Raw genomic sequence first — 72,089 nt, 5'->3', positions numbered from 1 at the left:
GACCCTCACCTGTACCTTCAGGAGAGGCTCACCTTCATTCACTTATTTTGATCAATAAGGGAAAAAGGAATGCAAAAATATGTAAATTACAATACAAAATATATTGATGCTTTAAGTAATAACTACAGTTTTTTAGAAAATCATCTGATTTTGTTTTCTTAGAAAAAATGAATATGTTGCATTATATATTGGTTATGCACTGGACATTGCTTTAAGCATGAACATACAGTATTGTATTCAAATATCCCCAAACCCCTAAAAGGTAATAATATTTAATAACCATGCTGCAAGTAAGAAATTGAAGCTCACAAAGGCTAAATGACTTGCCAAGTTCACCTAGGTGACAGGTTGATTCCAGAGAAAATGTTTTAACTTCAATGTCCTCCGTTTCAACATAGTAGTAAGGTTATTACAGCCTAGGTGTGACTGGACAATTCTAGCCCACGCTAAATGCGAGGAAAGAACGTCTACTCAACTAATTTTGGGCAGCCTCTCCAGGCTTTTGTGCCTGGAGTTTGAGAGTAAACTGTCTTAGCACATATATTTGGCTCCATTTTAATTGGTTTCCTGTCTATCCCTATATAGAGATGAGTGTTAGATTCACTGGGAGTAATTTTTTTCATGCACCTCCCTTGGCTTTATGGAATTAAAATGTCTATGCATAAGGCCAAGATATCAGCAAGGGGAGGGGAGAGCATTAGGACAAATAACTAATGCATGCGGGGCTTCAAACCTAGATGACAGGTTGATAGGTGCAGCAAGCAACCATGGCACGTGTATACCTATGTAACAAACCTGCGTGTTCTGCACGTGTATCCCGGAACTTAAAGTAAAATTTAAAAAAATTTTTTAAAGAATTTAAATACAAAAAAAATTATCATTACATGCTGTCAAAATTTAGAACCACTGTGGTACATTTTGAGGTCCTCAAGAGCAAACTATCTAGCATGAAATCTGGTATAGAAAGTTTTTAATAAATGCCTGTTGAGAAGAGGAAATAATAGGTCATCAGAGATTCAAGGATTTGGTGTCATAATAGATCGAGCAAGAGGGATAATCCTAAACCTATTGTCTTTAGGAACTCATCTCAGTAGTAGCCAAGGGGATAGAGTCAAGGGTCTCATTTAGAAATACTGATAACATCTGAGATAATTATGCAACACATCCAAGGATACAGCGGGGAAACTAATAAGACAGAAGTAAATTTCATGACCTAAGGGTAAGTTAAAGTTAACATAGTTGGGTGAGAAAACAGGTAAATACTATCATAGGAAGTGGGAGAATATAAAAGATAACCAAAGCAAAGGGAAGGAGGGAGCACATGTGAAATTGTGCCTCAAAGAGTTAAGGAAACTAATGACAAAATTATTGGGCTTACAGGGTAGTATACAAAAAAACAAGCAACTTGCTTAAAAGCTGAAACCGGAACTGTACCCCAAAGAGTAAGAAACTAGAAGCTAACATGTATTCTTGAGTTTGCAGGATAGCAGATAAGAAAAGAACAACTTGTTGAAACACTGAAACTCCCTCTGCTTATGAGATAAAGAGAAATCTGGCCGAAATCAATTGGGGCCAAGATGGTTGACTGGAGTTTACACCGAATGAGCTTGCTGACATCACAGCCTAAATTTCCACACGTGTTTCATATTAACTCCCTCCAAATTTGCCCATGTGACCCATTGTTGTTCCAGACCCCTACCGACTCCAATATGGATGAAACCATATCTGAGAGGCTGAACTAGAAACTCAGTGAATTAGACATGAGATTTATTGAGGAGAATTATATATGGGGCAGTCTAGCGGTAGTGGGCTGGACAGGAGAACCACTATTGTTTGTAAAAAGCATGCAGTTTATATAGCATTTTCAGCACCCTCCGCCTAGTAACTTCCATTTAACTCAAAATATAGGACTTCAATTCCCTGTACAGTCTGCTTTCTAAGGAATGGGCTGGGTGTTCAGACATCCTTCATAGATAAGGAGTGAATCAATGAGCTGGCCACTTCTGGATTCCTTGCTCAGAACTCAGAGCAGACATTCTTCTTGGACCATAAGGTCACTCTCAAAGTAGGATCCCATTATGGCTGTTAGGTGCCTCCACCATACCCCCATTAGGTAACATGAAGAGATAACTTTGCATATGCAAAGACTTTCCAGACCTGCTTTTTCCTTCCACCAATCACCTACTAATCTCAGAATCCACTGCTGAATATTTTTTAATATGCTGACCTGAAACCAGCACAAATAGAAATATTTGAGCTTGACTCCTTTCTCCATGTGAGTAAATTTTCAATATAAAGCTTTATTTTTTTTCCTCAAAACCATGTGTCACGGTATTGGCTTCTAGTGCATCAGGCAGTGAGACCCTTTTGCCTGGTAATATATGTCAGGAGAAACTGATAACCAAGGTCAGTGACTGACCATACACCGATGTCAAACATATGAATTTTAAGTTCTGCTTCTGAACTCACTTAAGATCTGTGGATATGGCCAGGACCTCTTCCAGAATTATTCCATTAAATGTTACACCCCATGACGACAGATAATCAGCTGTTATCCTAGTAAGCTGATGTAGTAACAGACAATGTAGAAGAATTAGAAAATGCTGTACCTAAACAAAGAGTAGAGTTGGCCTCAACAACTTTTATTAAAACACGAAATTTATCAACAATTGTGTAAATACAAAACAGATGCTCTTTGGGTTTTTTTATTTGATTTTGTCCCTGAAGAATTTTTTAAGAAGGTGTCAGGTCTGGGTCATCAAGGTAGAGATAGTCATATTTTTTCAATATTCACTTTGTGAACTTTAAATAACATAAGTTCAGTGGAGTTTCAACTCTTCCTTAAAGGTTCAATATGTAATTATATGTTACACACACTAATAGCTGAAAATGTAAGCTGAGTTTTCTATTTTATAGTAACATGAGAATCAATGCTTTAATACAGAAAGCACATGAACATTTAAGAAAAATATCAGTTTCAAAATGTGCATTCTGTAGTTTAAAGTGAAATTCCTGCATCTCAGTATTATGACATAAACTCATAATTAGATTGTTAAAAATGGCAGCATAGATAGCAATGATTTCAACAAAGTTTATTTTTTTAGAATAAGTATTTGGATATTAAAAAAAATTCTTCCATGATAATTGTGTCTTAAATCTAACTGAAGTAAGATAAAGTCCTTTCTGACTAGGTGATAATGCCCTCTTATCATTCATTCTTGGGAATGTACTGTTTATTCACGGTTTTTAAGTTTAAGAAAATGTATTTAGGACAGCATCATCTGAAGATTCAGCCTGAAAGTTCACTAATAGGATTAATGTAACCTTTAACATTAACATTGAAAGGGCTGTTCTCTGTCGCATTGTATTTATCTCCCGATCCATTTAGTAATAATATATGCTTTCTTATGTTAATGTTTTCTCTTTCTCATTAAATACAGAATATGGGAAATTCTGGATTTGCAACTCCGTTAAAAGAAATTTGAAAGTGATGACAAAAATGATGTCTCCATTTTTGTCCGATAACTCCTTGAAAGATGATGACATACTTTGTATAACACAATAAGAAAGAAAGATAATTTAATTTAGTATTTCAGGACCCCGCTTGGCTATTCCATCCTTGTTAATTTTGCTTATTTTTGTCTATTCTACCATAGTTAGAAATAATTGTGAGTAATGAGTGGTAAATAATGTTTCAAAATACAAGAAAATAATGTCACTGATAGCTCATAATGTATCTGAGGTTTATTTTTTTAAAAAGTCTAATGGATTTAATGGTATTTTTTAGGTAAAATGATTTTAATTCTTTTGAAAGAAAATAAGTGATTTTTTTCATTTTTAAAAATTACTTCTATCAAAGATGGAAAGCTTTGAAATATCAATACTCATATGATTTGAACTGCTCAAAACAAAAACAAAAACAAAACCTTCGGCAACTGAAATGGGTAACCAATTGGACCACAATTAAGTACAGAGAGTTAATAAGGCAACCAAAGTTCTTCGCTTAACATTGCTTTCTTGCTTTCATGGTTCTTTGATATCACTTTTGATTAGAGTTGTGAGAGATTTTTCATGTAAATTGTGATCTTAAAAAATCAATTTTCCCTTCAATCTGTCAAAGAAACATTGTTGACTGTGACATAGTTATTTCCCAATAGTTACATGCATATTCTCATTTCTACAACATGGTACTGAAAAGTCATTTTTTCCTGTTCTGCAGAAAATTCAAGAAAGAAAATAGGATCCTTAGCTTATCATATTTTAAGTGTCCCAAAGAATATGATCATACTAAAGTAAAATAGAAAAATAAACCCACTTGCTCTCATCGGATGATCTTAAGAAATACTGCCCTGAGTGAGGAGAAAGAATAATATTAAAAGTACATAAACATGGTTTTGCAGGTTTGCATCATAAATTTATACAACTTTATAGATAGGAAACACCTAAAAGCCAAAATTTAATTTAAAAGTGGGCTAAGTAATGCCTTTAAATGCCTGACAGAAGCAGTAGGAAACATTCTCTGCAGAAATTCAATTTCAAATCAGGCCAAAAACATTGCCACAGTAAAGTCCAATGAATATAAACTCATAGTCACAAATCACAAAAAACATGATAGAAAAATGAAACACTATTCACGACTAGCAGACAAAATACCACAGGATCCTTTGAGTGTTGCTTTGTCTGCTGGAAACCTCTGTGACCAGTGGCACCTCTGCTTGAGTTTTGCTCATTTCACCCACTCTGTCAGGCAGGCTGCACTTGACTCATGCTACTGGCCCAGATTCCATGCCCATCGAGGGTGAGCCAGGCATGAAATGGCAAGAAGTGTGTCAGTATGTCAGCACAGAGTCTGGCCACTGTGCACAGCCAGCTGTGCCAGCTGCTGTGGCTTGGCAGGCAGCTCCAGATGCCGGCACAGGCATCAGCTCTGTGCAAGGCTGCAGCTGAACCAGGCATACTGGAAGTGGTTTCCGCTGTGGGCATCGGTGTCCAGATGAGAGGAACATGGTGGCCCCCAAAAACTCAGAGATGTCACCAATCACAGAGCCCAAAGGGTTTAGCGAGGCGCATGTTACAACTCTTTCATTCCCATCACCTACAGCATGGTGAAAGTTGGCGGGGCATGTTTCAGCTCGTTTGTGTTACAGCTCATTTAGTCCTGCCACCTCACTTCAACCCATGGCTTTTGGGCTGGCCCAGCCCTGCTGCTGCTTCCCATCACATGGTGTGCCCACCCAGTGCTGGTGGAGGTTGGGAGGGCTATAGTGTTACAGCTGTGTCTCAGGGAATCCCGAGGTCTGGGCTCCCAGAAGGGTCACCATTCTTCACTTCCAGTCTGGTGAATGGGAACATGTCACCACCCACAGCTCCAGTAAGCAGGCCAGGAAAGTGTAGAAAGAGATTACATGGACACCTGGAGGGCGAACAAGGCAGAGAAGAGTTCTATTGAGTGACACAACAGCTCTCAGTGGCGAGTGACCCAAAGTGGGTAGCTCCTGCTGAGTCTGGCTGAGTCTGGGGTTTTTATGGGCTCAGAGTGCAGGAAGTGCATGCTGATTGGTCCATGTGTGAGAGAAAGTATGTGCTGATTTGTCCATAGGTGGGCTTTTGCACCATCTGATTGGCCAAAAGGGATCAAGGAAGTGCCCACTCTGTCATGGACTCGAGGCAGAACTGGCAATGTGGCCCCTGGGCTTCAGGCCATCTCTGGCTTGAAGGTTGGGCCTCACTGGGGACCTGCCCCTTTCTGTCTAAGAACCTGTCTGACTCCTACTGACATCAAAAGCAGAGAGCAGAGTGAGGTCCGTAAAAATATCAGATATTAGAATTACCAGATGAAATATAAAATATCTATATTGAAATAATGTAAGTTATTAAAACATGCTCAACAAAATTGTAATATAAAAAGCAGATTTTAAAGGAAACTAAAGGGAAAAACAATGTAATTGAAAACAACACTAATTGGACAGGTACAATATCAGATTATGAATATCTAAAGAAACAGTGAGCATAAGATAAATCTGAAGATGTTATTCTGAATACAACACAGAGCAGTAAATAAATTTTAAAAAGTTTCACGAAAAATGAAAGTGAAAATAAGAAGACATAGGATGTCTCTAATCAACATTACTGAAGAAATTGAGAGAATTAAGAAGAGGAAAACTAAGCTTTAAAAAACATCTAGAGGAAAGTATAGGTTATCCTCAATGGCATGAGAGAATTCTCATGAAAACCCACTTCTCAACCATAAGAATTCAGTAGACACTGAAAAACAAAGTGCTTGTAAAAGAAAAATATTATATAACTCAGATTTTTATATGAACTGAAAATATTGCAACTGAGAACAGTATATGGGCATTTTTAGATAAATAAGAATTGAGGGTTAGACACTACAGACCCTCTCTAAGGCAACTAGTAAGATGTTTCCTGAAAGTGATTCTGTATGTAATATCTGAAATGAAAACAATGAAAAGATAAGCAAATAAGGTAGCAAATACATTATTAGTAAATCTAAGCGGATACATTTAAAACATATAAGGCAAATGCTAATCAATTACACACCAAAAGAATGCTGATTAGACCATATTAATATAAAAAATGACATTTTTTTGGTCAAGAAGCACCCTAGGGAAGAAAAGTGCATATAAATGTTTCAACTCAGTAAAAACATGTTCTGAGTTGATACATCTAAAAATATATTTAGCAAAATTTTTAATAACGAGAATTAGAAAATCTGTCATTATATTGGAGGGATTTTTGCCTTACCTTCTTAATAATTGGTAGAACACATAAAAGCTATAAATAGGGTCATAGGATATCTGAACAAACTAATAAATAAGCTAAATATATTGTACAAACATAAAACACAAAGTCTCTGTGAGAATTGGCTATATCCTAAGACATAAAGCTAGTTGCAGATCTTTACAAAAAAAACACAATATTCTGTGATTACATTGCATCTAATGCAATAACTTAAAAAAAAGACATAACTAGAAAAATGCTTTTGAAATCTAGTAAGAAAGCCAATTAATGATCAGTAACTTCTGGGTCCAATTGGAAATTATAATGGAAATTAGACATTTAGATATCAATGATAAAATTCTCCTTGTCAAAACCTGTGGAATACAGGTAAAATAGTGCTCAGATGTAAGTTTATAGACTTAAATAATTCAATTAGAGAAGAAAAGCTGAACACTGGTGAGTAAAAAGTCTAACTTTAGGTGTTACAGTACAACATTAATACAATAAATCCATAGAAATTGTAATTAAATAAATAAAACACTTACATAGGGCTAGAGCCTGTTCTAAACACTTTATGTAGTCTAACAATCTTTCAACTGTTGCCATGAGGTACGTCTTTTTATTATCTATACTTTTTTTTTACATGAAAGCAAGTTTATTCAAGAAGTAAAGAATAAAAGCATGGCTGCTTAATAGGCAGAGCAGCCTACTGTCTATACTTGTTAACCCAAGCCAACTAGCTTTAGAAATTATCCTGTTAACCACTATTCTGTACTCTCTGACAGTGGACATTTAAGCAAAACTATAATGAAATAGCAAGATTAAAATATCAAATTTAACACTGACTATTTCAAGTGGATTAGGATTATAGTCTAATCCAAAGGGGTCAAATACATAAATTTGTCTAAGATTTCCTTTGATTGTTGCAAGGTTGAAGCCTTGAAGGGCTGGCTATCCATGTAGAATTTCAGATATTCAGAACCAGGGAAAAATAAAACTGGTTGATACTCCCATCTGTAAAATGGGATAATACTAACAGAACCTACCATGTTTTGTTGCTTTGAAGATTAAACGAGACACACTATATGGATTTCTTAATCTGTATAACCTCTCTACATATAATCTATCCATATATAATGTATATAATATAATCTATGTAATCTGTCATGTTAATGTATTATGTGATGATGCCATTTAAATGGACAATATTGTGTTCTGCTTGCCACATATAAACTACTGGATGAACAGTAGCTATTGATGATTTGGCATTCCAATTCTAATTACATTTCTTGGTCTTCTTAAAATTATTCCATTTTAATTTAAATTATTTATTTGTTTAAGTTGTATTCAAAGTTAATAGATTTTTACCTAACAAATCCACTTTATAAGAGATTTGGCTGATAAGTTATTAACCTCTTAGGGCTAATATATTAACTCTCTTCACTTTGCTCATAGTAATAATCATGCCTGAATTTAAAGTCCTTTAAAGAAATCTAATATAATGAGCTCTCCAATATCTGTGATTTAATGATGTCTATAAGACTACTGCATCTTATAGTGCTTTTGAAGTTTAAACACTTTGAACCCATTCTTTATTTTGACTGATGGAATTGCACTTCTATTTCTCATGCTATTTTGAATTTATTAAGCTTCTGTGCTTCTAAACATAATTAGCAAGGCATTAAGAATATTTTATACCTTGATTATGCATCTTTATTTTCAAAGGCTTATGCTTCTGTGATGTGTTTTGAAATCAACAAATATTATTTGTTCTGTTGCTCGTGACTAGAAAATATTTCACAAGCGCCAGTAAACAAATTGTAACATATTTTTTATTTGGAGCAATATTCTTGTAGATTTTAATAGAGAATAGTAAAAGGAACTATTCATTTCTTCATAAAGTGTTTTTATGAAAGAAGTTGAATTAAGACACTTCATCCTTTACTTGAATAATACTATTATTTGGTGGATAGCCATAAAAGATCTCACCACTCTTGTTATTTCCTCCTGGAAGGGTCATGTGATTCTTCCTTTCCCTAATTTTCTTCTCTACTGCTTAGTTCTCAGCACTAATATAAAAGTGTGGTCTCGTAGGTCCCCTCACATGACCCCACAAGCAACTCTGATCCTTTGAAAGGGCCAAAGTACCTAAGTTCACATTATCAATGGTTTAAGTTCCTACCTTAACATTTCTTGCTGGCCACTTCTCTGCAAAACTACTTGATTCCAGAATTTGTATCTTCAGAATGGATTCCCACCACCCTAACCAGTATCTTTGGCTGTAAACATTGAAGAGGGTGTTTAACAACTGTTGACTCCTCTTTGCCTAGCTAGCTTAACTATTGAATTTATTATTTAAGGCCAGTTAGAAAATGCATACTGAGGCAAAACTCCCTTCAGAATGAACAAGATCTTATTCTAGTCAAGGAATCCCAATTTGAAACTAGAAAGCAAAATATGAAATTACTGAAACAAGATGAATGTAGATAATAACAAATTACGATACATCTGTTCTTAATGTTCAAGGACAAGCCAGAGTACCTAATTCTCCATTCAGAAACAATTAACATGCTTCTTGCTGTGTCCATTTTGATGCCTGTTTCTATTATTTTTAAATACAATGAGGTTAAAAAATGATTGTCCACTCTTAAAAATGCTATTAAAAATGCTTAATATTCAGTTTTAAAAATATATATATATGTATATTGTTACTGAAGGCATTTAGTTTGCTTGTGTTTAAGATAGACAAAACCCAAAGGGTTCTGGGCTAAACAGTCAAAATATAACTCCTAGAAGAAATGCTATTTATGACAATTTTCTTTTACTTTATTAATATCATTTTGGGAATACTTTAAGAGCAGGATATGAGTAGATAAATATTGGCAGGTAATTTGGTGTGATTACAATGAGGTCATGTACTAGGTAGATTCTGGTGTAAGTACAGAATTTGATTCAGTGCTTAATTCTATTTTAAAGAAGTTGAAGTCTCATATATGTTGATGTTATTTGATAGTACTTATAATTTTTAATTACATTACTGTGTAAGGTAAATAAAAGTTAACAAAGATAATATTTTCTATAGCATAATTGGGCCAGTTATTGACTTTAATATTCCAATAATGTTGGTTAGACGAGAGATAAGGAATCTAGGATTTTTTTTTGCTTGCTTATTTTAAGCTTTATTAATTCTGAACCTGCTGAGAGCCTTGTAATCGTTTTTGTGCCAATTGTAAGAAAGATTGCTTTCCAGATTACTTTTTTTTCCAGTTTAAGATTTTTCTCCAGTTTAAGATTAAGACCACAACAGCAACATTTTGCCTTTGCTGTAATTATAATATTGTAGTCTTTGTTGAACAATGCAAATAAACAGGTATTAAGAAACTGTGGTGGGAAGGGGCTGGGTTATGAAAGCGTAAAGAGGAACTCTTAACATTTAGGTCCAAAGGACGTTTTGATTTTATAATGTTATAATATTTCTGAGTTATCTACTAATATCCTGAAAGATTCATAAGAAAGAGACTTTTAGATTTGTGATATAAAATTGTTTCTCAATTCATAATGTTTCAAAGATTTACCCAAAAATTTAGCTTTTTCTAATACTTAATGAAGTTGATCTAATTACTGAACTTCTCTAATAGCTTTGCTGGAAATTGGTATCATTACTTAGCTTCCTTTAGTGATTACAATATTTTTTCTAATCTTTAAATATAAGTGGCAACATTATATATGATCATTTTTCCACTAGCAATGATAGCATATAATGTCCCTTTTACTACCTCTCCCTAAGACAACAAATTAAAAATAATAATAATTTTAAAAACAGACAAAAAATGAACAGGAAAGAAAATTAGCTTGTCTTCAAACTATACTACAAGGCTACAGTAACCAAAACAGCATGGGTACTGGTAACAAAACAGATGTATAGACCAACACAACAGAACAGAGGCCTCAGAAATAACACCACACATCTACAACCATCTGATCTTTGATAAACCTAACAAAAACAAGTAATGGGGAAAGGATTCCCTATTTCATAAATCATGCTGGGAAAACTGGCTAGCCATATGCAGAAAACTGAAACTGGACCCCTTCTTTACACCTTATACAAAAATTAACTCGAGATGGATTAAAGGCTTAAACATAAAACCTAAAACCATAAAAACCCTAGAAGAAAACCTAGGCAATACCATTCAGGATATAGGCAGGGGCAAAGACTTCATGACTAAAACACCAAAAGCAATTGCAACAAAAGCCAAAATTGACAAATGGAATCTAATTGAACCAAAGAGCTTCTGCACAGCAAAAGAAACTATCATCAGAGTGAACAGGCAACCTACAGAATGGGAGAAAATTTTTGCACTATAGCCATCTGACAAAGGTCTAATACCCAGAATCTACAAGAAACTTAAACAAATTTACAATAAAAAACCAAACAACCCCATCAAAAAGTGGGCCAAGGGTATGAACAGATGCTTAAAAGAAGACATTTATGCAGCCAACAAACATATGAAAAAAAGCTCATCATCACTGGTCATTAGAGAAATGCAATGTCATTACTGGGTATATACCCAAAGGATTATAAATCATTCTACTATAAAGACACATGCACACGTATGTTTATTTACAGCACTATTTATGATAGGAAAGACTTGGGACCAACCCAAATGCCCATCAATAATAGACCGGATAAAGAAAATGTGGCATGTATACACCATGGAATTCTATGCAGCCATTAAAAAGAACAAGTTCATGTCTTTTGCAGGGATGTGGATTAAGCTGGAAACCATCATTCTCAGCAAACTAACACAGGAACAGAAAACTAAACACCACATGTTCTCACTCATAAGTGCAAGTTGAACAATGAGAACACATGGGCACAGGGAGAGGAACATCACACACCAGGGCCTGTTGGGGGTTGGGATGGAAGAGGAGGGAAAGCAATAGGACAAATACCTAATGCATGCGGGGCTTAAAACTTAGGTGATGGGTTGATAGGTGCAGCAAACCACTATGGCACATGTATACCTATGTAACAAACTGACACATTCTGCACATGTATCCCACAACTTAAAATTTAAATATTAAAAATATTAGCCAGTCTTGCTTTATATAAATAGAAGTCATATCCTTCAATCACTGTAATTAATTGGATTCACTGAAAGTAACAATGGACTATAGTTTTGCACACATTTTTGTCATTGGAAATTCTTTTCTTATTAGCAGTTCTTCTTTTCTCATGTTTTCTTTCCTACACTCTGAGAATTTTACAACGTACCAACATTTTATTCTTCTAAAAATGATTTTTATACTTGATTTATACCCCATAAACAAAGCATTGTTATTGACTATTAGTGTATTATCTTCTGCATTTTCCAAATATTAAAACACTGGAATCCAAAACAGGACAAAATGCAGGAAGTCAGGGACTCCGAATGGAGGGACCAGCTGGAGCCAAGGCAGAGGAACATAAATTGTGAAGATTTCATGGACATTTATCAGTTCCCAAAATTAATACTTTTGTAAATTCTTATGCCTGTCTTTACTGCAATCTCTGAACATAATTTGTGAAGTTTTCATGGACATTTATCAGTTCCCAAAATTAATACTTTTATAAATTCTTATGCCTGTCTTTACTGCAATCTCTGAACATAAATTGTGAAGTTTTCATGGACATTTATCAGTTCCCAAAATTAATACTCTTATAATTTCTTATGCCTGTCTTTAATCTCTTAATCCTGTTATCTTCATAAACTGAGAATGTATGTCACCTCAGGACCACTATTGTACAAACTGATTGTAAAACGTGTGTGTTTCAACAATATGAAATTACTGCACCTTGAAAACGAACAGAATAACAGCGATTTTAGGGAACAAGGGAAGACAACCAAAGGTCTGACTGCATGTGGGGTTGGGCAGAATAGAGCCATATTTTTCTTCTTGCAGACAGCCTATAATTGGACATACAAGTAGGAGAGATATCGCTGAATTCTTTTCCCAGCAAGGAATATTAATAATTAATACCCTGGGGAAGGAAAGCATTCCTGGGGGGAGGTCTATAAACGGCCGCTCTGGGAGTGTCTGTCTTATGCCGTTGAGATAAGGACTGAAATATGCCCTGGTCTCCTGCAGTACCCTCAGGCTTATTAAGGTGGGGAAAAGATCCCGCCCTGGTAAATTTGAGGTCAGACCGGTTCTCTGCTCTCAAACCCTGTTTTCTGTTGTTTAAGATGTTTATCAAGACAATACGTGTGCAGCTGAACATAGACCATCATCAGTAATTCTAATTTTGCCCTTTTCCTTGTGATCTTTGCTTTGCCCTTTGCTTTGTGATCTTTATTGCCCTTTAAAGCATGTGATCTTTGTGACCTACTGCCTGTTCACACACACCCTCCCCTTTTAAAGTCCTTAATAAAAATCTGCTGGTTTTGTGGCTCAGGAGACATCATGGACCTACTGATATGTGATGTCACCCCTGGAGGCCCAGCTGTAAAATTCCTCTCTTTGTACTCTTTCTCTTTATTTCTCAGACGGTCGACACTTAGGGAAAATAGAAAGGACCTACATTGAAATATTGGGGGCTGGTTCCCCCGATACAAAATAGTTTTCTAAAAATAAATTTTGGTCAGGGTATCATGGAAATAGAGTCACTCTGGGAACTCAGAATATAAAAGAAGCAATAGTTCTTACAATTTTTTGGTATTCTTAGTATGTTGACAATGTCTTAGAACTAATGTAAACTTTTACTCTGCTATTTGCATTACAATTAATGTACTCAGTTTCCAAAAGAGAAGAAAAGAGACTTATACATTAATTGCTTAATATTGTTGTAGGAAATATTTTTAATATATTAACCCAGAAGCCCTTAAACTTTTTGCTTTCAGGGTGCCTTTATATTTAAAACTATTATAGAAGTTCTAAATAGTCTAAATTACTATTTCTGTCTCTCTATTTACTGTATTGGTAATTACAACTAATAATGTTTAAATATTGTTTATTTATATTTTATTGAATACTATTTATTGATATTGATATGGTTTGGATTTCTTTCCCCACCCAAATCTCATTTTGAATTGTAACCCTCAGTGTTAAAGGAGAGGCCTGGTGGGAGGTGATTAGATCGTGGGGGCGGCCTTTCCCTTTGCTATTCTCATGATAGTAAGTGAGTTCTCATGGGATCTGATTTTTTTTTAAAGTTTGTAGTACCTCCCCCTTCTCTTTTTCCTGCTCTGGCCATGTGAAGATGTGTCTCCTTCCTCTTCACCTTTCTCCATGATTGTAAATTTCTATGTACATCATGCTTCATGTACAGCCTGCATAACTGTGAGCTCATTAAACCCCCCTTTTTTTTTTTTAATAAATAAGCCAGTCTCAGGTCGTTTTCCGTAGAAGTGCAAGAACTGACTTATACAGAAAGTTGGTACTGGAAAGTGGGGCATTGCTATAAAGATACCTGAAAATGTGGAAACAGCTTTGGATCTGGATAATGAGCAGAAGCTGGAACAATCTGGAGGACTCAGAAGAAGATAGATAGATTAGGAAATGTTGGAATTTCCTAGAGGCTTGTTAAATTGTTGTGATCAGTGATATAGACAATGAAGTACAGGCTGAGGTTGTTTCAGATGGAAATGAGGAACTTATCAGGAACTGGAGTAAAGGTAACTCTTTCTCTGCTTTAGCAAGGAGATTGGGGAGGCATTGTTCCCATACTCTAGGAATCTGTGGAACTTTGGACTTGACAGTGATGATTTAGGGTATCTGACAAAAAGTAATTTCTAAACAGCAATGCGTTCAAGATGGCAGTCCCTACCATCACAGATCTGGAGGCCTAGAAGGGAAAAATGGCTTTGTGGACCATGCCCATGGCCTCACTCCCCTGCACAACCTTGAGACACTGCTCTCAGCATCCCAGCTACTCCAGCTGGAGCTGTGGTTAAAAGGGCCCCAGGTATGTTTCAGCCTGCTTCTCCAGAGGGTGCCAGTCATAAGCCTTGGTAACTTTCATGTAGTGTTAAACCTGCAGGTGCACAGAGGGCAAGAGTTGAGGCTTGGGAGTTTCCACCTAGATTTCAGTGGATGTATAAAAATGTCTGCATGTCTAGTAGGAAGTCTGCTGCAGGGGCGGAGCCCTTATGGAGATCCTCTACTAGTGCAATGTGGAGTGGAAATGTGGGCTTAGAGCCTCCACACCAAGTCCCCACTGGGGCACTGCCTAGTGGAGCTGAGAATGGTAGATACACTGGCAACTTGCAGCATGCACCTGCAAAAGCTACAGGCATTCAACAGCAGCTCTTGAGAGCAGCCATGGGAGGTGAGCCCAGCAGAGCCAGAAAAGCAGAGCTGTCCAAAGCCTTGGGAGACAACCCATTGCATCAGTGTGGCCTGGATGTGAAACATGGAGCCAAAGGAGATTATTTTGAAGTTTAAGATTTAATAACTGCCCTGCTGTTTTTCAGACTTGCATGGAGCTTGCAGTCTCTGTTTTGGCCAATCCTTTTGGAAAGGGGAGCATTTACTCAAAGCCTATATCCCCATTGTCTCTTGGAAGTAAATAAATTGTTTTTGACTTGACAGGCTCATAAGCAGAAGGGACTTACCTTGCCTTAGATGAGACTTTGGAATGTAGGCTTTTGAGTTAATGATAAAATGAGTCAAGACTGGGGAACTGTTGAAAAGGAATAATTGTATTTCGCAATGTGACAAGCACATGAGATTTGAGAGGGGCCAGGGTGAAATAATATGGTTTGACTCTGTGTCCCCACTCAAATCTCATGGCAAATTGTAATCCTCAGTGTTGGAGGAGGGCACCTGTGGGAGGTGATTGGATCATGGGGATGGATTTCCCCCTTGCTGTTTTCATAATAGTGAGTAATTTCTTTTGAGTTCTGGTTGTTTAAAAGTGTGTAGCACCTCCTCCTTTTTCTTCTTCCTGCTCTGGCCATGTGAAGATGTGCCTCCTTCCTCTTTGCCTTCTGCTATGATTGTAAGTTTCCTGAGGCCTCACCTTCCATACTTCCTGTACAGTCTGCAGAACTGTGAGCCAATTAAACCTCTTTTCTTTACAAATTACTCAATCTCAGATAGTTTTTTTACAGTAGAGTAAGAATGGAATAATAGAAATATTTTTATATACCAATAAGATAGGACTTATCATGTTAACATAAATAGCCTATTTCTCATAGAAACTCTATTGTCAAAAAAATAACCATGACAAGAGAAGAACTTTTTTGTAGTTTTGCATACATATTTAATATTTGGGTTAGTACAGGGCAATTGAAATTTCTTATTCATATCTCAATCTTTTTCCAGATTCACTTTTTAAAAATGTGTATAGAGAAGATTCATCATTACACAGATGTATATTTGGAAATGGGAGGAATATTTGAATTACCTTCCGTGGTAATTGTTGATATTTGTCTTTGATACCACACCAAGATTTGGTATGTGGTAGTTACTTAAATAAAGGTTATTTGCAACTTCTAATTTGAAATTATTTCAATGAACTTTTCATACTTTATTGCCTTAAAAGAAGTTGAAATATCTTGCACTTTGGGTAAATCTTTAACATGTGTATTATTATCATGCATTTGCCACTTAGAAAATATCAGTTCAGTGATTATGCAAATTTTTCAAATGTTGATATATTTCCTTTAAGTGTTGGAAGCTGTCAAGCTCATGGTGGCCATTAGATTTTCCCAAATTCTAACCTTAACTGGGAGGCAAAAATGTTGGTATTTAAAGCAAACACTATCAGTTATTTGTTTTGAAGTGACAGGCTCATTTTGCCGATTTTCTTAAATATCTGCCAAAACCCAAGTTGAGTAACCAGAGTTTGTGTCATTCTTTCCAATAAAATTGTTGTTCCTTGGAAAATATGGCTCATTCAGTTCAGAACTCAGACAGTCCCTTATGTGCTTTTACCCATGATCCGTCACACTTCAGTAGGCGACAAAAGTGCCTTATGCGTACTTCTAATTTTACCACACAGAATATTAAAATGTAACATTATCTGACTAGCTTTAAAAGAACATTTTTAAGCCATTCTTCTTTTTTTCCTTTTTTTCCCCCCAAGTGTGTGGTGTTGACATACACAGTAAATAGTAATATAGTAGCAATCCCAAGACAGTCAGTCAAGCTACTGATGCTAAGGGTTCCAATAGTTTTATCTGCTATTGATTTTGCATGATTAGTTCAAATTCAAAAAGAGAAGAAAGGCCAAATAACATCTGAGTATTATTATGGAGACGGTTTAGACAGTTTAGTCAATACCACCTGCAACACCTTGTGTTTGAACAGGTTGGTTTTATTACTCATCTTAGTAAGGAGCATACCACCATAGAGAGCTATGGGGAGTTTCATACAGGTGTTAAAAAAGACTTATTTATTACAGGATATGGACTTATTTGGTAGTTTTTGTTTTGTTTGGTTTGGTTTGAGACAGAGTCTCACTCTGTTGCCCAGGCTGGAATGCAGTGGTGGGATCTCAGCTCACTACAACCTCTGCCTCCTGAATTCGAGTGATTCTCATGTCTCAACCTTTCAAGTAGTGGGGATTACAGGTGCACACCACCTTCCCCAGGTAATTTTATATTTTTAGTAGAGATGGGGTTTGCCATGTTGGCCATGCTGGTCTCAAACTTCTGGCCGCAAGTGATCTGCCTGCCTTGGCCTCCCAAAGTGCTGGGATTACAGGTGTGAGTCACCATGCCCAGCTATTTGGTGGTTTTGAAGAGAATTTAAGAAGTGGTGTTTGGCTCTGAATTGCTTTTAGGAAGCAGGGATGATCTTAAATTGAGGTACTTCCATACATCTCGTGTTTCTAGAGGGCAGATTACAGATGATGCAAAAGCTGTAATTCATAAATACTAAGCAGTCACTCAGCCCAAATCAGGGGATGGACATTGGCCTTGCTTTTTCTGTGTGTAGACATGATTACAAAACAAAATGTTGATTCAGTATGGTCACAGAATGGCCTTGTCTGTCGTTGATGTTCTGTGACTTATGTCCAACAGAACACCATGCCTTGCCTGTGGATGTGAGGCAAACTCCTGGATATTAGAGGCTGCTTTTCTCTTTCTCAGATATCATGGGATTCCTGAAAGTGTCAATCCTTCTGAGGTCCATGAACCATATTTACATATATGACAAATATTTTCAATGGTGCAGCAAAATATTTCTGACTCCAATATACTCTTTTTATTCATATTTTGGCTTTTTTCGGGGTGCTTAAAGTGATTAGACTGCAAGAACTCTAAAATCACATTGAAAAGTGTGAAAGAAACCTTAGAAAGGGATCAAGTTGTTTTGAGATACATGCTTTATAAAACTATGGAGATGTATAAATTTACAAAACACTACAGAGGTAGAGAAGCAAGAGGATAATTAATACTAAGGAAAATAGCAGAAATTGAGGAGAACCAGGCAGTGAAACATATTACAAAAAAGAATTAGATCTGGATACTAAATTATCTGTAATTAAAGTAAAAGACTATATCAGGAAAAATATATGTTTCTATAAGAACTATAAAGGAAGCCAAAGGTGAGAAGAGTGAAACTCTTTACGTAATTAGAACATGTGATTTAATGATCAATGTTTCACTTGATCCAACTCCTATAATTCCTGCTTTATACCGAAAGTAAAGTTAAACAAATATATAATATTTGTAAAGCTACCAAATTAATATTGTATACTGTTTAATAACAAGTCTTGCCATTGAATGCCATTTTAGATGTTCCCATTGAACTAAATGAAGGAATGATTTAATGAATAAATAAAAACTATTACATTATTAATCCATTGAAATATATGTGAGGATGTTAGGTAGGACACAAACAATGTAAGCACAGCAAATACATATTTTATAAAAAGTAGATTTTCAACTGATAATAATATAAAGCAAGCTTTTAGATGTCACATTTTAAAAAGTATAACTTTTGTTTACTTTAAGTTCTATGAAAATGTAATAAAAATGACAGCCAAAAATTTGGGTATGTTTTGCTTTTTTTCTTTTAAGCTATCTTTCCACCCCTGTGACCAGACTGCTATGCTTGTCAGAAACAATAAAATAGAAGTCTCCTAACTACTGGGAACAGATCTATCCACAAGACCATAGGGAATCCCGCCCAGGAACCAGCTGCTCTGTTTAAATCTAGTTGGCACTACAAACCATACACAAGGAGCTCTTCTGAAAGTTGTGCTTACATCATTTATTTTCAAACACATTTATTTTGTTAGATTATGAAAATGCAATACAATATTTTAATTCAAAGTTTTCCATCAAAGTTATGGAAGCTGTGAATTTCCAAGTACACACTCCAGGCATTAAGAGAGGCTACAATCTCAGTTGTATATGCAATCTCTTTCTAAATATTTTCCCTTACACTTAAAAATAAAGACTTTCATCAAAGTGTAAATTAAAAAGAAAATTCTAAGCCCCTCAAGTAACTGATGAACACCACTTTTGGTCTTTCCAAAGTAAATTTGGCATTCCAAAGTAAATTTGAAAATCTACTTCAGGCCATGATAGAAACGGGTTGAATATGTTTCATTATATCCTCCTCCCTTTGGAATTCAGGCACAACTGACCACCATTAACATTACAACAGATCTTAAGACTGACGAAACAGACTCTTTGTAGCAATAAGATATCCAACTCCAACCTGACTCTAGTGTAGCATCACATGACAGATAACAGGCCCTAAAATAAATGGAAATATTTTACCCCAAAATATATTTCTTTGACATATTTTTGTAAAGACCCTGCAACGCTGTTTCTTGTGGGGAAAATCTACATTCTGTGGAGAATCACCTTCACTTTCAAGATCTTTTTTCTGATCCAAGAAAGAATTAACTAAGAGTGTGGCACCCTTTTAAGTCCGATAAGAAACATCTACAACCATTTCTCTCAGAAGCCTGCTACCTGGAGGCTTTATCTGCACAATAAGGACCTTGATCTTTCCAACTCCTTATCTTAACCCAGACATTTCCTTCTATTGACTCCAGGTCTTTAGATAATAACTCTTTCAACTAATTGTCAATCAGAAAATCTTTAAATCCACCTATGACCAGGAAGCCTCCCCACACTTTGAATTGTCCTGCCTTTCTAGATGGAACCAATGAAACTCTTACATGTATTGATTGATGTCTCCCTAAAACATATAAAACCAAACTGTAGTCTGACCACCTTGAGTACATGTTTTCAGGATCTGGAGCTGTGTTAAGGGCTATTGGTCACTCATATTTGGCTCAGAATAAATCTTCTCAAATATTTTACAGATTTTGACTCTTTTCATCAACAAAAGATGTGGAACTCAAGGTCCTATATCTTTCATACAGGATGTTTGATCCTGACCCAAGTATCAGTTGAGAGAAAAATAAATTCATTTTTTTGTGTGTGTATTCCAAATATCATTTGAAATTCAAATGCTCTTCATTCTAGGTAGAATTTGAATCTGTTCAAATTGACATGATTGATTGATTGAGGTTAGCATTTGAATAGAAAATGGAAAAACAGCAAAATTGGTAGATTGTTTTCCCTGATAAAGTGGGGAGGTGTGGGAAGTCCCAGGAAGGTTTCTGGCATATCACTTTAAAATTATCATTTCATTTAATTTGACTGCAAAAGGGAGGAAAACAAATTCAGAAGTGATTGTTCTTTTATGCATTTTCATTTTTACTTTAAATAATTACAAAGTTGGATTTTGCATATTTTTGCAGTCATAACCCAAGAAAAAATAGAATAGAAAGCTAAATGAAAATTACTTTTGTATTTGATTTAGAATTCACATCCTATTGAGTAATGAACCACAGAGAATTTTCTCTATATAAAAATTTTTTTATATTATTTTATAAAATTGTTTTTTACATATTTATGTTGATAATATGTTAATTTTTTTATTGTTAAATTATGAATTTATTTAAAATATGTAATAGAAGCATCACATTCTTTTCAAGTTACAGTAGTAATATAGAAACAAAATAGATGACTCAGAAAAATAACTAAAATTATGGCACTATTTAAGACTGTGCAATTAATAATTTTGAAATTCACTGGCTTAAAATTTTTTCAAAACCTAATAGTTGAAGTAATTAAATTGACACTCAATGAGGAAAACTTGAAGTATATTAGGATTTTCAAATGAAATTTTTAGGAAGGGCTAATTTAAGAAAAGTTATTCTTTAAAATTCAATTCCTCTTGAATGAAAGAAGTCTTTGATTAACCCATGAATACAGAAGTTTGAGAATATTTTTGTGTTTCCTTTGCTTTGTATTATAAAACACAGGTAGGTCTGTGTTTTCTGGAATGCTATGCATACCATTTTCAGCCAAAGAAAGTTCTCTCATATATCATTCTGGAACACAGATGCTGGGGGAAGATTAGCAGATGATTGGAGAAGGAGGCAGATGAGAGATTTTGAAGACGTGGTAGGACATGTGAAGGATTGTATTGTTTATCCATAGTAACAGTTTTCTAATGTAAGCTTTTGATGATTGCTTGATCATAACTATATTTTTAAAAGTAAAGGCCGTCTACAAGTATATAAGTAATGTAAATGGAAAGATGCCAGTTATCTTTCTCATATACGTGGACAAATATTCTACTTTTTTATTTCTTTCTAATTATCTTATGAACCGTCGTCCTTCACTAAAAGAAAAAAAAATAGTGATCTTTTTATGTAGCATTCAGCATCGACAACTTTCCAAAAATTCATCAGTGTTTTCCCCAGAATTAGAATTCTCCAAGTTTTTGAAAATCACAAACCTAAAACTGTCTTTATTTTTTTTCTAGAAAGTCCTGGGAAATTCATGCAAAATACTCCCTGGAGGAAGAGCAATAAGTTATAAGAAAATATGCAGGAAAAAATAAAAGGTATTATTTATCCTGCAGTTGATGAAATAATACAGGAAAAGACTCAATAAAAGACTAACAAAATGTGTTAAAAATGATAGAATGTTAGGTGGAAGTGATTAAAGTAGAAAAGTGGAATCATTGAAGAAATATTTAAATGGTACAATGATTAGGAATTCGTGATTCTTTGGCTGTTATGTAGGAGAGGGAGGAGTTAAGAAATACAGCATAACAGTTTGTTCAGCTGGTTGAATCAAAGTCTCAGTGAAGGATATGAATTTCACTGTAGTTGATCTGTCCCACACTATGATGTACTCTGTGTGCCTCTTGGAAGGTTGTGTTGTGTAAAGTATGGCATTACATTTCCAAGAATTTTAATTAAAGAATTAAAGAAAATAATTCTCCTTGGTTAACAGCACTTCTCCGATGTATTTGCCTGAGAAACCTTTTTTCCATTGACTAGTTATTAACAGCTTGAAAGAAACTCATACATATTATAAACACAGAAGAAATATGCTATTTTGCTTTTGTTGTCATTTCTAAGATACCATTCTCTTTTGGCTTTCTTTATAATTTTCTAATAATTTATTCCTTTGCTCTTCTGTAGGCTCATATTCCTCTGTGTACTCTTTAAACGTTCTTGTTGTAAAGGCCCAAAGTATTTCTTAAGAAGTCTTTCTACATCTAACATTTTTCTTTTAAATCTATCTCTTCTTATACTCCAGACTGAGAGTTCTAAAGGCTAAATCTAGAAGGATTAGATATACATTAAAGCCTTCAGTGACACATATGACTCAGTAATGTCTACAGACCACTGCAAGAGAATGATGGCCTTCTCAGGCCACTCATCACTCCACTCTGTGCCTAGTAATATATTAATGAGCAATACAAAGTTGTTTTCAATTACTTCTTTATAATGTGTTTTTTCCTGCCTTCTTCACTTTACTCATGATATTCCCTTTGAAAATAATGCTATGTTGATTCCAACTTTGACTCATGAATCAGTACTTACTTTTTATTTCTCAGCCCCAGCACCACCTCTGAAAAGCCTTTTTATCTGTAACATTTCCCCTGCTGAAAATGTATTGCTCTTTTCTTTCTTTATGTTCTCAAGAATAAAACTCCATTATTCATTTACTACATGGCTTTAAACTTGCCTGTTTACATATAGGTCTCCCACAGTGAGCTGTGAGCTGTTAGAGGCTACACAACATGTTTGTATGCATGGCATCTAGGATCATGGCCCCTTTATACAGAATCTGAACATTCTATTTGAATGAAAGAGTGCAGAGGAAAGCAATCTTTCACGTTCCTTTGCTATTTAATAGGTAATTCAAACTGCCTTCCTACTCTCTGCCATTTTTCATGTCTAAATATTGTTGCATCTCAAATACTTCTATGTTCCACCATCTGATAGATATGTATATTATTAATTAATGTTGCACTCGATTCCAATATATGTCAGTGCTACCCAATGCTTGTTGCCATTCCTCTCTGATTTTTCTTTCTTTTTCCTTAAGTGTTGAAAGAAGATGTATTGAGTTTCCAAATTATTATTTTTTTCTCAGCTTTATTAACATGCAATTGACAAATACAAATTTTAGATACTTTTGGTATACAATGTGATGTTTTGAAATATGTATACATAGTGAAATGCTGAAATCACGCTAGTTTACATATGGATCACCTCACATACTTATCATTTTGGGTGTGTGATGAGATCATTTATGATGTACCTTATGAGCAATTTTCAAGCACACAATTCATTATTACTGACTATAGTTAGTTATATTAGTCACTGTAGTCTACAATACATCTCTCAAACTTCTGCATCCTGCTTAACCAAAACTTTGCACCCTTTGACCAACATCTCCCAATTCCCCCAGCTCCACCTCAAACCGTGGTGACCATCATTCTACTCTCTGGCTTGTATAACATCAACATTTTAAGATGACAAATATAAGTGAAATCATGAAGTATTTGTCTTTCTGTGCCTGGCTTCTTTCACTTAGCATAATGTCCACCAGGCTCATTCATTTTGTTGAAAATGAAATAATTCATTTCTTTTTAAAGACTAAATATTTTATTTATATGGTAATATAGTTTGGATATTTGTTGCCCCTCAAATCTCGTGTTACATTTTTATCTTCAATGCTGGAAGTGGGGCCTGCTGGGAGGTATTTAGGTCTGGGGACAGATCCCTTATGTTCTTGGTGCTGTCTTCATGATAGTGAGTGAGTTCTTTCAGGATCTGGTCATGAAAAAGTATGTGGCACCTTCCTCTCCAACTCTCTCTTGTTCCTGCTCTGGCCAAGTGATGTGTCTGCTTCCCTTTCACCTTCTCTCATGATGGTGAGCTTCCTGGGGGCATCCCCAGGATCTGAGCAGATGCCAGCACCATGCTTCCTATAATGCCTGCAGAACTGTAAGCCAATTAAACCTCTTTGCTTTATAATTTACTCAATCTTTGGTATTCTTCATAGCAATGCAAGAATGGTCTCATATGCACAAATAAAACTGACACTGAGGAGTGGGGTATTTCTATAAAAATACCTGAAAATGTGGAAGCGGTTTTGGAACTGGGTAACAAGTAGACACTGGAAGAGTTCGGAGGGCTCAGAATAAAACAAAAAGATGAAGGAAAATTTGAAACTACTTAGAGACCAGTTAAATGGTTGTGGCCAAAATGTTGATAGTGATATGGACCATGAAGTTCAGGTCAATGAAGATGTAAATGAGGAACTTAGTGGGAAGTGGAGCAAACATCATTCATGTTATACCTTAGCAAAGAGCTTGGCTGCATTCTATTTATGCCGTAGGGATCTGTGGAAGTTTGAACTTCAGAGTGACAACCTAGGATATCCGGTGGAGGAAATTTCTAAGCAGCAATGTGCTCAAAATATTGCCTGGCTGCTTCTAACAGCCTACTCTCAGATGTAGAAGCAAAAAAATAAAATAAAAAATAAAGAAAAAAAAGAAAAAAGACTTAAAGTTGGAATTTATATTTGAAAGGGAAGCAGAGCATAAAAGTTTGGAAAATTTGCAGCTTGACCAGGTGCAGAAAAAGATAAAGCTTTCTTAGGACAGAATTCAAGCAGGCTGTGGAGCAACCACTTACTAGAAATATGTGCATAACTAAAAGGGAGCCAAGTGCTAACAACCAAGACAGTAGAAAAATGGCCTCAAAGTCATTTCAGAGACCCTTGTGGCAGCCCCTCCTATCACAGGCCTGGAGTCCTAGGAGGAAGAAACAGTTTTATGGGTCAGGCCCATGGGCCTGATGTGCTGCACAGCCTTGGGCCACTGCTTCCAGCATCCTGGCTGCTCTGACTCCAGCCTTGGCTCAAAGGGCCCCATTTACAACTATGGCTGCTTCTTCAGAGGGTGCAAGCAGTAAGCCATGGTGGCTTTCAGGTATTGTTAAGCTTGCAAGAGCACAGAATGCAAAAGTGAAGAAGCAGCCTCTACCTAGATTTCAGAGGTTATGTGGAAAAGCCTGGGTCTACAGATGGAATCCTGCTGCAATGGTGGAGCTTCCACAGAGAACTTCTATTCAGGCAGTACAGATGGAAAATGTGGGATTGGAGGCCCCAGTAGAGTCCCCACCGGGGCACTGCCTAATGAAGCAGTAAAAAGGAGGTCACCATCATTGTTCTCCAGGTCCTAGAACGATAGATCAACTAGAAGTTTGTAATTTGTGCCTGAAAAAGCCACAGGCACACAACAAAATGTGAGAGCAGCTGCAGGGGCTGAACTCTGCAAAGCCACAGGAGTGGAGCTGCCCAAGGTCTTAGGACCCCATGCCTTGCACCAGTGTGTCCTGAATGTGGTACGTGTAGTCACTGGAGATTATTTTGGAGATTTAAGATTTAATAACTACCCTGGTGGGTTTCAAGCTTTCATGAGGCCTCTAGCCCCTTTCCTTTGGTTGATTTCCCTGTCATGGAATGGCATTGTTACCGAATGCTTACACCACCATTGTGTCTTGGAATTAAATAACTTGTTTTTGATTTTATAAGCTCATAGGTGAAAGGGACTTACCTTGTCTCAGATGAAACTTTGGACTTTGGACTTCTGAGTTAATGCTAGAATGAGTTAAGAATTTGGGACATTGTTGAGAAGACATGATTTTATATTGTTGAGAAGACATGATTTTATATTGTTGAGAAGGCATAATTTTATTTTGCAATGTGAGAAGACTAGGAGATATCAGAGGGGGCAGGGGCAGAATGATATAGTTTGGATATTTGTCCCTGCCCAAATCTCATGTTGAATTGTAGTCCCTAATGCTGGAGGTGGGGTCTGGTGAGAGGTGTTTGGATCATGGGGGTGGATCCCTTATGCCTTGGTGCTGTCTTCACAATAGTGAGTGATTTCTCATGAGATCTGGTCAGTTAAAAGTGTGTAGCACCTCCCTCCCCAACTCTCTTTTGCTCCTGCTCTGATCATGTTACATACCTGCTCCCCCTTCACCTTTTACTGTGATTATGAGCTTCCAGAGGCTCCTCTAGAAGCTTGAGCACATGCCAGCACCATGCTTCCTATGAAGCCTGCAAACTGTGAGCCAGTTAAACTACTTTTCTTTATAAATTATCTAGTCTCAGATATTTCTTTATAACAATGCAATAATGGCTTAACATATAAGAAATATATATTTTATTTTTCAAATCCATGCACCTATATGAACACTTAGGCTGATTCCGTATCTTGGCTATTGTGAATTGTAGTGAGTATGGGAGTGCAGATAACTCCTTAACATATGGACTTCATTTCCTGTGGTTGTATACACAGAAGTGGGTTTGCTGAATAGTACAATACGTCTATTTTTAACTTTTTGAGGAATCTCCATAATGGCCTTACTAATTTACATTTCAGCCAACAGTGTACAGTATCTTCTTTACTCTACATCCTTGCTAACACTGATTATCTTTTGTCTTTTTGATAATAGACCTCAGGTCACTATTTCTAAAAGCTTATTCATTTGTATCCCTTTGGGTTTATTTACTGTTGCTATAGACTGAATTGTAGTGCTTCAAAATTCATTGGTTGAAGTCCTAATCCCCAAAATGACTGTACCTGGACATTGGGTATTTGGGAGGTAATTAAGATTAAATGACATCATAAAAATGAGGTCCAAATACGATGGAACTGTGTCCTTATAAGAAGATAAAGAAAAATCTCTCTCTTCTCCCTCACTCTGCCATATGAGAGAGGTGGCTTTCTGCAAGCCAGGAAGAGGACACACATGCCAGGCACCAAATTGGCTAACACTTTGGTCTTGCACATCCCAGACTCCAGGACTCAGAAATAATTTTGTATTATTAAGCTACCCAGTCTGTGGTATTTTGTTATAGCAGCCCCAGCGGGCTAAAATCAATTGCTCTTATATATGTCACTTAATTTTTAGGCTTGAAAAACTCTACTACATATACCTTAACTTACTTGAATCAGATATATAATTCTTAGATTTATATCCTAAATAAATTAATAAATCAATCAAGGTTTTAAGGTTGAATTTATTTTGAATTTTTGTTGTTGTTGTTGTTGTTGAGACACAGTCTCACTTTGTCACACAGGCTGGACGGCAGTGGTGAGATCTCAGCTCACTGCAATATCTGCCTCCTGGGCTCAAGTGATCCTCCTGCCTCAGCCTCCTGACTATCTGGGACTGCAGGTGTACACCACCAACTCCTGGCCGATTTTTGTATTCTTTTTGTAGTGATGGGGTTTTGCTGTGTTTCCCAGGCTTATCTCTAACTCCTGGGCTCAAGTGATCTGCCTGCCTCAGTTCCCAAAGTGCTGGGATTACAGGTGTTAACCATTTCAGCTAGCTGGAAAATGTGTTTCAAAATAAAGTTAAATTTACTAAATTAAAAGTAAGTGTAGGCTAGGCTCAGTGACACACCTGTAATCCCAGTACTTGGGGAACCTGAGGTGGGAAGATGCCTTGAGCTCATGAGTTAAAGACTAGCCTGGGCCAAAAAGCAAGATCCTTTGTCTACAAGAAATTTAAAAAAAAAAAAAAAATAGCTGGGTGCAGTGGCTCATGCCTGTAATCTCAGCACTTTGGGAAGCTAAGGTGGGAGGATCACTTGAGTTTGTCCAAGAGTCTGAGACCAACCTGGACAACATAGAAAAGACCTTGTGACTTAAAAAAAAAAAAAAAAAAGCCAAGTTGGTGGCATATACTTGTTATGTTGTGGTCTCAGCTACTTGGAAGGCTGACAAGGGAGGATCACTTGAGCCTGGGTGAAGGCTCCAGTGAGCCATAATCATGCTACTGCACTCAAGCATGGGTGATGGAGTAAGATTTTATCTAAAAAATATAAAGAAATCATTTAAAAACTAAAATATCTAAACCACTTGTTTTTAAAATATATACACACAGAAATGCAATAAAGCTAAAGGTTATTTTATTTTATTTTTTTAATTTAGGCTGGGCACTGTGGCCCATACCTATAATCCCAGCACTTTCAGAGGCAGAGACAGTCAGATTGATTGAGCCCAAGAGTTTGAGACCAGTCTGGGCAACATGGCAAAATACCAACTTTACTAAAAAATATTTAAAACTCAGCCACGCATGGTGGCACGCACCTGTGGTCCCCGCTGCTTTGGAGGCTGAGGTGGGAGGATCACTTGAGCCCAGGAAGCAGGGTCTGCAGTGAGCCATGATTGCACCACTGCACTTAGCCTGGGCACAGAGCAAGACCTTGTCTCAAAAAAAGTTAAATATAGGTTTATTCTCTAATGGAAATCATACTAGAATTTGGTTTGTCAACCATTTTAAATTTGTGATAATACAAATGGTAGCTAATATGCATTCAATGATTTCTACATTCTGTAGGCATGTTACAATTTTTTTCCTTTATTCCTCACAACAATTCCAAGAGATGAGTACTATTTTTAATGTATTTTATAGATATACTTTACAGATGAGGAACTGAATCATGGAAAGTTAAATAAATTGGGCAAAGTTACACAGTAGTATATGGGAGATCCATTTAACTCTATATAATATTATTCTTTAAAAATAATGTGTATTTACATTAAACATTGTATTTTAGCTTAAATCATATTCATTTATGAATATAATGAAAGTTCAAGGCCCTTCCTCTCAGTATGTCTTTTTATTAGTTTCTGTAGACTCTTACTTTTTATAAAACTTGCCAAAACAACTATAATTCACCTAGTATCACTACTTGCTTTGTAAAAAAAATAATTTAATGAAAAGTTAAAATCACTGGCAAGGCATTCTTTTAGATTTTACTGCCCTTTTCCTATCTTTCCTTTTTTTTTTTTTTTTTTACTTAAATCTTACTGATACCTAATGTGTCAGTAAGTATGTCTTTTTTAATCAACTAGACTTTACCAAGGTTTTTTAAAGGTAGTCATTTTTTTATAGCTGTGTCTCAAATTTTCAGTTCTATTTAGTAAGTTTATTTAAGTTGGATTAAATTACACAAATTTAGGAGAAACATTTAATGCTCCCCAAATGTGTGTATATGCCCCTGTATTTTCCAACTTTCCCTGCAGTTAGTTTGGTACCAAGAGTCTAACTATGGATAATGGGTTATAGGAGAAAATGTGTAAATTCCTGTAAGAAGCAGGGATCTATGTTCTCCATGTTTTCTCTTCCCTTTCCCCAACAATCTTGAAGTCACATGTTAAAACCACATGAATGACATGATGGCCACTTGCGATATCATGATGGAAGTCAAGATTTTTGGGAGAGGACAGTTGATTAAAGTGTTGCCCAACATGCAGCAGACTTTGAATAAGCCAGAAGTAAATTTTTGTTTTGTTAAGCCACTGAGATTTGGAGGTTGATTTGTTTCAACCACATTACCTGGCCTATATTCATTGATGTAAGAGGATTCGGAGCTGTAATCGTTCATTCTCACACTGCAAAAAAGACATACTTGAGAGTGAGTAATTAATAAAGAGGTTTAATTGACTCACAGTTTCACATGGCTGGGGAGACCTCAGGAAATTTATGGTCGTGGTGGAAACATGTCCTTCTTCACAGGGTGGCAGGAAGGAGAAGAATGTGAGCAAAAGAGGGGAAACCCCTTATAAAAACCATCCGATCTTGTGAGAATTCACTCACTATCATGAGAACAGCATGGTGGAAACTACCCCCATGATCCAATCACCTCCTACCAGGTCCCTCCTTTGACATGTGGGGATAACAATTCAGATGAGATTTGGGTAAGGACACAAAGCCAAACATTATCAGGAGGTAAGGCAGTTAACTCTTGGTAACCATAATAATTCACTTGATGGGAACAGGCATAGCACATTTGCAAAAAGTTTTCAGCCTACATTCTAGGCATTAGCATATTTTGTAGAAAGAAAAACTGGATTTTATCTTTCTAAACAGAGTTCTATTGTGTGTCTAAGTGCCTATGCCATTAATTTAAATGGCGTCACCAATCATTGCAAATTTATATGATTTTATCTTTTATCACAGAATATTTCTAATATCTTTAATTGAATTTCTTAGGATAAACCATACACATATTTTGAAAACACATGTACCTTATTCCTTTGACATAATACATCTTTATGAATTACTGGATATCAAAAAATAATTATTTTAAGCAGCAGCAAGTGAATGGAAAAAAATTCTACTATTTAAAATTTAATTCAGCTGTGCAAGGTTTTAATGACTTTTTGGAAAGCCCTGATGGTTTTACTATATGCCCATAGTTCATTATATGTAATAAACTATGTATTAAGCATGAATAAAAGGCAACAATAACACATTTTAATAAAAAACTTAATTAATGTATGTTGAATGTTAACTAATCTCTTAATCATGGCAGCAAGTATTATCAGCCAGAGGGTAGTAGACTATAAAGTGAGCACTTCCTATCTCCATCATGCTAGTTGATTGGAGAAGACAGTGACACATAGGTCATATTAACACGTTAATTTCTGAAGGGAAATTATTCAAGCAGAGTAAGTCTTCATTTATTTAAGAGGTATTTCTCACCTTAATACAATTTAATGTATTATCAATAAAAGTGAAATTACAACTACTGTATATCAACAATCTCTGGAGGGTTCTACTTTATTAACGTGCATCATAATTCATTGCAATTTAGCACATAGTATTCTGGCACAATAGTAGAATACCTGCTGATTAATATTTGCTGTGGAAATAGTAATGTGCTCGTTATGACTTGGGTAAGAAATGAGCATTGCTGATTGACTGCACAAATGAAGTAAATAACAATTCCATCTAGTAACTCATCAAAATGATGAGAGATTCCATGGAGACTCTGCCAGTGAAAAATCAATCATTGTCGGGTGGAGAATATTTACAAAATTCTGAGGACAAAGATGTTAAAAGTATGTGATGATTTCTCTGTTTTCATATTTTATTATCCTTGAGAAATGTTTACTTATATGTTTTGAATTTGCTCCTTCCGTGTTCTTAGATTGTAGCTATATTATGCAGTAATTAGCAATTTCAAAACTAATTGCTTAATATAAATAAAAATTTTATGGATTGCCTTCCATTTTCGTAGGTACTGTGTTAAAAGTGGCAACAGAAAGATAAATACATCTTAGTATCTTCTTTTAATATTTCATAATATTGTGATGTGAATTTGTAAATACATAATCTTAACATACCAAAATTTTTGCTAAATGCATGTTTTGGTATGTGTGGATACTGACACAACTATGGGGACAAGGACATTTTCAAATATACATTTTGGGGTTCACAGCTATACTAATAAAATGTACCAGCAAACACTAAACAATTCTTGGTACAATTCAAGTTGCTGAATGAAAAATATATATAAGTATCTTTTAATCTCCTAATATAATAAATTTTACACTGTGAAATTACATCAGTTATGATCAATCTATTATTTTATATAGAATATACACACACACACAGACACACATAGACTGCTCTAGATCTAGCATTAAAATAGGAACAAGAAATTAACATGGCTAAAAAGATCATAGACATTGATCATAATTGATGTAATCTCACAGTGTAAAATTTATTAGCAGATTAAAAGATATTTATAATAGTATATATATATATGAAATCAACTTCCCCTTTGTATCTTATTCATTAAAATTAGTGATTCTGAGACACCAATTTGCCATGTAAATAACCAATGCATTCTTATGCCTAGAGATTTTGTTAATAATACATCAAAAATGTCTTTCATCTCTTGCTTCTTGCCGTTCTCAGTTGCAGGTTATGTGGTGTATACATATGTGTGTGTGTGTGTTTAAGGGGGATGTGTATTTTAAAAGCAGAGCTTCACTTTTAAAGCAGACATAAATAAAAAACAATGTTCACCTTGTGCAGATATGTGACAACTAAGAACTCATTGTTTGGGTTGAGACCCCAGGCATGCTGCATATTTATAACCTGTTCCCTGGGCTTGAATCTAAGTCTAGAAAATACTAAACTATACTTTAGCTATAATGGCTTGGGTAGAGACTTTGGTAGTTGATTTGGATCAACTAAATCAAGGGGACTGTGCAGAAATCAACCATACTAAGGGTTGAGAGACACATAAATCAACAGCATCGAAGCCACCTTGCACTTAGGCAGTTTGTTTGTTCTCTGGCAGTAGGTTAGATAGAAGCATTAGACTTTGAGTAGAGCAGAGTAGTAACAGCACCTGGAATAATAATAAGGTTTCCTGTAACAAATGACCCAACAGAATAACTTGGATAATGTGGCAAATCTGTCTTGTTACATTAAAGACAGAAAAATGTATATTAGGTTTTTCTAAAATTTTGTTCCAGAGGGAGGGGGGCTCCAAGCCGAGAGAGAAAAACCCTGTGTGTGGCACAAACATAGTCGGTTATATTGGGAGGCTGGAGGAGGCAGTGTCTTATTTGCACAGGGCCCAGGGGATTGGTTTGACCAGGTGTGTCATTCATGTAGCCCATGAAAAACCTGGCCCTCCCAGCTTAGATTTTAACATGCAAATGTGGGCCACCATGATGTCCCGTGTTGGTGGTGTTATCTGGAGGCAGCCATGACACCTGGCACACATGGTGACATGGAGAGGAGGGTGGGAACTGCTGTGTTGGGTGGACCTAGTTTCTCATCGTCGGTATTTGCATATCAACACTTGCCGGCCTGGTTTTCAAGCCGCCTTGCTGTTAGAAAAGAAAAATTCCAGAGCTGTTTTTATTTTTTAAAAAATTCCCCCAAGAACCTTTACCCTCTCTAGTTGCCTAAAAATTATTTCTTAATAACTCCTGTATTACTTCTGTGTAGAGTCAACTTCATTCCTGAAATAACTTGAATTAGTTTACAATGTGCCATATTGTGTGGGTAGAACAAAATAAATACTTGTGTTGGTAGAGCAAATAAATGCAGGAAACTGAAGCACATGAAAAATAAACATTGGATAAAGTCTGGAATAAGATTAATTTGGGAGACAGGTTATTCCTTAAGGTTTTCCACAGTTCTCAGAAGTCAGTTGCAAATTTATCAATCAAAATTTTTAGGCACCAAATTAAAAACAATAAAAAAGTAAAGTAAAGCTAATAGTATTTAGATGGAATATAAACAAGTTAGTTCTGACACATAAGTTTTTAATTTTTCCCTGTGAACATTCAATGAGAGGAATTCAATATGAGGTATTAGAAGAGATGTTTGAGCTGGTGGCTCATTACTGCAATCTCAACACTTTGGGAGGCTGAGGCGGGAGAATTGCTGGAACCCAGGAGTTTGAGACAAGCCTGAGCACACGGTAAGACCCCATCTCTACAAAAAATAAAAAATTATCTGACTATGGTGGTGTGCACCTGTGGTCTCAGTTACTCAAGCAGCTGAGGCAGAGGATCACTTGAGCTTGGAAGGTTGAGGCTGCAGTGATCACACCAATGCACTCAAGCCTGGGCAACAGAGCGAAACCATGTCTAAAAAAGAAAAAAATGTTTAAGCCATACATATAATTATCAGAAATACTGAAATATGTTTTCTTATGGCATTTCTTAGGTTTTAGACCCTTGCTGAGGTAGTATAGTAACAAATTGCAATACAACAAAGGCATATCTGTCAAGGATGGAAACTTAATCCAAGTATGATATGGAATAAAGTAAGCAACACAAATATCAACTACCTAGAAACAATGGTGATTGTTGCTAACTTTTAGGCATATGTTGCATACGTTTTGGATTGTATGCCAAAAGTCAGCCTAAATAGCCCTGGGGAAGCTTAAGGAAAGTGTTAAGTGAAATCTAGAAGGGGCCCAAGCAAAATATTAAATGTATAAAGGTATGGAGGAGGCTCTTAGTGAGGGATTGAACAAAGATGAGAATGTGCACTGGAAACTGGGGAACGAAGACCCCTATTAGAGAGTGGTGGTAATTTGGCAGTGCTGTAACCTGCATTGTGAAAAATAGGATATATATTTAATGAACTTTAAAACTGAGCGAAGAAGATTTCCAGGAAGAATTGACTACTTCTTGCTGTGCAGGAAATATAAGACAGAAAGAAATGAGCTAAATATAAAGAAGCCAGGGCTTCTTGAATTAGAAAATAAAACTCTTTCTCATCCCCACCCTCTCCAGATGGCTGGCAATTCTTAAGTTAAATAATGACTTCTAAGACAGATATGATCCAGACTTCTATCAGGAAAACATGGTAAAGGTATAAGCAAGGGGGTGATGTAAAGCCTTTTGTTAACACCTCAGAAGATCTTTGCTACTCTTCCGAAAACAAGAGCCAAGTTCAATGGAAGAGGAAAGCTGACCCAGAGTGCAGAGTCAAGAGCCACAGAGAACCAGGAAGAAGGGCTGAGCCTTAATTAACTGAAACTGGAATCATAAACTTGGCTTCATTTAAGGTTGTTGGTAAATGAAGGCAAAGAAATAAATGAAAAATGTCAATTTTTCTTAACTCTTATGGAAAGATTCGGCTGTGCATGGAATTCTGGGTTGATGACTATTTTCTTTCTTTGTCTTCAAGTATTTGCAATTGTTTATGAAATCTACATTTTGAATTTTGGGTCTCTCTACACTGTGAGTAGCATGAATCCCATAACTTCCAATGCTGTCAAATCCTTTTCTACACAGTTTCCCCGCCTCATGCCCATAAGCTTAGCTTTGTCTACTGCTTTCCTTGACTGTGCCGAGCTTTTCTTTACCTATACTGTACAAGAGAAATTCTTACTGAACAACCTGAACAAACCTTTACATACTGAACAAATTTTTGGGTTTTTGAATCTCAGTTGCAACATTTACTAAGAAGGTAGACTTGGACAACTTACTTAAATTCTCTATGCCTCTTTTTATCTGCAAAAATTGTGAGTTTTACAGTTTAAATGAATAAGCATTTAGAAAAATGAATAGAATTGATGTCACTAACATTTTCATTATTTATTATATTACCAGTATTATTCTTACTATTTGAGGTGACCTGGTAAATTGCTTAAACTTATTAACCTGACCTGTGACTTTGGAGTGGATTGGTCACTTACAAGGCTCTGTAATGATATAATAGAACAATTCCTAATAGCAATGATTCTAGAGGCCAGGGCACTGGCTGATGAAATTAGTTTTCTTAAACTCTCTATGTCTTTACTGAAGGCTTCAACTGTCCTTGACAATTTCTTATTAAGAACGTTATGATGGGGGAACTTTAACAAATTTTTATTCATTTTCTCTTTTAATACAGTAAGGCATTCATTTTGTTATCTATAATCTAAATGTCTACATGCAAAATTAATTTTAACCAAAATGTCCTAAGGTTTGAAAAATTCTTCTGTTATTATTCATTGGCATATTTTAGTCTTCTGGGGACTTATTTTCTTTAAAAAGAGAAAAGGCTGAGAAGGAAACGGATCTTTGATGTGTTTTCATGCTTTCTTTCCAAGTAGTAGCCTCTGAGGTGATGTGACAATCTCCTCTGGTGGCACTGGCTCACTTTTGTAGAACTTAACTTCTAAAGCAAAATTATAAAGTTAAGTTTAAAAAAATAAATCTGGAAATACTAGATATTCCAGAATGTAAAAAAAAAATGGTATGACAGTAAAATATTTTTTTGGTTGTGTTACTGGTGGCAGGTATCTGAGTTACTGGCAGCAAATCCATGTGGGTCTGCAGCAACCTCAATTCTTGCCTCCTCAGAAGAAAGAATTTGACTGAGGGGTAAAGCAGAAAATGCGACCAAGGCAAGTTTCAAAACAGGAGTGGAAGTTCATTAAAAAGCTTTAGATCAGGAAAGAAAGGAAAGTGCACTTAGAAGAGATCCAGGTGGGTGACTTGAAGAACAAATGCCCAATTTAACTGTGATGCTAGGACTTTATAGGCTGGCATCTTGCATCCCTTTCCCGTGATTCTTTCCTGAGGGTGGGCTGCCGGCATGCGCAGTGCATTTCTTACCCTTGGAAACTGAGCACACGCCGTGTGTTTAGGAAGTTGTATGCTTGCCCATCTGAGGCTTTCTTCCTTTTTCCAGTGGAGTGCCCCTGGAAGGTGGGCATGCCACCTTCTCTTCCATTTTGTCTCTTATGACCATGCCTGGGCTCACTCACCCAATACCTGAGATTTTATTGGAATCCCTTTTGCTTCTTCCAGGTGGGGTGCCTGCATTCAATTAACGCTTTAATGTTAACAGCTGTGGATAAGCAGGAGCTTGTCTCTCCCAGGTGCTGGTAATGTGATAACGGTGGAACCTGACATTCCTAGTGGGTGGAGGAGAATAGTCTTCTCCTGTTCTGCTCATGCCTGTCTAACTACCCGTAACAGTTGTATCCCATTACTATTGGAATTTTTAACTGCTGCCCAATCAATGGAATAAATAAGTAAGTGATAGATAGAATACCTTGATGCAATCTTTCTTTAAGCAGAAAAAGAGCAGAGAGTTTAGAATTCTTTTGAAAGTTTTCACCATGTTGAGATTGCCATAAATTGTGTGATATGGTTTGGCTCCCAAATCTCATCTTGAATTGTACTCCCATAATTCCCATATCTTGTGGGAGGGACCTGGTGGGAGATAATTGAATCATGGGGATGGTTTCCCCAATACTGTTCTCATGGTAGTGAATAAGTCTCACAAGATTTGATGGTTTTCCTTTTGCACCATCCTCATTCTCTTTTTGCCTGCTGCCATCAATATAAGACGTGACTTATTCCTCCTTGTCTTTCAGCATGATTGTGAGGCTTTTCCAGCCATGTGGAACTGTAAGTCCAGTTAAACCTCTTTATTTTGTAAATTTCCCAGTCTCAGGTATGTCTTTTTCAGCAGCATGAAAACAAACTAATACAGTAAATTGGTACCAGTAGAGTGGTGCATTGCTGAAAAGATATCTGAAAATGTGGAAGTGACTTTGCAACTGGGTAAAGGGCAGAGGTTGGAACAGTTTGCAGGGCTCAGAAGAAGACAGGAAAATGTGGGAAAGTTTGGAACTCCCTAGAGACTTGTTGAATGGCTTTGCCCAGAATGCTGATAGTGATATGGACAATGAGGTCCAGGCTGAGGTGGTCTCAGATGAAGATGAGGAACTTGTTGGAAACTGTAGTAAAGATGACTCTTGTTGTGTTTTAGCAAACAGACTGGCAGCATTTTATCCCTGCCTTAGAGATTTGTGGAACTTTGAACTTGAGAGAGATGATTTAGGGTATCTGGCAGAAGAAATTTCTAAGCAGCAAAGCATTCAAGAGGTGACTTGGGTGCTGTTAAAGGCATTCAGTTTTAAAAGGGAAACAGCATAAAAGTTTGGAGAATTCATAGCCTGACAATGTGATAAAAAAGAAAATCCCATTTTCTGAGGAGAAATCCAAGCAGGCTGTAGAAGTTTGCATAAGTATTGAGAAGCTGAATACTAATCCCCAAGACAATGAGAAAAATGTCTCCAGGGCATGTCAGACATCTTCACGGTAGCCCTTCCCGTTACAGGCACAGAGGACTAGAAGAAAAAAGAGGTTTCCTGGGCTGGGCCCAGGCTCCCTGTGCTGTATGCAGCCTAGGGACTTGGTGCCCTGCGTCCCAGCCACTCCAGTCGTGGCTGAAAGGGGCCAACATACAACTTGAGCAGTGGCTTTGGATGGTGCAAGCCCCAAGCCTTGACAGCTTCCATGTGATGTTGAGTCTGTGGGTACACAGAGGTCAAAATTGAGGTTTGGGAACTGCCGCCTAGATTTCAATAATGAAAAGAAAGAAGGGACACAAAGTCTTTTATTATTTAAATAAAGAAATAACCGTAACTTTGACAATACAGTTTGCTTCTTCTCTCTGCTGAAGAAAGCTAACTGGGACTATCTATTTTCTTTCGAGATTTATTTTGGTAGTATAGCATTAATAATCTCACTAGAAAGAGGATTATTTAAATTAATGCTAAGAATTTCACCCTTTTTGTGTATTTTTTATGGGCACAAAATTATGCATTACATCACTTTTTAATGCTTTTTATTGTCTGAACAATCTGTAGTTATCTTTCATGTTTCTGTCATTAGTTTGTCCAATTTTTCTTATTTCTTCTTGATTCATATCACCAGACATCAAGCAACCTCCTGTTTTCTTAAAGTGTTGCTAATAATTTTTTTTTGCCTTTGTTGATTCTCTCTAGTCTATTTTCCCTATTTCATTAATTTTTGTATTTACATTCATTTCCTCCTTTCTTTGTCTGTTTATTTTTCTCTCTTTAATTCCATGGGCTTATGCTTAGTTATTGATTTTGTGATTCTTGCCTTTTAGACACAAGTAGTTTATTGCATTTCTTATGCGAAAGGAAAATATCTTGGGCCCGCAAAAATCACTAAGCTAAAAGGAAAATTCAAGCAGGAAACTGCTCAGGGCAAACCTCCTCCCATTCTATTTAAAATTATCCCCCTTATGGCTGAGTGCATATTCCGATTGCCTCCTTTGGAAAGGCTAATCAGAAACTCAGAAGAGTACAACCATTTTTCTCTCACCTGTCTGTGACCTGGAAGCTCCTTCCCTGGAGTTTGTCCTTGCCTTTCTGGATAGAACCAACGTACTTCTTACATATATTGATTGATGTCTCATGTCTCCCTAAAATATATGAAACCAAGCTGTGCCCTAACCACCTTGGGCACATGTAATCAGGACTTCTTGAGGCTGGGTCATGGGTGCGCATCCTCAATCTTGGCAAAATCAACTTTCTAAATTAACTGACACCTCTCTCAAATTTGGGGGGTTCACACTTATTACACACAGGCTTATTTGCCTGTGTTTAATATGTGTTCACATTTCATAATTTCATTATTAATCAACTAAAATTTAATTTAACTCTGGTATACTTACAGGTACTGTGAAGGTTAATTTTAAGGGTCAATTTGACTGCTAAGGGATGCCTACATAGCTGGCAAAACATTATTTTGAGGTAAGTCTGGTAGGTGTTTCCAGAAGACATTAATCTTTGAATCTATAGACTGAGATAAGAGCCACCCTTCCCAGTGTGGGTGGGTATCATTCAACTGGTTGAGGGCTTGAATAGAACAAAAAGGTAGAGGAAGTGCATGTTTGCTTTCTTTTCTTGAGCAAGGACTTCCATTTTCTGGTTCTCAGGCCCTTGAATTCAAACTGAATGACACCACTGGTTCTCCTGGTTCTCTAGCTTGCAGGTTGCAAATCACAGGACTTCTCAGCCTTTGTAATGAGATACTTACATAAATATTCTCTTTGATCAGGAAAAGAGCAAGAAGAGTTTACAGCTTTGCTGGAAATATTCTCCATGGTGAAATGCACACACAAAGACACAAGTACATATCTTTAGGTTTGGTTTATCTGGAGAACCCTGAGTAACACAGGTACAATCCTTAAATACCAAAAATATGATACTCTTATTATTATCTTTATTTCTAATTGAAATGTAGATTTTCATGATTTAAAATTTGTCAAGACTTGTTTTTTTGTCATGAAAACAATGATTTTGCATGTAATAGATATTACGTTTGAGCTTGAAAATTATTCTGAAGTTTTGGGTGTGATGTTTGTGAACCCAAAAAATCTGAGACAGTTCTCATTAATTTAGAAAGTTTATTTTGCCAAGGTTGAGGACGTGCCCGTGACATAGCCTCAGGAAGTCCTGATGACATGTGCCCAAGGTGGTCAGGGAATAGCTTGATTTTATACATTTTAGGGGGACATGAGACATCAGTCTATGTAAGAAGTCCATTGGCTCTATCTGGAAAGGTGGGACACCTTGAAACAGGGAAGGGAGACTTGAAGTGGGAAGGGATCTTCTGGGTCACAAATAGGTGAGACAAAATGCTTTTATTCTTTAGAGTTTCTGCTTAGCCTTTCCAAAGGAGGAGAAAAGATATGCATCTATCTCAGTGAGCAGAGGGATAACTTTGAATAGAAAGGGAGACAGATTTACCCTAAGAAGTTTCCAGCTGGAGTTTTCCTGAGTGATTTTGGGGCCCCAAGATATTTTCCTTTCATATGTTCCGTACATGTTTCTTGTGTTAAGTTTGTCGATGCTTTTACTTTTTACTGTGTGTTTTTCTTTTAATGATAATACATGGAATTTTTAAGCTCCTCCTTTCAGTTCTATTTATTTTACATATTTTGAAACTATGTTATAAGATAAATACACATGTCACTTGTACTTATTTACATTCCGACCAACAGTGTACAATGGTTCCTTTTTCTCCACATCCTCTTCAGCATTCATTATTGCCTGTCTTTTGGATAAAAGCCATCTGAACTAGGTTAAGATGATATATATTGGAGTATGCATTTGCATGTCTCTGATGATCAATGATATTGAGCACCTTTTCATGTACCTGTTTTCCATTTGTATGCATTCTTTTGAGAAATATCTCTTTATATATTTTGCCCATTTAAAAATTGAATTGTTATATTTTTTCTTATTGATTTGTTTGAGGTCCTTGTATTCTGGTTATTAATCTCTTGTCAGATAGATAGCTTGTAAATATTGTCTCCGATTCTGTGGGTTGTCTCGTGACTTTGTTGATTGTTTCCTTTTCTGTGCAGAACCTTTTTCACTTCATGTAATCCCATTTGTCCATTTTTGTTTTGATTACCTGTGCTTGTGGGGTATTACTCAAGAAATCTTTGCCGAGATCAATGTCCTGTAGAGTCTCCCCAAAGTTTTCTTTTAGTAGATTTATGGGTTAAGATATTAGATTTACATCTGTAATCCTTTTTTATTTGATTTTTGTGTGTGGCAAGCGATAGGGGTTTCGCTTCATTCTTCTGCATTTGGATATCCAGTTTTCCCAGCACCATTTACTGAAGAGACTATTCTACTCCAATTTATGTTTTTGGCACTTGTATTAAAAATGAATTTACTCTAGGCATACGGGTTTATTTCTAGGTTCTCTATTCTATTCCATTGGCCTATGTGTCTGTTTTTGTGTCAGTACCACACAGTTTTGGTTGGTATAGCTCTGTAGTATAATTTGAAATCAAGTAATGTGATTCCTCTAGTTTTGTTCTTTTTGTTCAGGATAGCTTTGGCTATTCTGGGTCTTTTGTGATTTCATACAAATTTTAGGATTGTTTTTCATATGTCTGTGAAGAATGTCATTGATATTTTGATAGGGATTCATGGAACATGTAGATTTCTTTGGGTATTAAGAACATTTTAACTATATTAATTATTCTACTCCATTAACAGAATATCTTTCTAATTTTTTGAGTGCACTTCAAATTTTTGAATCAATGTTATATAGTTTACATGATAGAGATCATTCACTTCTTTAGTTAAATTTATTCTTAGGTATTTCATTTTATTTGTTGCTACTATAAATAGCTTTAACTTCTTGATTTCTTTTTTCAGAGTATTCACTGTTGGCATGTAGACATGCTATTTATTTTTTGTATGTTGGTTTTGTATTCTGCAACTTTACAAAATTTGTTTTTCAGTTCTTATTTTTTTGATGTAGTCTTTAGGTTTTTGCAAATATAAGATCATATCATCTGCAAGCTAGAATAATTTGACTTGTTCCTTTCCAATTTGGGTGCCCCTTATTTCTTTCTTTTGTTTGATTGTTGTAGCTAGGACTTCCACTACTATGTTGAATAACAGTGATGAAAGTTGGCATCCTTGCCTTTTTTCAGGTCTGAGAGAAAAGGAATTCAATTTTTTCTTATTCAGTATAATACTAGCTGTAAGTCTGTGGTATAAGGCTTTTTATTATGTGATTTGTTCCTTCTATATGCAGTTTTTTTTTTAACACGAAAGGATGCTGATTTTTATCAAATGCTTTTTCTTCATTAATTGAAATGATCCTATGTTCTTTTCTTTATTGTGTTGATAGGATGTTTCACATTGATTGATTTGTATATGTTGAGCCATCCTTGCATCCTGGGTATAAATCACATGTGTTCATGATAAATAATCTTTTTAATGTGTTGTTGGATTCAGTTTGCTAGTATTTTACTGCAGATTTTCATATCAGTGATCATCAGGGATATAGGCCTTTGTTTGATATGTCTTTGGTTTTGGCACCAGGGTAAACTGGCTTCACAGAATGATTTGGATAATATTTCCTCTTCTACTTTTTGGAATAGTTTGAATAGAATTTGTATTAGTTCTTCTTTAAATCTTTGTTACAATTTAACAGTGAAACCACTGGGTTCCAGGCTTTTCTCCACTGGGAGACTTTTCATCATAACTTTGATCTCTTGGTAGGTTGTATATTTCTAGGAATTTATTCATTTCTTCTAGGTTTTACATTTAATTGACGTATATAGTTCCTTATAGTAGTCTCTAATTATCCCTTGAATTTCTGTGGTATTAATTGCACTGTCTCCCTTTTCATTTCTGATTTTATTTGCCTCTTATGTCTTTTTTTCTTGGTTAGTCTGGCTAAATATTTGTCAATTATTTTACTTTTTCAAAAAGCTAACTTTTTATTTTATTTATATTTGTATTGCTTTTCTCATTTCAAATTCATTTATTTCTGCTGTGATCTTTCTTTTTTCTACTAATTTAGGCTTTGATTTGCTTTTACTTTTCTAGTTTTTTAAGATGCAGCATTAGGTTTTTTGAAGTTTCTCTACTTTTTTGATGCAGGCAGTTATTGCTATATTACTGTTTTCACTGTATCTCATAGATTTTGTATGTCATGTTTTCATTTTCATTTGTTTCAGGAAATTTTAAAATTTTTCTATTTAATTTCTTCATTGATGCTCTAGTCATTCAGCAGCTTATTGTTTAAGTTCTGTGTGTATGTTAGTTTCCAAATTTCTTCTTGTTATTGATTTCTGATTTTATTCCATTGTGTTCAGAGAATATATTTAGTATACTTTTAGGGTTTTTGAATTAAGTATCTTTTGCAGCCTAATATGTGGTCTATCCTTGAGAATGGTGGATGTGTTGAGAGGAAAGAAGAATGTGTATTCTGCAGCCTCTGGATATAATCTGTGAATATTTCTTAGGTCCATTTGGTCTATAGTGCAGATTAAGTCTGATTTTTTGTTTTTGTTGTTGACTTTCTGCCTGATTGGTCCAATGCTGAAACTGGGGTGTTGAAGTCTCCAGGTGTTATTGTATTGGGGTCAATGTTCCTCTTTAATAATATTAGCTTTGTGTATTTGAGTTCTCCAGTGTTGGATGCATATGTATTTATAAGGGTTATAACCTCTTGCTGAATTGACTGCTTCATTATTATATAATAAACTTGTTTGTCTTTTATAGTTTTTGTCTTGAAATCTATTTTTTCCAAAATTAGTGTAGTTACTCCAGCTCTTTTTTGGTTTCTACTAATATGGAATATATTTTTCCATCTCTTTATATTCATTCTGTATTTGTCTGTATGGGTGACATGTGGTTCTTGCAGGCAACAGATCATTGTGTCATTTGTTCTATTTTTTTAATTCAGCTACTCTATGTCTTTTCATTGGCGAGTTTAGTTCATTAACATTTGATAAATATACATACATACATACTTACTGAATGTAAACAAACTAAACTCTCCAATGAAAGAATTAAGTATGAACTCACTTCTGCTATGTTAGTATTTGTTTTCTGGTTGTTTTGTGGGCTTCTCATACTTCTTTTCTTCCCTTCTGCCTTTCTTTCGTGAAGATTATTTTCTCATGTTGGGTATTTTAATTTCTTGCTGTCTATGTGTATCTGTTGTATGTACTTTGATTTGAGGTTACTGTGAGACTTGCAAATAACATCTTATAACCCATTATTTTAAGTTATGACAACTTAACAATGATTGACTAAACAAACTAGCAAACAAGCAAAGAGAAAACTAGTAAAATATTAAACTCACACTTTAACTTCATCTCCCAATAGGTTCATCTTTCTACTCAAGATATGAGTAGTTTACACACCATGATTACAGTGTTAGAATGGTCTGTTTTGTATACTTACTATTACTAGTGAGTTTTGAACCTTCAGATGACTTCTTATTGTTCACTAACATCCTTTTGTTTCTGACTGAAGAACTTCCTTAGGTAATACTTTTGATTTTAACCTTTTTGTATCCACATATTTTAGATCTGAATTTTAAAAACATACTGTAGTATTGTTTAGTTTTACCTTTTGTAGTCTGCTATAATAATATTTTGATTTTATTTAGAGCATTTAGGCCATAATGGCTTAATATAATTACTGGTATATTTGGTTTTAAGTATCTTATTTATGTTCTTTTTATTATCTTATTTATTTTTTGTTTATGATCTTATTTATTTATTATCTTATTATAGTATTTTATTCATGGTCTTTCTTTGCCCTACCTACTTCTTTTTTCTCTCTCCTATTTTAACTTTAATTAAACTGGACATTTTTCACTATTTCATTTTCTTAGTAGAGAATATAGCATGGATATTTTATGTTATCATCATTCCAAAAATACAAGGTCCCTAGTACCCTTTTAAGTTTATTCATTTTCTTCTATATTTGGGCATTTTGCTATGAGTTTCTCTATATTTTAATGCCACATGCAATTATAATTATTGTTTCATGCATTCAATATTAATTTAGATTTAATACTTATATATAGTTTTTTTGTGCTCTCTTTGTTTCTGTTTTTGTCTTATATACAGAAAAATCAATTTCTGTGCTTTGACTTTTAAGTTCTGGAATTTTTATTTTGGTAAGATTTATATTTTTTAGTTATTTAACAACATGCTTATTTTTCTTTTTATATCTTTAACCAAAGGAAATACAGTGATTTTAAAGCATATAATACAGATATCTGAAGCCCTATTAATTTATATGTATATATACATATATGCATATGCATATATAAATTGATTCATGGGGTTTTCACTCTCATGATTTAATCACCTCTCAAAGTGTCCACCTCCTAATGCCCTCACATCCGGGATTAGGATTTCAACTTACAAACTTTGTGAGGGCACAGACCTTCAGACTGTTATGATAGTATATAGAATTCTTGTATACCCTAGACCCAGTTTTCCCTATTAACATCTTACATGAATATAGTACAGTAGGTTCCCCCAGTATCTATAGTTTTGTTTTCCCCAGTTTCAGTTACGCATATGAACTGTGGTTCAAAATATTACTGTATTTTGAGAGAGAGGGAGGGAGAGAAAGAGAGAAAGGAGAGAGACCACATTCACATAACATTTATTACAGTATATTATGGTTTTATATTTTATTATTACTTATTGTTATTTCTTATGGTGCCTGATTTATAAATTAAACTTTATCATAGTTATGAGTGCATAGGAAAAAATGCATAGTATATGCATAGTATATATAGGGTTTGGTACTATTTATGGTGTCAGGTATCCGCTGTGGTCTTGGAATATATCACCCAGGCATAAGGAGGACTACTGTATATTTGTTTAAATTAATGAACCAATACTCATACATTATTATCGACAAGTCATATTTTTCGTATTTTCTTTTTTTTTTCTCTTTTTTTTTTTTTTGACGGAGTCTCGCTCTGTTGCTCAGGCTGGAGTGCAGTGGCAAGATCTCCGCTCACTGCAAGCTCCGCCTCACGGGTTCACACCTTTCTCCTGCCTCAGCCTCCTGAGTAGCTGGGAGTACAGGCGCCTGCCACCACGCCCCCCAAATTTTTTGTATTTTTAGTAGAGACGGGGTTTCTCCATGTTAGCCAGGATGGTCTTGATCTCCTGACCTCATGATCTGCCGGCCTCTGCCTCCCAAAGTACTGGGATTACAGACGTGAGCCACCGCGCCCGGCCTTTCTTAGTTTTTTTTTAACTTAACATCATTTTTTTCTTTCAAGATGTTATCCAGAATACTACATTATATTTAGTAGTCATATTTTCCTTAGGTTCCTGTTGGGTATGGTATTTTCCCAGACTTCTGGTTTTTGAAAACCTTGAGAATTTTGAGGAGTACTGGTCAAATATTCGTGGAAAGACCCTCAATTAGGATTTTTCCAATGTTTTGCTCATGATTAGACTGAGATTATGTGTTTTCAGAAGGAATTCCTATGACATAAGGTGACATTTTTATCATATCATATTAAATGTATGTACAATCAACATGACAGATCAATGTTAACATTACCTGGTCGAGCTAGTGTTGATCAGGTTTCTAGACAGTAGTTTCACTTTTTCCCCCTTTTCATACTGTGTTCTTTGGAAGGAAGTGACGATTCAGAGCCCACACCTAAAAGTGAAGGCTTCCAGTCCAGCTCTTTGAGAGCAGAGTATCCACATAAGTTATTTTGAATTCTTCTGCATGGTACATTTGTCTTTCTCAGTTATTTGTTCATTTATTAAATATTTTATTTATATCAGAGTGAAATCATGAATTTTTATTGTATGCTTTGGGTTATTATCCAGTTGTACTTTATTTATTTTGTTGCTTAAATCATTCCAGCTTTGGCCATTGAAACCACTTTCTTTTGACTCTTAGGGCCTTTTGACACACTCTGATAATTTTGAGTGTGTGTGTATACATGATTAACAGTTCCTTGCTTTCTGGCACAAGATTCTTTAGGCTCAGCTGTTATATTTCTGCCCTAGTTTTAAAATCAGACATTTATTCAAAGAGCCCTAGTTCCTTTTATTGGAAAATGGAATAAAAACCAAATTCTGTGAGTTTCATGTACTCAGTATCACTAAATTGCCCTTGCTTTTAGGTCTTCTCAGTTGACAGAACAGGGAAGTAAATGTACATATACTCACCCATGTATTATCTATAAATATTTCTATATGCAACACTCTGTATCTGTACTATAACAAAAGTCCATACTAACTCTAACTCCAATCCAGTACCACGTGGATCACTCTAGCCTCCTTCTCTTACTTACCTGTACTCCCTCACTCCAACAGTGAGAAATCTGGCTTCCATCATCGACCATCCTTTTAATTAGTTGCTCAATTTCAAGTTACACCTATACTACACTCATTTTCCGTCTTACTAGATTAGCACATTTTTTCCCAACTCACTTCAGTGAGATTGCTTCATCCATTTGTAATACAGTTTGTTTGTCATCTTGTGCATTCTATTCTGGGATTTCCCCTTACCTCCTAAATGATAATTTAAAAATTTGTATACATAAATTTGAGCTGTAAAGTTCTATGGATTTTGACAAATGTAAATGTTGTGTACCCAAATTATAGTATTATACAGAATAGTTGCAAACCTCTGAAACATGTTCTGTGCCTCACACATTCAAAGCTCCACTTCCCCAGAATGCCTGGTAATTACCAATTTATTATTGTCTCTGTAAGTTTTCCTTTGCCAAAATGCTATATGATTGGAGTCGTATAGTATGTATCATTTTCGGATTGGCTTCTTACACACACACACACACACACACACACGATTCATCTCTGTTTTCTCGTGGCTTGATAACTAATTTCTTTTTGCTACTGAGTAATACTGTATTGCATGGATGTATCACAGTTTGTTTATCCATTCTTCTATCCAAAGACATCTGATTGCTTCCAGTTTTCAATGATTATGGATTGCGTTTCTATAAACATTGGCAGGTAGGCTTTTGTGGAGGCATAAATTTGAAATTAAGTAGGTAGTAAATACTTAGTATATTTACTGGATTTTATGTTTAGATTTGCAAAAAAACTGCCAAACTGCCTTGCAACATGTTTATGCCATTGTGCATTCCCACCAACAACGAATGAGAGTTCCAGTTGCTCTATCCGCAAGTAGCACTTTAGTTTTGGAATTGTACCTGTTCTAATAGATGTGTAGTGTACTGGTATCTCTTGTTATTTTAATTTAATTTAAACATTTTTTCATTGAATTCTGTTCATATGTATATCTTCTTTGATGAGGTTTCTCTGCTTAGATCTTTCGCCCATTTTTAAAATTGGGTTGTTTGCTTTCTTACTGTTAAATGTTAAGAATTCCTTGTATACTTTGAAGTCAATTGTTCAAATCACATTTATGTTTTGTAAATATTATCTCCAATCTGTGACTTTGCTAACAGTGTCTTACTCCAGAAAGAAGCTTTTAGTTTTCATAAAGTCCAACTCACCAAATTTTGTTACATGTACTGACCTTTTGGTGTTGTTTCTAAAAACTCATTAGTAAGTTTAAGGACACATAGATTTTCTCCTATGTTTCCTTCTAGAAGTTATATAGTTCTGCATTATATGTTTGGGCCTATAGTAGATTTGAAGTTTTTAAATGAAAGATACAGGTTTTCTGCTTTGGTTCATTTTATATATACAGAAATCCATTTATTTCCAGAACCTGTTGTTCTACCGGCTATCATTTCTTCTATTAATTACCTTTGGTCATTTATCAAAGGTCAGTGGACTATCTGTGTGAGTCTGTACACGGGCACTTTATTTTGTTGCATTGATCCATGTGTCTGTTCTTTCACCGTTATCACACTGTGTTAATGACTGCAGCTTATAGTCTTCAAGTTGCATAGTGTAAGTCCTCCAACTTTGTGTTTTTACTTCAACACTGTGTTGGCTGTTCTAGGTCTTTTGCCTTTTAATACACACTTTAGAATTCATTTGTCAATAGCTAGAAACTAGCTTCCTGGATTTATAGGTTGAGTTATGCACAATTTATACCATAATATCAAGTCTGATAATCCATGAAAACAAAATATTTCATTTAATTAGATCTTCTCTTTTATTCATCAAAGTTTTGTAGTTTTTTGCATATAAACACCTTCCATTTCTGTTAGATTCATACCTAAGTGTTTCACCTTCTTTAATGCCATTGTAATTTTTTTGTTATCCTTCCTTACTATTTTCAGTCATTTTTTCCCTGGGGGACTTAAGTAGACAATCATGCTATCTATAAATAAAAAGAGCTGTATTTTTTTTTGAAGTCTACGTACTTTTTTTAGCTGAAATAAACACTTTAAATTGTAATTCTTATTTTTCATTGAATTAAAATATAGATTCTTGCTTTTGCCCAGATTTTTATTGAGATTTGTTGAGGGCAATAAAATATTCAATAATATGTATAATTAAAGCTTATACCAACATAACGGTTATAAATCCTACCGAAATTAATATTGATCTGTCTTTAACATAAATTATCTTTAAGCAATTATTTATTAGGACTATGTCTTTAAAGTAATTTCTAATAAAAAAAGAAATGTTATAAAGCATTGGTGATTTTTAAATTTTGATTTAGACAGAAAGAAAAATATATATTTTCTGCCAGATGAGTTTTTTATTATTTTTTCTTGCACTTATATTACTACATCAATTATATTGCTGATTGCTATATTTTAATACTTTTTCACAATCATATTAAGTAGAATTACATAGACTAACCTGTGAGTCACAGTCGCAGTGTTTACTTTTTGTCTTATACCACTAACAATGACTGACTAAATTTTGACTATATCTGGAGTTAGAAAAATAAACCTTTCTTCTGTTTTCATAAGTATCAGATTGCTAAGTTTTATTATTCAAGTTCTGTTCTCAAAAGCTGCTGTATGAGATATTGCATACCTGCCAGAATTTGAAGAGACAAAAATGTAAAGGAACAATGGCAAGATCAGAGAAGCTATTCTACAAACAGGAACTTTTAAATAGCAGCCTTTCTTGAATCTTATCTTTATGCTTTATGGCAATTTATAAAAGATGAAGGCTTATGAGAACTTATTTAATTTGCTTGTCCTATTCTTTGTCTAAAGAGTTCCTTGATAATTTGACACATCAGATGCAAATAAAGAGATAAAGAGATTGAAATAAGAATACAGGTGCCACACATTTTCCATTTAAGTCCAATGTCTGCTTTGCAAAATGTGACATGCTGTATTTTTATCCAGATAGAGAATTGACACCTCTAGGAAGAAAGAAATACAAGAATTATGTTTCTTCGATGATTTTCTTCTAGTCCCTTAATCCTGATAAGAAAAAAAAAATCATGACTATGTTATAATGTAATATATAGTATCAATAACTAAAAACCATTATACAAATATAATATTAATATAAAACTGTAACTTTATTATACAGTATATTATTACTAATAGTATTCATGATAAAATTAGGCCGGGCATGGTGGCTCATGCCTGTAATCCCAGCACATTGGGAGGCCGAGGAGGGTGGATCACCTGAGGTCAGGAGTTCAAGACCAGCCTGATCAACATGGAGAAACCCTGTCTCTACTCAAAATACAAAATTAGCCAGGTGTGGTTGCACAAGCCTGTAATCCCAGCTACTGGGGAGGGTGAGGCAAGAGAATCACTTGAACCTGGGAGGTGGAGGTTGCAGTGAACCAAGATCATTCCATTGCACTCTAGCCTGGGCAACAAGAGCAAAACTATCTCAAAAACAAACAAACAAAAATTAATAGTAACTATTAACTACTAATACACCAAATACAATATTTTATGAATAACTCAATTGATGCTTTGTTGCATTCTTATACTCTAAACTAAGAAAATTGAAATAAGATATGAGAAGAGTGCTTTTATTTTCAACCTAACTCTTCTAAGCTGGTATACAAGAGGGGTGCACCCATTTCCCCACAATTCTTATGGACTCAACTTACGGTGTAACCAAAGAGGGTAGATTTTACACCGCAGATCCTACTCCTCCACGCCTGGAGTTCTCATGGGAGCCTTCAGTGTCAGACTTTTGCCATTACTGTTCTCACTTTTCCTGCCTAGCAGTGTTCTAGAATCCTGTATGATTCTTATTCTCTTGGAGTTTTGGGACATCAGAAATTCATGATCCTTCTTTTAAGAGCTGCATGGATTTGGAGTCTTATCCTCACTAGAAGAGAGGAATGCACCCAATGGAAAAGAGGAGAGCAACCAAAGTCTAAGCTAAGAGCATAGTTTCATGTGAGTGGGTGTGGTGTATGTGTGTGTATGGGTATGGTGTGTATGAGCCCTACAATTCTAGCATTATACACTAAATAGTCATTTGTGTGTATCACAGGCAATCAAATCGTGGTTCATTAAAAAAATCTTCTCTGTGAAACCTAATTTGAAATTAGCAACTGCTAGGTTATAAAAGTAATTGTTCAAATTCTTTTGTGGTGCAGGTGGTGGGGTTGGTCACTTTGAATACCCATGGCAGTTCATTTTCTGAGAATATAGACATAATCTTTCCCTCTAGTTCAGGAAGGGGGAAGAGCTTTGGCTGTGTTTGACAAGTTATAAACATGTTATCATATTTCATAACATGGAAGTAATAAAGAGTTATATAATTACATAAGCAGGATGCCAAATATTGAATTTTTGAAAATAGGGCAAATGCAACATGAAACATAAAATCATAAATTTGTAAACATGCAATTCACACAAAATTTTAAAATAAAATATAGAAAAATCCCTGCTCACAATGATACATTTTCTTACACATTTATTTTCCTTTTTTGTAATCACTAACAGCTGAACTTTGTTCATATGCTTCTGCATCTTTTATTTACACATAACTAAAAAAGTGCTATCATTTAATCTCAGAATTTTTATGTTATAATGACCTAAAACTATCCCATGAATTCTATAAACTCTTTAACACTTTCTCTCTTCCATGACTCCCTTTCAGAAAGTATTTCCTCTGGCATTCATAGTTTTTGTGGACACACCTGATACCTGAAAAAAACAATCTGAGTGAGTTTAACTCATTAATTACTCAGAGTCCTCTCTATTCCCAATGTATTCCTTCTGTCTCCCAAGCAAGACCTTATGTAGCTGTACTGTTTCTCTCCTTCCTCTCAATACCTACTCTTTTGCCTCTTCCAACATGCAATCTGTTCAACATGTTTGATATATGTCCTTGTGTGTCTATATGTGAAAATGCATGTGTTCAAGTTTTTTTTTGGATTTTATAAACTGAATCAATGTTTTCTGTCTTGTTTAATGCTGTTTTTAAAAACATATCTCTTTACAAAAAATGTTTACTACATTTATCAATGTTACTCTATTACCTTAAAATTTATTTTTTTCTAACTGCATCACGCATTTCACAGTATGCATTAATTATAATTCTTTTACATATCCTCTTAGGAAAATCTAGGCTGTAACCAGCTCCCCGTTACCCTCAATGATATCATGGTGAATATCTTAGTGCATGATGCTTCATGAATTTATGTGAAAGCTTCTCTGGGTTTACTCAGGTAGGCTAGGAAATTAGATAAAAACATACTTAATTTTTGTCAGAAAGTCTAGATTGTTTTTGTTCTAAAGAGCCCCTTTTCCTATTACAATGTTCTTTTTTTAAGCAATCTTTGGAACTTTGAAAAATTGTTTTACAGCTTTTTGCATGTGTGTTTCTCAAATTATGTTTATGCTTAAATATGGAAGACTGATTAAATAGTGGGTATATAATGTGGAGAAATTAAATTTTGGAGAAAGATCACAGTTTAAAACAGGTCTATGTTTTACAGAAGTGCATTTGCAGCTTGGAGTGAGTATTACCAGCTCCCCTGAGCATGCATAAGCCATGGGCATGCATAAGCCACCTTTCAAAGAGGTTGCAAGTGCAGAAGATTCCATTGAAGTCTGGATGTTTCATAATACACAAATAACTATTTTATCCAAACTTTTTCATGTGCCGGTCTTATATTAACTCCTGCCCCAGATGTGGCATTTTTTATTTCTCAGCTTGGTAATTCTCTTCTTTATTATTTAAGACATAGCATTTTATACTTTTAAAAATGAGAAGACATCTAGCTTTAAGTGCAACACTTATTTACAATCAGAATACACACCATGAATCATTTATGCATTTTCTTACTGCTGTACCTCTTCCTGTTCCAAAACTGCTTTGACAAAATTATGAGGTGTGTTAGATGGCTTCAGTCATCTTTAATTCTACTATTCTGACTACTTCTCTATTACTCTTGTTATCACTTTTACTTCCTGTCTTTATCCCTAAGAGTGGCTGCTTCCTGATAACTTGTTGCCCATGCTGAGTATCTCCAGTGCTGAACACCAGTTTTGCCAGCAACCTCGTATCTCCTGAAGGGTCTCTCTCAGAGACTATGTCCTTGACTACAAAATCGCTTTCACTTCAATACTGTCTTTATTCCTCCCACTAAGAAAATAAGATACAGATAGCAACATATTTGGGGTTCAACTGGTGACTGAGCCAAACTTATACATTTTGAAATTGGTTTAAAAAAAAGTTCAGAAAGTAAATATGTTTCATGTGATAAGAAATAATTGCCATAAAATATTTCAAATAAAATGATATGTAAATGGGATCAACTGCAGTTTTCTTCACAATGTCAGAATAGTAAGACACTTGTTGTGTATATTAATTTTTGAGTGTCTAATGTGAGTGGGGTTGAGAATTGTGACAAAGATTTTGCAGTCTTGGTGAGGTCCCAAAGGCAGCAAAATATAGAGTCATATGTTGTGTTTGAAATAGAATTCTTGTAGTGGGAGCCTGATCTCATGTAGAATGGTCCCCCATTGAGCTGCAGGTGGGCCACCATCACTGCAGTTGGCCAAAGGATGACAAGCAGAGCTCCAAGATTATCTGCTTCAAGTTCTTCCTACACATACTCATGTTAAAACTCACTTACATGTCTTTTCTACAATGACTTGGAAAGCAAAGGATATGTTCTGTCTTACCTTGAATTGATCTGTATATTGTACGTTGATTACATAAGAGCAGCAACCATTCTTCGATTGTCCAAATTATTCAATTTAAAGTGATTGGTAGGTAGTCAGTGAGTGTTGACATATAGCGATCAGATATATAGATTAATTACATCAGATCCATTTGCATCGTCAGAGGGGTGATCTGTTTTTATTTTTAGTAACATGCTTTTGAGCAAAAAAACGGTGTATTAAGTAGAAGAATGATCAAATAGAAAAAAATGCACTGTTTAAGTGAGATACAATACAATACTTACTCTTTATATATTGTCAGTCTGGGCTTCTCCCCAGTAGGAATAGTGGGCATCTGAAAATAGGGCAAAGGAAAAAGACCAACTGGTATAAATAACAGAGCAGGTGCATATCTGGACTAAATATTTAGACATCTGGGAAATTATATATGGAGACACCATTGCAGATGGTGGTGGTTAGCTTATTCAAGGCCAAAGTTAAACATCTGTCTCCACACCTAAACTCACTTTAGTTACCATTCTTGCAGTGTTCTCAACTCACGCTATTTTATCCAGTTTCTACCCACTGTTAGGAAAATTTTCGAAAATATTGGCCCAAAGTGATTTCTACTTCCTCCCAATTCTTGGAGGACTTGCTATAGGTGCCCCTTCCCCTTCCCCTTCTTCCCCTTCCCTTTCCCTTTCCCCTTCCCCTTCCCTTTCCCCTTCCCTTCCCTTCCCTTCCCTTCCCTTCCCTTCCCTTCCCTTCCCTTCCCTTCCCTTCCCTTTTGAGATGAAGTCTCACCCTGCTGGAGTGCAATCGTGCAATTCAGCTCACTGCAACCTCTGCCTCCCAGGAGGTTGTTCAAGCGATTCTCCTGCATCAGCCTCCTGAGTAGCTAGGACTACAGGCACCGGCCACCATGCCCAGCTAATTTTTGTATTTTTAGTAGAGACAGGGTTCACCAAGTTGCCCAGGCTGGTCTCAAACTCCTGACCTCAGGTGATCCACCCGCCTCAGCCTCCCAAATTGCTGGGATTACAGGCGTGAGCCACTGCACCCGACCTATATATGTTTTTTGAAAATATTAGGCTTAACCCATGCTGGCTTATTATTTATATTTTCATGAATTTATGTTAGACTTCCAAATAACTAATTTCTTGAAGAGTGCTTTTTGCCACTTTGTTTACCTAGAGCTTATCCAGGGACTGGTTGATAATAGGAACCACAATAAAATATTAGATCCAGAAATTATTTGGTGGGGGGGAGGGAGGACAAATCTTCTACTTTAAAAATTATAAAACTGTAAGCCAGGTAAGTAAAATGGGTTGCCTAAAGTCAGATATAATAAGTAAATTTTTATGGCATAGTTTAGAAAACACAGTGTTCCCCAGAAAGTGATTTAAAATAACTTGTGTAGTCTTAGGTATGAAATGGGATGAAATGTAGTTCAATAAATCCATCCATAGAATGAACAGGAGATATTAGGATTTATTGTCAGCACGACATTTGGAGTTAGCCATACTTATTTTTCCAACAGTCCATCTCTTCTGTCTATTATATTTCATTTTGGAAGCTGCTCATTAAGACAGTTTAGCTGTCCATGGTGGCAAACATTGCTGAACTGAGCAACACCCTTTCTGCAATACCTCAACACAATACCGTTGTTTTTACGTGTCTGTGGACAATATTTTAAGAACCTGTCACTGGAGTTTATTTTTTCCCTTTACAGCTTATACCAGCTGCTGACCTCGGTTTGATTAGTTGTGCTAAATGTGCTAGATCCCACAGCTGCTCCCTTACTCTTTGATTTCATGGTTATTTCACTGACTTGAAATCATGTTGCCATGGGGACTCATCCAGTCTCTTGGCCTCTAGAGAGACCACTTCAGCCCTCTCCAATCTGACTGTGCATTAAAGTTTCTGTCAATGTAAGTTTATTATTTAAAAACTGCTCTGTTATTGGGGACGAGTCTATCATTAAGGCTGTTTGTGAAGGCAGCAAAAATGACAACAAAATCTAGAATTTCAAATATTTCTCCAGTATAGTTACATCAAGAAAAACCATCATACTGCTAAAGGTAGTTCTATTTGGTGGATAATATAAGATATATTTTAAATTTGGGCCATGACTAAGATAGGAAATATGTAACTTTCTGGATCATCATTCCTGCATTCATTTTTTCCCCCAACTATTGAGTGAGATTATTTCTAAATTTGTCTCTGATGATCCACAGGGGATTTCTGGAAGACTTTAAGAAGATCTGGCTCAATAATCTAAGATTATAAATCAAGTTTTCAGTTTTGCTAGTATTGCTCAGATTTTATGTTCCTTCTCTCAGATTGTTTTTCCTCTCCATCTAAGACTAAATAAAGTGTCTCATTTCTTAGCATCCATTCTAGGTAGTAGAAACCTTATATCTAATTCTATCTTGACATTTGGGCAGCCACTATCCAGATGAATATTTCTGTGATACTGCACATATAGCTTTTTAGATCACTGTGCTAGACTATGACTTTGGTGGTCCCCAGTGAATCACATCTCCCGATATACATGTCCCTGGGTTGTGCCCTTCCACATTGACTCTAGGCTTGACCAATAAGACATTTGCAAGCATGATGCAAACAACACTTGATAAATGCTTACACATTGAATATTTTTGCTTTGGAATTCTCCTTTTTGGAAGCTCACTGCCATGTTTTGAAGAAGCCAAGCTAGCCCTTTTGAGTCCCAGAACCCTGTCAAGAAGACCATTTGAATCATATATAGTTAGGAATAAATATATGTATCATAAAAATATAAAGACAAGATGATTATCAAAAATATATAGTAATGGTTAAATTTTGTGATTTTGTAGTATATGAGGAGAGTTATCAGGTGGTCAAAAGGAGATGTCGATCATATTGGTAACATTATTAAACTGCGTGTCTTCGAATTATTATCATCCTTTGAAACATACATCTATTTATCTCATGGATTTTTGCTTGCATGCTACATTTCACAACAAAAAATATATTCAAAGACCTACTGTCACATACTAACATAGTAAATTAGTGTTAGAAACAGACCTAACACAGGCATACCTCAGAGATATTGTGGGTTCAGTTCCAGACCACTGTAATAAAGTGAATATTGTAATAAAGTTGCAAATTTATTGTAAAGTGAATATTGCAATAATTATTGAAAAAATAATATTGCAATAAAATAAACTTGTATATGCATTGGGTTTATATAACCCTATACATATAAAAGTTATGATTACACTCCACTGTGGTTATTAAGTGTGTAATAGCATTATGTCTCAAAAACAATGTACGTACCTTAATTTAAAATGTTTTATTGATTCAAAATGCTAATGATCATCTAAACCTTCAGTGAGTCATCGTTTTTTTGCTGATAGAGTCTTGCCTTAATGTTGGTGGCTGCTTACTGATTAGGTGGTGGAGGCTGAAGGTTAGGGTAGCTGTGGCAATTTCCTAGACAACAATAAGATTTGCCACATTGATTGACTTTTGTTTTTATGAAATATTTCTCTATAGCATGCAGTGCTGTTTAATGACCTTTTACCCACAGTAGAACTTCTTTCAAAATTGGAGTCAGTTCACTTAAACTCTGCCACCGCTTTATCAACTAAGCTTGTGTAATGTTCTAAATTCTTTGCTATAATTTCAGCAATGTTCCTGGCATCTTTACCCAGAGTAGATTTCATCTCAGTAAAGCACTTTATTTGCTCATACACAAGAAGAAACTCCTCATCATGAGACTGGAACAATTCAAGTCCACCTTCAGGCTCTACTTCTAATTCTAATTATCTTGCTGTTTCCATCATATCTGTAGGTACTTTCTCCATGAAAGTCTTAAAGCACTTAATTTCACCTATTAGTGTTGGAATCAACTTCTTCCAGACTCTTGCTAATGTGGCTATTTTGACCTGCTTCCATAAATTGCAAATATTCTTTTTTTTTTTTTTTTTTTTGAGGAGTCTCAATCTGTTGCCAAGGCTGGAGTGCAGTGGCACAATCTTGGCTCACTGCAACCTCCCCCTCCCCGGTTCAAGCGATTCTCCTGCCTCAGCCTCCTGTGTAGCTGGGACTACAGGCACGTGCCACCACACCCGGCTAATTTTGTATTTTTAGTAGAGATGGGGTTTCACCATGTTGGCCAGGCTGGTCTTGAACTCCTTGCTTCAGGTGATCCGCCCACCTCGGCCTCCCAAAGTGCTGGGATTACAGGCGTGAGCCACTGCACCTGGCCACAAATGTTCTTAATGTCATCTAGGATGGTGAACACTTCACAGAAAGTTTGCAACTTATTTGTTTATATCTGCCAAAGGAATGGGTAGTTATACCCTTAAAAAATGGTAGTCATAGCCATAAGAAATGTATTTCTTACATGATAAGACTTGAAAGTCAAAATTACTTCTTGCTCATGGGCTACAGAATTGAGGTTGTATTAGTAGGCATAAAAACAACATCAATCTCCTTGTACCTCTTCATTAGAGCTGTTGTATGTTCAGGCGTCTTGTCAATGAGCAGTAATATTTTGAAAGGAATATTTTTTTCTAAGTAGTAGGTATCAATAGTAGGCTTAAAATATTCAGTTAACCGTGCTGTAACCAGATGTGCTGTCATTTAGGCTTTGCTGATTCATTTATAGAACACGGGTAGGATGGATTAGCATAATTCTTAAGGGCCCTAGGATTTTTTAGAATGGTAAATGAGCATTGGTTTCAACTTAAAGTCACTTGCTAAAATAGCTCATAACAAGATTTAGCCTATCCTTTGAGGCTTTGGCGCCAGGGATGACTTATCTCTTAGCTATGACTGTCCCAAGTGGCATCTTCTTTCAATGTAAAGCTTTCATTCACATTGAAAATCTGTTGTTTAGCCACCTTTGTCAGTTGTCTTAGCTGGATCTTCTGGATAACATGCTGCAGCTTCTATATCACCATTTGCTACTTCACCTTACACTTTTATTTTATGGAGCTGACTTCTTTTCTTAACCTCACAATACAACCTCTGCTACCTTCAAACTTTTCTTCTGCTGCTTCGTCACCTCTATCAGTCTTCACAGAATTGAGGAGAGTGAGGGCCTTACTCTGGATTAGGCTTTGTTTTAAGGGAATGTTGTGTCTAGTTTGATCTTTAATCATGACCACTAACTTTCTCCGTATCAGAAATAAAACTGTTTCATTTTCTTATTATTCATGTATTCATTGGAGTAGCAGTTTTAAGTTTCTTCAAGAATGTTTTCTATGCATTCGCAACTTGGATGTTTGGTGGAAGAAGCCTGGCTTCCAGCCTGTCTCTCCTTGGGGTGTGCCTTTTCCACTAACCTTAACCATTTCTAGCTTTATATTTAAAGTGAGAGTCTTGTGAGTCTTTCTGTCACTTGAACACTTAGGGGCCATGTAGAGTTATTAACTGGCCTGATTTTAATATTATTACATTTTAAAGAATATGGGTCCCCAAGGAGAGGGAGAGAGATAGAGGAATGCAACAGTTACTGATTCAGTTCACCATCTTATATGAGTGCAGTTTGCGGCCCATGTAATTATAATGGTTTTGTGGCCTAGAACAATTATAATAGTAATGACAAAGATCACCGATCACAGATTAGTGTAACAAGTAATGAAAAAGTTTGAAATATTGCAATAATATGACTCAGGGACTCAAAACGAGCACATACTATTGGAAAAATGATGCTGATAGACTTGCTGTTCACAGTGTTGCCATAAACCTTCAATTTTAGAAAGTGCGTTATTTGTAACACAATAAAGCAAATGACAATAAAATGAGATATGTTTGTATAACTAAATTTTGCTTAAGCTTATTGCAGTTTCCTTAGATTTTTCCCCCACACATAATCTCTCTTTTTTCTCAGGTAAAGTAATGATGAAGGTTTTATTCTTGTTATTACTTATATAAAATTGTATATATTTGTATAGATTGATTAGATAAATTGCTCAAGGTGAAAAGTTATTAATGAAGGAGATGGGACCAAATCCTGATATTTTTACAGAAGTCAGAAATGTTCTTTCATGATACCAGCTTTATTCTTACATTTTTCTGACCCTGACATTTGTAATACTTTCAGTAGGTCATCCTTCTGATTGTAAGAAGTATAATTCTAATTTTTTATTAAACATTACAAGTGTGGTAAGATATTTTTATGATAACAAAATTAAGTGTAAATCCAATAAGAAATATTACATTTCCCTTAGTCATCACTAAGGAACTCTCAATTTGTTTGATCCTTTACTAGAAGGACTTTTTAACGTGGAGTGTGTTTTCAAAGATGGATGAACTTTTACCGTTTCATCAGTGAGTAGAAGTTATGTATCTCATTTACTGAAGAAAGATGCCTTTAAAAACATTTTGTTGTCTGAAACAAAGACTTATTAATCGAATAATGCTCTTAACCTTACTGCTTTCTAAGAGCTTTAGAAACATTTTGAAGCTACAAAGTGCATTTACTAATATTAAAACCTTGGAATGTCTTGAGCTGCAGCCTATTTGTGGAAAATATGGCTTCTCAGTCTTCAGTCACTTCATTCAATTTTCCACTCATATTTTTTTCCTGAATCAGACCAACTCTGTGGCATGTAAAGGAGTGTAGTGATTATATGAGTTATTGTAGATACTGTTGACATTTTATCTGTTTCGCTGCCTGGAGTTGGCTAATGCCAGCAACAGATCATGCATTCTTGATTAAAAAATGGTGGAAAAATGCATTAACACCAAGAATGGTATTGTCACTGTCACTGATTAAGCATAGCACTTCAGTTCAAAATATTAAGGTTATTTTTTCCCTGGGTTTTATTTTCTAAATGAATGTTTATAGCCATCTGTGTTGTTTCTAACAGAATGAGAAAAAATGCATTTCCCTTAATTTATTTTGTCTTTTCCTTTTCTTCACCCACATTCTTCTTAAATATCACTTTCTATAATTATGTATTTTCACAGTACTCCAAAAATCATTCACACCCCTCTTTCCTGAAAGTCTGTGGTCTCTGCACCACTCAAATTTGCTTTGATCCCATCCAAACTGATATTTCCTTGGAATATGTTTTGATAGTAAAGTTAAAAGGAAAGGGTAAAACTGAAAAGCATTTTAAGGGAAAATTATTTTGGATAAGTTGATGAAAGATTTTAGAAAATGAAAATAAGAGGGAATTAAAGGTGATTTCACAATGCAACCTGTATGATGGACTAGTAGAGATGCCAGTTATAATCCCTGGGAAATTGAAATGAGATTAATCTGTAGATGTAAGACAACACTTTAATTTCAAAGTAGACTAAATTTAAGGATTTGTTGGATTATATATGTGAGATTTCTAATTACAAAGATAGGCAAGAATGAAAAATAATAATTTCAGCTGCAGCTTGCAGATATAAAAGCAGGTATATAATAAAAATAGCATTATTGTTTATATCATTAAATAAATCATTTTGGAGTAATCAATATCCAGCCTGGAATAAATAGTATAAATTAGTATTAATATTAAACTTTTGAGAAAATATAATCTATTTAAAGTAACCTGTGCAATGTTAACCAAAAATATAAAATATATGATATATAATTAAATATATGTATGTGTGTGTGTTTGTATACACACTTTACTGGACATTTATAGACTTCATAGACATTACTGGACATTTATGTTACAATACTAAATAGCTTTCCTGATATACCATTGGGGAACATCTGCTTATTCTGTGTAAAAACTTCTCTTTTGGGAAATTGATCTATCATTTGTTCACTTTGGTTTATAATCTTCTTCCATCATGAAAATGAACTGTAAGACATTGATCACCATCAATTTTTATTATCTATTAAGATAGGTTAGGTCAATATGAATTGATTGATGGAAAATTAAAATAACTAATGGCTACTAGGCTTAATACCTGGGTGATGTAATAATCTATACAACAAAACCTCATGACACAAATTTACCTACGTAAGAAACCTGCACGTGTAGCCCTGCACTTAAAGTTAAAAAAAAAAAAAAACAGCCATCTGTCTCTACTTTGAGATAAATGAAAGCACCTTTGTTTGCTGCTGCATATGCTGTATAATGTTTTCTCTGTGTATTTCTAAAAATGTGTATGTAAACTGTATTATATATTTCCATTATAAAAAGAATACTAGTTATTATATAAAATAATTTATATGATAATTACAGTGAAAACTGTACAATTTTTTAATGACTATAATGATCTCATCTATCAACTCTATACATGTCTGTAATTTTTACCTAAATCATCAGACTACCTGTTTCAGTGCTATGCCTGAAGAGTATACCTTTTAATTCCATTGCAAAAGTAATAATGAGTGAAAAGAGCTGTGACTGAAGAGAAAGAAAGATTTATTTACCCTCTGATTTGAAATAAAGTATTAGAATTTGGTTACTGGCACTTAAAAATTAGGTTATTGTTATTTAAATGTAATTAATTGCCATCCTCTTAATACAAGTGTTATCAGAGCTATCTGGAATCTGTCTGCAATTACTAATGAGAATTTAAGATTCATGAGGCAGAAGAATTTGGAAACATAGTATGTAGGTAATAATTTTTTAAAAGTTAAAGAAAAACAACTTTTCTTCAATGATTACAACATTTATTTTTTTCTACTGAAAGGCTTAGGGAAGAAATCAGGATTTTACATTTATTCTTCCTTCTTGCTCCCAGATATCAAATGACAGGTTGATAGAATAAATTAATAAATATAGAAGAGTGTTTCTCTTCTTCACTTATACTATATAAGTGAATTTAGATGATTCTGTGAAGTATTTTAAAATACAGCCTTATGATAATCGATAACTAGAGCTGTGCAGTCTCTAATGAATTCTGTCTGTTTGCTCTTTTTTTCACTAAGCAGTGAGGACTGACAAGCTGCCGGTTCTGGCTCAATGCTTTTTGTCAGTTTGTTCTCTTTGGAGATAAATTATTAAAGGATGTAATGAACAACACAAAGTTAGCACTTTCAGAAAAAGAGGGCATTTCTCCATTTTAAAATGTTTCATAAGATAGAAGATGACAAGACCACATTTAGTTTGGACATGATGATTCCCATCTTATCACATTTGAAATGATGACATATCACAAACTGTACAACACAAATATTAGGAATTTCTGACTTCTTTAGATGAGATCAGAAGTATTATTTATTGAGTGCATTTTTATTCATCTCCAAACCCAAAGATAATTGCTGTGTGCTAACTGGTACATAGTAATAGTGACTTATTGAATTGTTTCAATCAACCTGATTAAAATCTTCTTATAAATCTTCAATAATCTGATATTAGTAGAAGCAAACATTTTATGCCTAAATCAATACAATTTAGTGAATAAATATTGGCACACTTGGACATTTGGTGTAATTTTTAAAGATGGTTTGTAGTTTTAATTAATTTTGACTGGCTTCTGAGCCAAAATGGGTACTCTTTGAACTTGTTAGCATTCTCACAATCCTTTAAAGTAACAATGATATCAAACAACAGCACATGTTATGACTTTTTCCAGTAGCAAAATTCAACCATTTTCTATACACCAATAAGGACTTCATATCTAATAAAGTCACCTGCTTAAGTAATTTTACTTAATTTACTTTGAGAGTGAGTATACCCTCTTATTCTATAATTGCATGGAAGAATTAAAATAGAAATGCTCAAAAGGGAAGTAACCCACAATCAAATAGCTAAGTTCCACATGCGGTGCAAATGGCTTCCCTCAAGTTATTTCCAGAGGAGGAGGACATTATACTAGCAGAGGCTGTAGAGTTGAAAAGGAGACAAAAATTTATTAGTACACGAAAGAGAGCTGGGCCAATTGCCAGTACTAAAAAGATAAGAAACAGGAATCAAAATCAAACTTAGAATGTGCATTTGAGAACAGGTATAATAACAAGAGCAACAGGTGGAGTTTAAGCTGGCAGCAGTTAGTGGCAGTCCACAGAGCTGACGCTGATTTTCTAAGGCTTCCTCTACTACATGGGTCTTGTTGTTGTGGGGATGCACCAGCTTAGTGTAACTTCTCAGGATGGGAAATGCATGTCCAGAGTTAAGTTTGCTTATGTTGAGTGTTGGAAACAATATTAGCTTTCCAGTGTGCTTCACAGATTCACCTTATTCCAAAACCAGGGGTGATACTAGTCACAGCGAATGAATTGTCTTAAAGAAACGGGTCTCTTTTTACCTTGCCTGAGGTTCTGAACTGTTGTGCATACAATGAGCCCATTTTAGGGACATTTTTTGAGACCACCTGACCTTTCAGTTGGTATGCTCCGACATATAAACAAACAGAGGAAACCCTCAAATCAATAAAATAATAGTTCACAATAGTGTTTTAATTGAATACTGATATTTTACAAAGATAATTTAAAATTTTAAATAATGTATAATTTCTTTTTTTAAAAAATGAAATAAATGAAAAGTTAAAAAAGGAAAGTTTGGGGAGAAACACTTCATGCCAGAAGTATCTGACGACTCAGTCCCCAGTTTTCATCTTGTTCCCAGTTGTTTTCATCTCAACAGAAACATAGTTTTCATCTGGTTCCCAGTTGTTTTCATCTCAACGGTAAACATCCTCTTCTGTATTAAATATTACTTTTGCTCTGCTTGACCTGTAGACTATGCTCATTTAGGTGAAATCCTTCTGTAAAAAAATCGCTATAGTAAGGTAGAAACTCATTTTTTACATAGGAAACTATTTTCGGTTATTCTTCAAACACCCATGTTTGATGTGCCATTTGAGCTGTTAGATAATTACCACTTCAGTCAGTATCAGCTCCTACCTCTTGAGGGATGCAACTGCCCTTCTGTAGGTCCTTCCCGTGTGGTATTAGTTAATCTGACAACGGGCTTTATTGAAATCTCTACTCAATTTGTCATGTTCTCCTTCTATTGCTCTGACAATGGATGGCTATCTAATATCTTGTCTGTGTCTTCCTAGCCTCTTGTCTACATGGAGGCTGGATTTAGCTCTTGATCAATTGAGGGAGGTCTATGCTAATGTATTCATACATTCCCAAGTGCACGTTCCCAGGCTTTGAAAATAATTCCCAATAGAAAATTGTATTTTGCCAAAATTCTGCCCATTGATTGTCTGGACCTCAATATTATACACTTTCCTCCAGCATGGCAACAATTTTGAGCTCATTATGTTCTGCAGCATGCCTTGTGTGTCATGATTAAATATATTAAATATAACAGTTGACAAATACTTCAACAGAATGAGGGGGGATCATTTTATCATAATGCAGAATATCACCAAATGTGACCTAAATTAAATTATTTCACTGCCCGTATTCCTTTACTGAAAGACATAGATGCTACTAATTTTGTTAACCACAGAAATAAAAAAAAAAGTCTTGAAAAAAATGAACGACACAGAGAAGAATAAATAATATTCAGGTTAAAATAATGCTTTATGAAAAGATAATTTAATCAGCACAGAGAAATATATGCACAACAATTAAGCTGATAATATTCTGCCATCATTCCTGGCAAGTAATTATAAATAAAGTGAATCCACAAAAATGTTGAATAAAAACTAATGATTGACTCTGGTCAAAGCAGCAGCATATAAATATTTGGAAGAAAATGTGAAAGTATTTCCCTTGCACTAGTTTCATAAGGTTGCAAAAAATGATTGTTGGTACTTTATAATCATGTGTCAGATCTCAAATGTCAGGGTGATAATTGCTAAAGACTGCAACTATTATTATAATCAGCATGCATTTTTTAGGACCTCATGCCTATGACAGAGGCTTTTTATGTGTTGTTTATTCCGGCTCAAGCCTAGAACTAAAGCTAATACAGGCTTCACTTATTTGTGTCTTCATTAACTTTAGAATAAAAGTTGCTTGGTGACATTTATATTATTATTATTATTTTTTTTTTTTTTTGAGGCGGAGTCTGGTTCTGCCGTGCAGGCTGGAGTGCAGTGGCGCGATCTCGGCTCACTGCAAGCTCTGCCTCCGGGGTTCACAGCCATTCTCCTGCCTCAGCCTCCCGAGTAGCTGGGACTACAAGCACCCGCCACCATGTCCTTCTAATTTTTTTGTATTTTTAGTAGAGACGGGGTTTCACCGTGTTAGCCAGGATGGTCTCGATCTCCTGAACCGTGATCCGCCCGCCTTGGACTTCCAAAGTGCTGGGATTACAGGCGTGAGCCACCACGCCCGGTCGACATTTATATTATTAAGTTAAAATTAGACTACCAAGCATGACTATCTATCTATAGAATATATGAATGTAAATATTGAATTTTATAATGGTAATAGTTTTAGAACCAATAACTTAATAACTGTTATGTATTGCTTTTATTTGAGAGTCAAATTATTAAGAGTATAAACATTCGTGAAATATATATGTATTTGAAAACAGGGTTTAAATTTATTCCTGTGAATCTTTGAGGTCATACCTTGATTTAACTCCCCAAATATTTGTTAGGCATTTTTATATCAGTGTTTGTGCTTTATTATAAAGGCAGTGCTATGTAAAAACTTTACAAATACACATTTACCTTCTTATTTCCTAAATTAGAATAAAAATATCACACCCAAATTGCTTTATGTTGTCTATGAAAGTCACGTTTGCCAGATTATTTATAAATTCTTAATGGGCGGTATTGCTGTGCTTCTGTTCACAGGTCTTGGGAAAAAAGGATTTTAAAGTATTAATCTGAGAACACTGGAGTTCTACATATACTATATTTTCTTAAATGTTTAGCACTGCAAGGCAAAACTTTATGTCTTGTCTCCTTAGTAGAGTATTTCTGACATCTTGTAGTTCGGACTGTGATGTCCATAATTTATGAAAAAAATCTGTATGTAGAGGGCTTCCTCACTCCAGCGCAACCAAAAGAAGGATCACTTTAGCTAAGCAAATAAGAATCTCTTTCCAAGGTTTTGATCTATTTAGGTATAGTTTTGTAAAGTGGTTATCAGTGTAGAGAAATGTGGCAGGATGTACCAACAAGGAGGTGTAGTAGATGAGATTGCTCGTGGGTTGAAAACATGTGGGTTTAAATCATAGCTCAATTAATTTCTACTTATGAAATATTATGAAAATGAGCTCTTTCAGCCATCATTGTTCTCATCTGTGACATGATGTTAATATGAAGACATTTACAAGTAATCTGAATATTGTAACTATAGATATATAGGAAATGATGGTATTCTTACAGTTGTATTAACATATTGCTAGGGTCTGAATGTGTGTGTTTCCCCTAAATTCATATGATGAAATCTTAACCCCCAGGGTGATGGTATTAATAGGTGGGTGTTTGGCAAGTGATTAGGTCATGAGGCTCATGAGTGGGATTAGTGCTCTTATAGAAGAAGTTTAAGGGAGCTCATTCTTCCCTTCCACCATGTGAGGATACAGTGAGAGGGAGCTATCTATGCACCAGAAAGCAGCCCACCACAGACACCAACTCTGCCAGTGCCTTGGTACTGGACTTCCCAGCTTAGAATTGTTAAAAATAAAAAGTTTATAAGGTAAAATGAAATAAGGAAAATAAGATATTTATAAGTTACCTGGTTTGTGATATTTTATTATACCTGTCTAAATGAATTAAGACACATATAATGTTTTAAAAGCATATAATTAAAATGGTGAAAAAATGTATAAAAAGTGAAGCTAGCTTTTGGAAGATGAGTGATGAAAGGGATGATAAAATAAATGGAAAATACTGAAAACATTAAAAATATTATCATCTGTGAATACAAAGAAACAAAGTAGAAGACAAAAATAACAAAAAGAAAAGAATGTAGATCAGATGGAAGGTAACAAAAGAAAAATAGAAAGAATGAATAAGACCCACTACCTGATAGCACAATGAGGTGACCATGGTCCATAATAACTTATTTGTATATTTTTAAATACCGAGTGTAATTGGATTTTTCTGTAACTCAAATGCTTGAGGGAGTGGATGCCCCGTTCTCCGTGATGTGCTTATTTCACATTGTATGACTGTAGCAAAACTTCTCATGTACCTCATAAATATATACCCCTACTATATACCCACAAAAATTAAAAATTAAAAAAAAGAAATAGAAGGAAATGGAAGAGAAGAGAGAAAGAAAGAGAACTGAGGAGAGAACAGAAGGAAAAAGTAAGAAAATGAAATGTTCAATTGCTTAGACTCCCCTCTACAAAAATCCTCCAGTCTCACCTAGAACTGACATACACTCTCTTTACTGATGGCTCCCCACTGAAAGTTGATCCAGAGTATGGCATCTTAACTTCTTGGATACTTGCATTTATTAGGTTTTTATGTTCTATTCATCTTACACTATTATTTTAATAGGCAAAGAAGGAGAGCATTGGCCGGGCGCAATGGCTCATGCCTGTAATCCCAGCACTTTGGGAGGCCGAGGTGGGCAGATCACAAGGTCAGGAGCTCAAGACCAGCCTGGCCAATATGGTGAAAGCCTGTCTCTACTAAAAATACAAAAATTAGCTGGGCATGGTGGCGCATGCCTGCACTCCCAGCTAGCTACTTAGGAGGCTGAGGCAGGAGAATCGCTTGAACCTGGGAGATGGAGGTTGCAGTGAGCTGAGATCACGCCACTGCACTCCAGCCTGGGGGACAGAGCAGGACTCTGTATCAAACAACAACAGCAAAAACAAAAACAAAACAAAAAAAGAGCATTGCGTCATATTCAGTTTGAAGCCTTATCACTAATTTCATTCCAATTGGTTGCTCAAGACTATTTCAAGATTAAACATAAATAAACAAATGAAAATATGGTTGGAAATAGTTTTCACCAATTTATAGAGTTATAATTGATGTATAATTGCATATACTTAATGTTTCCTACTTGTTGAGATTTGATATATGATTATAACTGCAAAATCATCATTATGGTCAAAATAAGGCCTTAGCCCAAAAGCGTGCTTGTGTAATCTTTCCCTTTACCTAATTTCCAGGAAACCACTGAACTGCTTTCTTTTAATATGTATACAATTTTGTTTTATAGAATTTTATCTAAACAAATTAATACAGGATATACTCAGTTTAATCTGGCTTCTTGCACCCAACATAATTTTGAGACTGATAAGTACTGCTGCGTGTGGTAATAGTTCTTTTTTTTTTTTTTCTGCTTAACAGGATTGTGTTGTATGGATATAGCACAAATTGTTTATCCATTATTCATTGCTTTTTATCATTTAGCAAGGCTCTATTTGTTATTACAAAAATGACTATAAACATTTTCATAAAGATCTTTATGTGGATGTTTTCATTTAACTAAAATAACATACCTAGGAGTTGAATTGTTGGGTCTTATGGTAAATGTGCATGTAAGGTTTGTAAGAAACTGATTTTCAAAATAGTTGTATGATTTTACATTTTCACCAGCAGTATAGGAGGCTTCCAGTTGCCCACATACATGTCACCACTACGTATTGCCAGCATTTTAAACTTTAACCATTCTAATGGTTCTAATGGATATGAAGGGGCCTCGCACTGTAATTTTAATGTTTATTTACCTTAATATGCAGAACACTGTAATGGATTTATTGGCAATGAAAATGTCTTATGTGTCATGTCCATTTAGATCTTTTTGCCCATTTATATCGAGCTATTTAAATCCTCATTACTGAGTTGTAAGAGTTATTTATATTTCTATCAATTTGTTTCCTTTCTGTGGTTTTCCTTTTCATTTCTTGAATTTTAATTTTCATGCAGTCCAATTTATCTATTTTTAAAAATTTTATAGTTTTCACATCTTTGTTCTAGTTAATAATTGTTTCCATATATGAATGTGGTAACAATTTTCATCTCTGTATTTCATAGTTTTATATTCTTAGGTTTTACATTTAGGTGTATTATTTATTTCAGGTGTGAGTATGAGTGTGCGTGTGTGTGTGTGTTGAAAGTTAATGTTTGATGATTACTTTCCATAAGAATATACAGTTGATGCTATACAATTAAAAAATTACATTCATGTCCTGAAACATATTCATGCTTTTGTTGAAACTCAAATAGCCCATGAATGTGAATTCTGTATTATATTTTATTGGTCTATGTTTACATGTTTGGTCTTAGTTGTTTAGTCTTGAGACCCTGAATTTCAGTCTTTTGCAGTTTAGGAACTCTTGCCATTTCTACCAAAAATCCTGCTGAAATTTGATTTAGATTGATTTTTGAATCTATAGATCAACTTATGGAGAATTGGCATTTAAAAATATTGATTCTTCCAAAAAAATAAAATACCTAAGAATAAAGCTAACCAGGGAGGCAAAAGATCTGTACAATGAGAACTATAAAACACTGCTCAAAGAAATCTGAGATGACACAAACGAATGGAAAAATATTTGATAAAGAAAAATAATCAATATTGTTAAAATGGCCATATTGCTCAAAGCAATTTATAGATTCAATGTTATTACTATCAGATTACCAATGACATTTTTCACATAAATAGAAAAAAACTATTTTAAAATCAAAAAACAGCCCTAATAGCAAAGGCAATCTTAAGCAAAAAGAACAAAACTGGAGGCATCACTGTACCCAACTTCAAACTATACTACAGGGCTATAGTCAACTAAAACAGCATGGGACTAGTACAAAAACAGGCACATAGATCAATGGAACAGAATAGAAAGCCCAGAAATAAGGCCACACAGCTACAACCATCTGATCTTCGACAAAGCTGATAAAAACAGGCAATGGGGAAAGGACTCCCTATTCAATAAATGGTGCTGGGGTAACTGGCTAGCCATATGCAGAAGATTGAAACTCGACCCCTTCCTTATGCTATATACAAAAATCAACTCAAGATGGATTAAAGACTTAAACATAAAACCCAAAGCTATGAAAACTCCAGTAAAGAACTTAGGCAGTATCATTCCGGACATAGAGAAGGGCAAAGATTTCATGAGGAAGACGCCAAAAACAATTGCAACGAAAGCAAAACTTGACAAATTGGATCTAATCAAACAACAGAATTTCTGCACAGCAAATGAAACTATCGACAGAGTGAAGAGACAGCCTACAGAGTGGGAGAAAACTTTTGCAAACTATGCATCTGACAAAGGTCTAATATCCAGCATCTATAAGGAATTTAGGAAAATTTACAAGAAAAAAACCCAACCTCATTAAAAAGTGGGCAAAGGACATAAACAGACACTTCTCAAAAGAAGACATTTATTTGGCCAACAAGCATATGATAAGATGCTCAACATCACTGATCATTAGAGAAACGCAAATCAAAACCATAATGAGATCTAACACCAGTCAGGTAGCTATTTTAAAAAATGATAGATGCTGGTGAGGTTGCAGAGAAATGGGAACACTATTCACTGTTGGTAGAAGTGTAAATTAGTTCAACCATTGTGTAAAGCAGTGTGGTGATTCCTCAGAGACCTAAAAACAGAACTCACATTTGATCTAGTAATCCTATTACTGGGTATATACCCAATGGAATATAAACTGTTCTATCATAAAGATACATGCGCATATATGTTCATAGCAGCACTATCCACAATAGCAAAGACATGGAATCAACCTAAATGTCGAACAATGGTGTACTGGATAAAGAAACTGTACAGATACACCATGGGATACTATGCAGTCATAAAAAAAAAAATAGACATCATGTCCTTTACGGGAAAATGGATGAGGCTTGGGGTCATCATCCTTAGCAAACTAACCCAGGAACAGGAAACCAAATACCGCATGTTCTCACTTATAAGTGGGAGCTAAATGATGAGAACACATGGATGTATAGAAGGGAACAACACACACTGGGGCCTTTCATAGGGTGGAGGGTGGGAAGAGGGATAGGATCAGGAAAAATAACCAGTTGCTTAATATCCAGATGATGAAATAATCTGTACAACAATTCCCCCATGACAGGTGACAGGTGTTTACTTATGTAACAAATCTGTCCATGTATCCCTGAACATAAAGTTAAAAAAATCAATTTTTCTGATATCTAAACATTGTATATTTCTTTGTTTAGATCTTGTTCCATTTATCCTAGTATTGATTTATAAATTTCAACGCAGAGGTCTTAGATATGTTTCTGTATTTTTTACAGCAATCCTATAAGTGGTCATTTTTAATATTTAAATTGTCTGCTGCTGGTATATAAGAACAATTGTTTTTATTGATCATTTCTATATCCTTGCTAAATTTATATATTACCTTTTGAACTAATTTCCATATTTCTGGAATTTTCTATGTAAAAATATATTAAAGTTTCATTTGACAATTTATGGATTTTATAGATTTTATTTTAATTTCTTACTTGATTATAATAGCTAGAACAACCAGTAAAATTCTGAGTGGGAAGTGTGAAAGCTAGCATAGTTTTCTAGATATCAGAGGAAAACAACTTTGTTTTTTTATCATTGTACATTATATTAGCTATTGAATTTTTATAATGTTCATTATCAGTTGAGTATGTTTCTTACTATTGGTAGTGTATTCAGCATTTAAAAATCATGAGTGGGTGTTGAATTATATTTTTCTGCGTTTTTTTAATATTGTAAATGTATTGATTGATTTTGAACATTAAATTATCTGGCATTCTTGAGGATAAACTACTGTCATGACAGCATAAGGAACTTCACTGGCTC

The sequence above is a fragment of the Pan paniscus genome, chromosome 4 (assembly GCF_029289425.2).
Source record: "Pan paniscus chromosome 4, NHGRI_mPanPan1-v2.0_pri, whole genome shotgun sequence".
Taxonomy (NCBI): domain Eukaryota; kingdom Metazoa; phylum Chordata; class Mammalia; order Primates; family Hominidae; genus Pan; species Pan paniscus.
Note: the sequence above shows the minus strand (reverse complement) of the source record.